This window comes from Sphaerodactylus townsendi, linkage group LG12 (assembly GCF_021028975.2).
Source record: "Sphaerodactylus townsendi isolate TG3544 linkage group LG12, MPM_Stown_v2.3, whole genome shotgun sequence".
Classification (NCBI taxonomy): domain Eukaryota; kingdom Metazoa; phylum Chordata; class Lepidosauria; order Squamata; family Sphaerodactylidae; genus Sphaerodactylus; species Sphaerodactylus townsendi.
The window spans coordinates 12893480-12965568 of record NC_059436.1 but is presented as its reverse complement, the minus strand read 5'-3'; the positions used below and the strand labels follow the sequence as shown (position 1 = coordinate 12965568).

General features: G+C 43.8%; 1 long non-coding RNA gene across 1 annotated transcript; it reads left to right on the top strand.

Annotated features, from left to right (window-relative positions):
* The first annotated feature begins 29792 nt into the window (after window positions 1-29792).
* Window positions 29793-69518, top strand: LOC125442023. The gene is made up of 3 exons (XR_007245928.1): window positions 29793-29897; window positions 43711-43774; window positions 69313-69518. It is a non-coding gene; the product is annotated as an uncharacterized LOC125442023 (long non-coding RNA).
* Window positions 69519-72089: the final 2571 nt, after the last annotated feature.

Genomic DNA, 72089 nt, shown 5'->3' with positions numbered 1-72089 from the left:
AGTTACCGCATCAGAAAAAAATGTAAACAGAGAGAGCGAAAAAGGTAAAAAAATCAAACTGTTTGCTCCATACAGCTGAGGGCTTGTTTCCAAATTAAATCTGTTCTTGTAAAGTCTACGTTTAAAAAAATGCTGACAGTTTCATGTACTAGTAAATGTCTTCCATTTCATCCTGGAAGGATGGTCTTATTGGATTTTTTTCCCCCTTTATTTCCAAAGTTTCACAAATATTTATCTAGCAACTGTGATGATGTAACCTGAGCCCTCTGGGGGAGGGCAGTTTAAAAATCGAATAAATAAATAAATAAAAATAAACCCATGGGTTACGATGACATACATGGAGAGCACCCAAAAGTCATTTGGAATGGACACAGCATAATCCAACAAGAAAAGTTCAGGTGTACTAACAATACTGTGGACTGTACTGTGAATCCTGGTGTTTTGATACCCTACTTTTTTTCTATTATGGCACCTAAATATCCTGAGATTTATCTTAACATGCCCTGACCTGGATGACCCAGGCTAGCCTGATCCTATCAGACCTCAGAAACTTAGCAGGGTCAGCCCTGGTTAGTACTTGGATGGGAGACCACCAAGGAATACCATGGTCACTATGTAGATGAAGACAATGGCAAACCATCTCTTGCCTCGAAAACCCTACTGGGTTGCCATAAGTTGGCTGCAACTTGATGGCATTTTGCACAAACACATCGTGCAACATATGTTCTATATGCATCAATAGATCATAGGCAACAGATAATACAGTTATGTCTATTTCTGGGAATCTACTTAGTGAGGTTAGCTAGGCTTCTGTCTCTACTAGTATGGTGTTTGTTTTAAATTGAGGCAAAAAGCACTCACCAGCCAAAGATCAGAGACTCAGGACAGCAAACAAGCCTGGAAGTTCAGCTACCAGCTAACTTGACCTGGCCTACTAATTCAAATGAGTTACCCATACTTGTGTCGAATGATCTCCCTGCAGTTCCCTCTTTTCACCAGAAGTGGTGCTGGTGGCATCAGTCAGCAACACTTCCCCGCCTTGTGTCTCCAGCCACTGACCCACTAGTAGACTCAAGTCCTGGCAACTTCATGCAAAATCATTACAAGGAGCAATAAGTCTGGACTGTAAAGCAATCACACTTAACCATCCAACGCTGAGCTAAGCCCCATGTCTTTTCCCTCCTGGAGGCTCTGAAAGGAAACAGATACAAATGAGGAATTTAATATCAACAATGTGATAACTTTTCCCAAAGCAATTTGCTGCCCTTCTTCCTCATTAAATCAACCTAATTATAGGCACACACATTAAATGAACATCAGCAACTTGTCAAATGCACCTGCGCTTGGACTTAAAAGGAATGTAGCAGCTTTGAAATATTGCCAGTTACATTTTCATTACTTCTGAGTTTGAAGGATCCCAAATGGCTACAGGGATCTGTGTGCATAAGAATCCCTTAGCCAGCAACCAAAACGTAGATACTTTAGAGGTGGGAAGCTTGTCTTTATGGAGGCAGATCAGCTAATGATGGCTTCGCCATATCCCTCGGTCATTAAGAAGACAGCAAGAAATCACTTGGCTTCAACCCATGCTGTACAAATAGTACCTAGTAGGTTTTTAAAGAAGTTGCTTCTTGGGTCTCAGTTGCCTGAACCCATCCCATGTGTTCATTAGCAAGATATCCAGTGGTGGGATTCAGCAGGTTAGCACCACTTCGGCAGAACCAGTTGTTAAAATGGTGCTTGTATTCAACCAGTTGTTAAATTATTTGAATCCCACCACTGAAGATACCCAATACTGCAGAATCTGGAAATCCATTGCAGATTTTTGCTTACGAATACATGGGGTGGGGCGCACCATAGCCATGATTCCACAAATCTTCTATTCTGGAATGCAGAAGTTCCATTTAGTAGGTTTGGGCCATTGATAAATCTTCTCCAGGAACTGTGGAGGTCCACAACCATGAGCCTCCAAGTTATGAGGCAAGATCGATAGCCTTCACTGCTAGACAAGTTAGATCGCACTATTATTAAAAGTGACTTGATTGCCTGCAGGGCTCCATTCTATATTCAAGTAAGATTTTTTCCTGTTTGGTTAGCTCAGAGTTTTCCCTTTTTGTACGGTGATGGATGTGGAGCAAATGCATGAGACTGGATGAGAGGAGATGGGGAAAGCAACAAGCTGCCAGCCATTGATTAATGTAATGAATTATCGCCATTCAAACACTATTTGTTTAAACCCACAGCCTTGTCTTTCTCTTGCAGAATTACCTTTGCCATTACTTCAAACGACTATGTTGCTGATTAGGTATTGAAAAATCTTGATGTGTATTATTCCGCTTTAAAATCTTATTTCCAGAATGACTTGCCTTAATATTGCAAGTTATATTGACGGGGACTTTGTGTTTCTTGGCCACACGCGCTGTCCCTATTTATCAGAGCCAAACCACCGGCTTTCAGATTTGCTCTGGCTAATGCTGCCACTTGTTTATGCCAGCAAGCCGCAAATTTTGCCTTGGGGGGGAAATCTGAATTATGTACCCAGACGCGCCTAATCCTGATTTCAAAATAATCCATGCAAACAGGGTAGAATTTTGCATATATTATGTTCCTTGAAATATTGGTTGTGTTGTGTTGTGGAACTGCTTCCACATATTTGACCAAAGAGTTCTTCTTGTTCCTTAGGTACAGATACTACCCGGGAATTATTTTAGCTACAAGGGTGTGGTAAGGTACTTGCTGTTGGTGGAGCATCAAAGATTTGCTATGCTATGGACTATTTCCTTTTTGGTGTGGAATAGTTGAACATGTTTCCAAGACACCCAGTGAAAAGCTAGGCATCAGCTAATTTAGAGACGTGTTTAGAATCAAATTGAAGGACGGGTTTAAATTCCAGGCACAGAGATTGGAGGGAGAGGCCACCTGGCTTTCTTGCCCCCTTTGGAGGTGAGGGAGTGGAGGCTGTCCAGAGGGCATTCTTTACAGTAGCCCCAACACTGTGGAATGTCCTCCCTCCAGAGGTTCACCAGGTGCCTACTCTCCTGGAGTTTTGTCACCTGGTGAAGACTGTCCTCTTTACCAGGGCATTTGGTTTACTCTTCCCACTGGGAGGGACCTCCAAGGTGTCCGTACACCCTTCAATTTTTGTGGGTGGGTGGAGTGGGTAGGTGAGATTTTAGATGGTTTTAGGATCTTTAGGATAGGGTTTAACCTTGATTTTATCATTGTTGGATGTTGTGTGGTTTTTAGTGTAACCCCACCTGAGGCCATGATAAAGGGCAGGGAATAAATGCAAATAATTCAATAAATGCTCACTCTGCTAGGTGGTCTCTCTCAGCCTAACCTACCTAACACTGGGGAGGGGAATCAAGTATGCTTCCCTAACTGCTTGAAGAAAAGGTAGCATAAATAGGAAGGTAAAGATAAATCTACCAACCCTGAACCTTGATCTACCAACCTTGAATCTCTTTCAGACTTCCAAGATTCTGCCAGACAAAATGGGGAGAAGAAAACCATGTACATCTCTCTCAGTTCTCTAGAGGAAGGAGGGGATAACAATGTGATGGACATGTAGAAACAGCTGATCATTGAGACAGTGCAGTAAAATGGATGGAGTGTCCACCTGGGAACTAGAGGTTCAAATTCTCCCTTTCCCATGAAATTGAGTGAGTAATATTAGGTCAGACACTCTTTTTTATCTTCCAGGCTACCCTATGCCACAGTGTTGTTCTGAGGATAAAGTGGGGAGAAGTACATAAGCCACCCAGACCTCTTCGGAGAAAGAGTGGGATAAAATATATAACATGGTCATCAACTCAGTGTTGGGAAACCCCTGGAGACTTAGGGATGGAGCTGCTGGCACAGTAATTAACACAGCAAAAGCACACCACTCACTTAATGTGTAGCTAAAAGTTTTTTTTTCCCAGGAACCAGCATAGTTCATAGTGAAGAGAAGAACCAGAGATAGTGTCCTAACTACACCACTGGCACTCAATCCTCAGGTGTCAACTGGGCAGCACGGTGCCAACTTGGCACCATTCTGCCCTCTCCAAAGGATTTTCCCACAGCATGAGAAGCCCAAAAAGGTTTTTTTTAAAAAATCCCTTACCTTTGAATAGTCAAGAATAGGGATATGCCACGGAATTTCTGGTGTATCTTTGCCAGGGATTCGGCCGGCACACGGGGCTGAATGGGCTCTGGAGGCCAACTCTAGTCACTCTATGGAATGCCCTCAGAATACCCCCGCCGCACTGACACAGCTGGGTGCAGAGTGGGAACGTTGGTGCAGAGCTGGGTGCTGCTGCCCGGTGTCCAAGGGTTCCGCAGCTGATAGGCTGCCAATAGATCACACACGTGTGTTCAGGAAGGCAATCATGCTAGAGCTTATTTTGCGATCCCTGTTTCTAAACCTTGCCCTTATAGTTATACCGAAGTGTAGGACCACCCACCCCTAGCTGCCGCGATAATAGATGCATCGAAAGTATCTCTGTGCAAACCCGTTCGAGATTACATTGGGAAATGGCAACAAAGCTATTCTTGCCATGATTTAATATTTTTATGATACATCCTTTATAACCAATTTGCATAAAGCAAAAAGCCTGCGATCATTTTGCTCAGCTTAAAATGGTTTCTTTCCCCCTTCAGTTTCCTAATTTCCATAGAAACTTTGCTGGAGCAAAAACACAGTCACTTCTTCAGTTGTCAAAAGGCTAAAAGCTTTCTGCTTTTGTTGCCGTTTGCTTTGCCAAACTCAACGTTGCCAGAAGAATATTTTCAGAAATATAGGTTTTGTTCCTGTATTTTTTTTAAAAAAATCAACAAACATACACTGAAAGAGCATGCTCAACATTATTAAAATATACTCATATTCCTGGAACTGCCCCAGAAATGTCATCGACTCTGCTGGATCTGCTTTGAGCACCAGATCTAATCAAAATGATCTGTTCAAAAGGCTTAATGCTCTGGTTAATTCCAATGAACCTGATTGGCAACAGCAGTGCATAAATAACTCATGACATTCATGGTCTCGCTCCTGTTTTTCTGGCCCTCTGGTTTCCATTGGGGTAGGAAATGTTGTGGTGGAGCAGCCTCTTCCTGGAGAATTTCCCAAAGAAGACAGAGTGGAAGATTTATAGAGCCATTATTTTCTGTTGATGGTGGAACGTGTCATGAAGTCGCAGCTGACTTGCAGCGACCCCATGGGGTTTTCAAGGCAAGGGACAAACAGAGGTGGTTTGCCATTGCCTGCCTCTGCAATAGCAGCCTTGGACCTCTTTGGTAGTCTCCCATCCAAATACTAACCAGGGTTACCCTTGCTTAGCTTCTGAGATCTGATGGGGTCAGGTCAGCCTGGTCCATCTAGGTCAGGACATTATGTGTTCCCCCCTGCTCCCACAACTTCAGTTAGACCCAGTAAGGGAGAGCCACATGCAGATAATCAGAGTCAATCTCCTAAATATAGAAATGCAAAATCTCTGCTCTGCAGCCAGGAAATGTTGGAATTTTGGAATCATCCCAAGGCAGGGGTCTATAACTTTGTATTTTTATTACTTAACTTATCCACAGTTACAACATGCTTTTATGATGGCTAGATGTAATGTACCTCCCACAGCTGTCCTCTCAGGAAGATTTCAGTAGGTCTCCTATCAAGAAAGACTTTGTCCTTGCAGAAACAATTGTATTGATTCTGTTTCTCATGCTTTCTTTGATTGGGTTCTCAGTGGTAATTTACGTGATCTCTTTATCAGCCCTTTACTTCATAAACTGAGGAAATTCCTTGTTGAAAAATAGGTATCTTTTTTTTAATCTGACCAGAATTTGCACGTGACCAGCTCTTTTTCACATGCTGACAGCTTGATCCTGGTATGGGAAGTACTAGACCACAGTACATAGCCCTATATCCATTTTGAGGGTTTTCAGAAGGATTTCACTCACTCACACACAATCAAAGTATAATAAGGGAGGAGGTGGCATGATATGATGCTAGCATGTGATTGTCCCACCATCTCCCTCTCCCCACTGACTCAAAGCAAACTTCTGCTGACTATGTGTGTCGCTTACTCTCAACCACCTTGCAAATGCTCAGTCAACACCTTACAGAAAGGCTGGAGCCCTATAGTGGTGGTAACCATGCCTCAGCAAAAAAATAAAATGAAAGAAAGAAAGAAAGAAAGAAAGAAAAGAAAGAAAGAAAGAAAGAAAGAAAGAAAGAAAGAAAGAAAGAAAGAAAGAAAGAAAGAAAGAAAGAAAGAAAGAAAGAAAGAAAGAAAGAACGAACGAACTGTAGTCAACCCCGCAGGGTCGTCGCTAAGGAATAGGCGAGACGCGGAGGAGGTTTCATCTGGCGGAGAGCGTCAGCAACAGGAAGCGCGGGTTTTCGTGATCCTGACAACTCTGCCCTGTGCTGGTCTCTCGCACCTTTTATTAGGGTTTCATTGTGGGCGTGTAAAGGAGGTGGGTAGGGAGATGAGCGGGAGACCGGGAGACCTGGAGATCATCATGTGATGCATGATCTCACCTGGCTAATGCGGCGGAGGAGCTGAGAAGTGCCTGAGCCTAATCCTCACCTGGGGTAAGACCATTGTCCCTGGCGCCCGGGTGACTGAGCCAGACAGTTCATGACCCGCGACTCATAGGGGATGAGGAGTGGGGCGCGGTGGCGACCAGCAAGGTCAGAGGGTCCATTGGCGCCCCAACGTTTCTACCACGGTGCTGCTGGGTCAGCAGTGCATCACTACATCTCCTCCTTTTACATTTTAGAAAAAGGGGACCAAATGCTAAGGGGCGATTTAAAGGGACGCTTTGTCTCCTCCGCCATTCTGGTCAAGCTGACCAAGCTGCTTGTGTAACATTAGAACTTGGCTGCGGGGTAAGGGAAATTCGAGGGGCTTCTTGCACACGCTACAGGCAATATTAGGACACACATTGAACGTAAACAAGATCCGGCTAACGAGGCACACAATTAAACCAATGCAGAGCTGTACTATAACACTCAACCATCCTCCCGCAGCCAGCTCCAGAGGGCTGACCACCAATGGGGCAAAACATCATACTTCAGATTAGATACAACTTCTTGCAGCTCACGTACTTTCACATGAATCAATTGGGAATTATCAGAAAGATTAAAACAACACATATTATGTACATTCTCACAACCTTGGTGATGTAATAACAATAAGTAATCAATAGCGTCACGATTGTCCACGGTCGCTTTGGACGAAGTTCCTGCTGCTCGGAGGCCAGAGCCGCCCAGAGCAATGGAGGTAGAATTGATGGGCTTCGCGAAGGGCACACAGGCCAGCCGGCCAATAGTCTTGGTGTTACAGGAAACAAGTCCGGGGCTCTACAAGGGAAGTTGCGAGGGGACAGGCTCCGCCTTTGGAGAGGGCTTTGCACCGCTTGCTTCGGCTGGTGAGGGGATCGAAGGCAGAGCTGAGCCGGGCGGCGGCGGGCGTCCGGCTCCTGGGGTGGAGCCTGGGTAGCAGAGAGTCCGCAGACAGACAGGGCGGAAATGCAGCAATAACAAATAACATAACTTCAAAAAACTAGGCATGCAATAAATTAAAACAACAAACATGGCTAAACGATACATAGGCTGGATGATGTATGCGAAGGAAGGCAACCCGTGGTTGCATAATTGTCCAATGCATGGCTCTTGCTGTTTGACTACCAAAGCTACAGAGCCGATGACGTTAGAGTCCATGGGTTTCTCTCAAGAGTTTAGGAGAGCTACTGATAGTCTTTAGCATTGCAGGTTCAGTGATTCTCACGAGCAAGGTTGTGAGAGAAGGCGCGGTTCCAACAATTATCTGCCACGGGCTGAAAACAGCGAGTTCCAAGGGTTAATCTATTAGGAATGTTCCTGGCTGTAATTCCAAGTTTCAGCCAGGGGCGGCAGAGAGGGAGAGAGAATGGCGGCTGTAGATGAGGAGCAGCTAATAATATTACGCCAACCTTGAGCCATAGCTGGTCTCAATGGCAGCCTGGGTTGCGATCTCCTGGGAAGAATGGGTGTACTGGTTCCAGAGAGTCCCTCCCATCTTGGCCCAGGCTGGAGGGGTGATCGGGCTCTCTAACAGGGCGGCGGGTCGGATCCTCCAGGGGAGGCCCCGCCCATCTCCGGATGGGGCTGGCCTGGCATGGCGAAGCTGGACTCCCTGTATAGAAGAGAAAAAACAAGTTTAATGCCCCAGGGTTTTTGGCGTGCTGGCTGAGTTAATTCGCTCTTATAGATGACAATGGAAAGCCCGGAGCCCTGAGTGGGGGCGGCACTTTGATAGAGAATAGAGAAGAGTACTTTTGGATATGGTCTGCTGGATGAGACCTTGATTGGGTCAATAGGGGGAACTACTCCCCTTTTTTCGCTTTGTTTTGGCTTTTCATTGCTAGGCTTATTGGCCCATTCCCGACAACCATCACTTGCAACATTCAAGGCTTAAGAGATACAAGGCAGGGAATTGCCCGAAGGCTTAGGAGAAGGGAGAGGTCATATCCAGGTCGGATGTTTGTTTGTAAAACAATCCCAATCACCGCCTATGTGTGGGTTTTGCAAAGCAACTTGAACAATTCACAATTATAGTCATATCGTAATATAGCCGCCTATAGGAAAGATATAGGGAAGATGCAAAGAAAACAGTTCCTGGGCTTGAGGTTTGATCACAGGAGCAAAGTGAGAGGGGTTTGCAAAACCCTTTATCAGATCCTAGATCTAGAGGTGGGGTGCGCTCAGCCCATTAGAAAGTGCAGGAGGGTGTGCAGAAAGGAAGTGGGGGAAGGGTTTGGAAGTCAGCTTCTACCTTCCCTCCGTAAGGGGACTTGGCCGGTTTGAGCTCGCTTCCTACCTTCACAGCTGAAAGCTGTGTAAGATAGGTGTGGCTGAGAGACCCTTTGGCACTGTGACTAGCCAGGGAGCCCTCAGCAGAGAATGTGGGAGCATGAAATGATTTGGCTTCATATAAACTTGCGCCACGCCAATGTGGCAGTGTAGGCTCAGATGGACGAAGGAAAAGGTTCTCAAGGAGAGGTTTGAAGAAAAGTTTTGAAGGTTTAAACTAAGATGGAGGCGGCTTGAAGCAGGTCCCATCGGGTATCCTGGGGAGCACGCAACAGCTGTGTCCCGCTGGCGGATGCTGTAATGGGCTAAGCCTTTCTCGAGGCATTGGCACACATAATCAGAAGGGAGAAAAACTTTAATTGAAGCACAAGAGCATAGCTTAGAAGCTAATGGAAAAATCCCTATGAGGGGAAAAAAACTTTAGGGGTCTCTTGAAAGGGGCAAGACATACAGAACATACATAGGCATACAGAGCACATATAAAGTAACGAGGGAGGATTGCAACTCTGATTTGAGATTTTGCTCTCTGAGGTGCGCTGGACGATTTTGTTGCCACTGGGAGCTTTGAGCTTAGGGCTTTGCACAGGCTCAGAGGCTATGAGATCTGGTTTGAACCTTACAGCTGGAGAGGGCCAAGGGGCTTCTTCTTCACGGTAAGGGGACTTTTGGCTTAAGGCCATTGTGCAGCATCTTCCCCTTCCATGCCTCATTGTCCTGTAGGATTGGCTATGGGGCATTCTGAGGAGGGCTCAAACGGCAGTCCCTTCTTCCGCCAGCATTCCTTTCTGCTGCAATTCAGTGACTGTGGACTCTGCAGAGATTTTGAAATGCGTGCCACTTGGGGCACTGGCGAGGCATGGTGACTTTGGAAGTAGAAGGGCTAGCAGAGCAGGAAGTATAGACGAGAGGTGTTTTCAGCAACCAGGATTTAGATTAGCTGAACTTTAGATTAGACTCCAAGTGAGAGCATAGAGGCAGGGTGTTCCGTGAACTTGGCAGTTTCTGCAGGATGTTTGTCCATACTACGTGGGATGGCTCCCTGGTGCATGGGGTCGATGACCCCTGGGATGATGAACAACCCCTGTTCAGCGGCGGAAGCTTTTGGCAAGACCAGCCTAATGGTCTCCGCGGGATGGGATCACTCATACTGGAGCTGGAGCATGGGCGATCTCATGGGGAGCCCGGGAAGGGTTTGAGGTGGCGGATCTTGGTCTGGCTGGGAGAGCTGCCCGGCTGGCTCCTCCCAGCGGCATTGGGAGCCTCGCCCTAGACTTTCCTGGGGTCTTCGCCTGGGAGAGACCCTCCTCCGCCAGGGTTGTAGTCTCCGCCGGTGCTACCCTCCGAAATGTCCTGGTTTGCCGAATTGGAAACACTGCCCGGGCTGCCTCATGGCAGCCGAGAGGGCGCATGCATCAGAAGGCTGGCTTGATGGGCTTAAAAGTTAACCCGGATATCCCGGCAAGCTTTGAGCATGTCGGCCAGCTTTCCGGGTTCCTCCTTCCTAGGCTCAGTGATCGCTTTGCGCACTCAGCGGAGGCGTTCTCCTTGGCAAGCAGCTTTTAAGAGTTCGGGACTCTGGGCCTCCCTCGTTGTCAACCTGCCTCTTGAGGGCCTCCCTGGAGCCCGTTCGCCAAACTCAGCATAGCTCTTTTGAGGCTTCTGCGCCGGGTGCTAGAAAATCCTGGGTTGGCATGTCCGCGCCGGGATATTCAAAACGCCTTTGTAGGCTTATTCAGAGATGGTAATCGGGCGGGTACACCGCAGTATCACCTGGATTGTTGGGGTTACTGAAGCTGCATCAAAGCCGTAGCTGGAGCCGGGCAGTGTAGGCGCCGCGTGAGGCGGCTGCCCCATGGGCATTGCCGGGCGGAACTCGCTTCTCCCAGATCACAAATTGTGCAGGGCTCAGGAGTACGCGGAAGGTGGTCTTCCAGTCGCCCGAACCATTAAGTGATTTCCTCCTCGCTGACCGCCTCTCTAGCATGCCTCTCACATAGGGGCTGGTGGACTTCCTATCAGCCCCATACCGCTTTGGCGGAGCTCAGTGGAGTGATGTTGAGAAGCTTAAAGGGCGGTACTCGACAACTCACGGGACGAATGACGCCACCCTCTCCCTCAGTATCTGGTGAAGCGGACGGGCACAATGCAAGAATCTGGCATCGCTCTTCCGCCAGGGTTTCTTTCTTCTGCAGATCGTGGCTAATACGCTCATGCAGAGTTTTGAAACCCGCCGCCATTACGCATGCTTGACGGAGGTGCAGTGGCTTCGAAAATGAAGGCGGAGCATGGGAGGGCTGCTCAGCCGCTGGAGAGTTTCTGAATTGGGTGAAGGAGCTGAGGGGCAGAAGGAGGACAGGCGCCCAATTTAGTGGATAGAGAAAAATTCCGGGTTGAAATTGAAGCAGAAAGATCGAAGCGGGAGGGCGCTCTACAGCAAGGGAGCCATGGGTCTGCAGGCTGATGGTGGACAAAACACTGGTTCCCACGCCAGGTAGTTTGGCCATCGGGCGCTGCAGGCTCTGTGCTGTAATGAGTGCTCGATGTTTTCCCCAGTCCCAAGATTCAATGTCCCCCCTCTGGGCACCATGGACACTTTGAGTCAATCTCGAACTAATTCTGCTAGCCCCTTCTTCTTAATACGGGACTCCTGCCGATTTCTCGTTAACTGCCAGCCTTGGCCAACGCATTGTCATAAGCGTTCCTGCTTTTGCAAGCCCTGCCACTCACCGGTGTTCCGCCGGACGAGAGAGTGTCCTAGGACGGCGGAAACCTTCTGGATGCTACCATCCAGAGTGACAGGCGACATAACAAACGGTGTAATCCCCGGATGCGCCGGATCCAGCCGGATCTCTCGGTATCGCTGCCCTCCCAGGTGGGCGCACGGTGAGCAGGGTGGAGGTTCTGAGGATTCCCCGGTTTCTCGCACCAGCTTGTAGTCAACCCCGCGAGGGTCGCCGCTAAGGAATAGGCGACGCCGCTGGAGGAGGTTCTTCATCTGGCGGAGAGCCGCCAGCAACAGGAAGCCGCTGGGTTTTCGTGGATCCTGACAACTCTGCTCCAGTGCTGGTCTCTCGTGACCTTTTATTAGGGTTTCCCACAGGGCGTAAAGGAGGTGGGTGGGAGATGAGCCGGGAGACCGAGACCTGAGGATCATCAAGGTGATGCATGATCTCACCCTGGCTAATGCATGAGAGGAGCTGCAATGCCTGGAGCCTAACCCTCACCTAAAGGGGTGACCATTGTCCCTGCTTCAGGTGACTGAGCTGGGGAGACAGTTCATGACCCGTGACTCATAGGGGGATGAGGAGTGGGGGTGCAACCAGCACCAGAGTCAGAGGGTCCACATGCCCCAACGTTTCTGGTACCACGGTGCTGCTGGGTCAGCAGTGCATCACTACAACGAACGAACGAACGAACGAACGAACGAACGAAAGAAAGAAAGAAAGAAAGAAAGAAAGAAAGAAAGAAAGAAAGAAAGAAAGAAAGAAAGAAAGAAAGAAAGAAAGAAAGAAAGAAAGAAAGAAAGAAAGACCCCATGTCTCTGCAGGGCCCCTAGACTTCAACCTAGTCAGGCTTATGGATAATATGACCCTGCACTGTACATCACTGAGATCTTTGTCCTCCTCAGTCACTATCCCCAAATATCCAGGAGTTTCCTAACATGGACCTGGCAGCCCTACCTCCCAGTTAATTTCCCTGCTTATGTGCCCTTGCACCAACCTTGACTTGAGCTGCATAATTGAACTATGCAATTCTTGTTCCCCTCCCGCTGCAATCCGAGGGTTTATCCAGAGCTGGAAGTGGCAGCTGAGAAAGCCAGGAGAGCCAGCGAAGACAGCCAAAGACTCAGACAACTGCTGAAAACAAACCTTGTTTCCATGGCAACCTTGACTCAGGCCTCTTTAATTGTTACATTTAATTTCTATCAAAAACTGACCTGGAAATGAAAATTTTTCTCCCTGCAATTACAGAGGCCAGGGGTGGCATAACCACAAAACCGGAATAGAAGTCTTGATTGTCCTCATATTTGAAAGTAATTTTCAACATCCTTTAAAAGAGAGCTGATTCCAGTAAAACTTTTTTTTTAAAAAAAACTTTAATAAGGAGGAATATGCATGGTTGGAAACTGTGGCTTCCAAATGAAAAATCCACATGAGAAAGACAATGGATTCCTGTCCATAAGGTTTCCCTTCCCTTTTCAATTTGCTATACGTTTTATCCTTTGCAAAGTAATGTTGTCCACACATTTTTCCATGGTAACAGGCTGAGACTTATGGATCAAGGCAAGCTGTAGCATGGTGACTTCAAGTGGAAAAAGCTGAAAACATAAAGCCCAGAGAAGTGGCAGGAGTGCCACATCCATGGTAGGTTACAATTGGATTAAAGGAATCTTCAACGGAGAGTTCCATTCTCACGGAAAGTATTTTGTTGTATATATGAGTTACCACATGTGTTTGGTGTATTAAGTTGGTATGTTGCCACCAGAGGAATCCATGTTATGTTATGAAATGTCATGATTTCATGTAACGATTTCATATACCACAAAGAACAATTCCTCATTGAACATTAAAACATAATGCTCCTTTACAATTGTGAAGATCAAAGCAACTTTAAAGCACACAAAGAGGGTCAATTCTTGTAACATGCGGACCATGTTATAAGTTGTTTAAAATGCTGTTTTCTTTCAGTCTCACAATGTGTGTCCTTATTTGGGAGCTCTCTGAAGTGGGAACCTTAGCTATCTATCATGGTTTTATCTTATCCTTTCTTCATGGACCTCAGGGCCTCTCCTCCACACTTGGTCATCCATACGTCTGTGGACTGTCAGGACTCTCACTATGGTATGAAGTTTCCTGCTGATTTCAGCTGTTGCCTGCCACCACTCGAAGCAGCATCACAATTCTTTTTAAAAGAGCACCACTGCTGGTACATCACTTCCAGGCACAATCCAAAAGTGACAATGGTAGCTCTAGGAATCACCATAAACTCTATGGTAAAACCATATAGCAATTCCTAAAGCTATCCACTGTGACATCAATGATATCAGCATCACAAATGCTTCACATTTTCCTGCCCCCTCAACCATTTCACTATTGCTAGGCTTAACAACTGTGTGAGGTAGATAAAGCTGAGAAAGAGACAGTAGAGTCTTCACACAGAGAGCTCCATTTTGGCTCATGATATTCTGAACATTAGCCTTATATGCACGTGGAGTGAGGCATTCTGGTTCTGGTTCCAAACCATGTGAAATGGAGACAGTCTGCCTGCCTCTGTACCTATGACTACCCTTCAAAATACTAATTTCTAGGACAATGGGATAACACACCTCTAGATCTCTCAGTGAGGGGGTGGGGTAATGGGATTTTTTTTAAAAAAACACCTTTTAGACAGCACAACAATGATTAGCATATACATGAACACTTGTTGCAAGAACTCAGTCCAGATATCTTGTCAGCAACTTGGAACATATTAAGCTGCAAAATAGTCCAGAGAGAGAGAGAGAGAGAGAGAGAGAGAGAGAGAGAGAGAGAGAGAGACTATGCAAATAATGCGATTCTGTGCAGTTACTTCACTCTAGGTCTGTTGGAATCAGTGAGCTTATACTGAGGTAGCTGTATATGATTGTGTTTTGAATGGCCTCAGGTCAGTCTAAAGACTCTGTGACTGAGCATCTGAACTTGGAGCTCCCAACTTTCTGATCAGTATGCATCACCAGTCTCCCTAAATTATGTGTGTCAAGTGCCATCCAGTCACAGCTGAACTATGATGACTGAAGCAAGAGGCTTTCAAGGCAAATGGGAAGCAGAGGTGGTTTGCCATTGCCTTCCTCTGCAGAGTCTTCCTTGGTCTCCCTTCCAAGTACCAGTTAGCTTCTGAGATCTGATGAGACTGAGTTCTACTATTCCAACTCCCCCCATTCCTAAATTAGCTTGTAAGAAAATTTCTATGAGGATGTTTCTGATTCCTCCCCCTCCAATGAAACAGGATAAAAAACACACCAAAATAAACAGTGGCAACTTGAAAAAGGCTGCTTGTGACATTTGCACAATAAAATCTCTCTTTCCCCTTTTCATTAATTAATCTGTTTCAAAGGCTTGTCATGGGATTTCACCCCTCTGCCAGCCTCAATGTGGTTTTGTTTACAGCATGAAAAGTCCATTGGAGGCCTTCTTGGCAGGACAACCTCAACATAATCATGGCTACGAGGAAACAGAGAGCAGGAGGGATGGCTTAATGCATGATGCAAAAGATGTAGTGTTCCTAATCCTCCCTATAAACAAAAGCTGAGTACGGTGGGAAAGGACTGGAGATATCGCCATGGAAAACAGTAGCACCTGCTCACTCGTGAGTGGCACAGGCCTTTGCCGAATACAGAATTACATAGACAATCTTTTTTTTTTTTGCAAGGGTGGGACAGCGAGAGATTAATGGCAGAGAATGGCAGAGAACATCAGGAAGACAAGAAAGATTTAGGAAAGTGGCAATATCCTCCAGGGAAAACTTACAGCAGAGAAATATCTGCTGAAACTTTCAGAAAAGATCTAGAGTTATGTCGGCCTACTCCAAATTGAAGTGATTCTTAGGGATGGTGGGATTTTGGCAAGAAGCTGAGTTGGGTATGATGCCGACCGTAGAGTCCACGCTCCAAAGCAAGGGTCTTCAAAGTGGTTGATATTGACCCATGGCGGTTAATGGGGCTATCCAATAGGTCATTCAGTGCCTAGGGACCTGGGTGGTGATGGTGATGGTGGCTGGGTGGTATACCTGGGTGGTGATGGTGATGGTGGCTAAGCTGTTGCCCCCTCACACACAATGTACCACCTGAGACCATCATGTCCCCTTGCCTCATTATAGACATGGCCCTGGTGTTATACTGCACTGCATAGGTGATACAAGCACTAGATATCCTTGCCCAGCTATCGATTCAGCAGGATCCGATCTGCTAACATTATTTCCACTTCGAAATTAAATAAGAGAACAGGAACCTTCTAGTCCTGGAATAAATTGGAGGAAAGCAGAGGAGACGAGGATTCTATCTGTACTCCCTTTTAGACTTTACTAAGCAAATGAATTGTAGAATCATATCACCGGTGAAAAGGGGGGATATGAAATTTAATTGGGTTGCACGATCCTCTGCAAGGACACAATCACTACCACTTACCTGTTCCAAGGGGGTCTTGACACTTTCGAAATGGAATGATTTATGAACTCTATGAAACTATCAATGCATGTAATAAACCTATACAACCCTGTCTCTGAGTTTATTTGGCTGTATTTTAGAACCTCTCTGATATTCGGCAGAACGCATTAAATTACTTTGCTTACAGGTAGCAGCTCTTTAAGTGTAGTCCATTTTGCTCAAGATGAAAGCACCAGTTAAAGTACCAGTCTTTGCTGTATAAAGCATGAAACTGTAGCACAGTTCTCTCTTTTCAGAGGCAGACTGTGTACTTCCTCTTTTTGTAGCTGGACCACCCAAGGAGGGATAGGAAGGCAGGATTTACTTGCCATGCTGTCTATTTATGCATTTGCTTCATTTGTACTCAGCCTTTTTTGCAGAGTCTCAAGGCTGATTACAATTTTTTTAAAGTATAGTTAGTTGAATTTAAAAGCTATAGCAAGAGGGAAGATCACATTCCAATCTCATCAGATCTTGGAAAAAAGCGGAACTGGTACTTGGATGGACACCACCAAGGAAGGCTCTGCAGAGGGAGGCACTTCGGCTTCCCACTTGCCCTGAAAGCCCCTGAAGCATTAAAACCACACACACACACACACACACACACACACACACACACACACACACACACACACACACACACACACACACACACACACACACACTGAGACTTTTCATAAAAATCTCCTCCTTAATTCTTTACACATTCTATGCAACAACAGAAGCCAGGAAACCTTCTTGACTTCATCAAGCAGGCTGTTCCACCATGTTGGCGCCACAACTCTTGGATTCAAGTCACTGTTCATCTTACCAGTCGGGCAAGTGGCTTGTTGAATAGGTCATGTCCAAATGATTCAGTGCTCCCACACATTCATCACTTTTCTATATGAGTCTTCTCATGATGTCAAGGAATGATGTCCAACATTCTGGCAAAGTGGGGCCCATTTCCTGGTTGTTGTGGGTTTTCCAGGCTGTGTGGCTGTGATCTGGTAGTTTTGACTCCTAAAATTTCACCTACATCTATGGATGGGCTCTTCAGAGGCATGTGATATGTATTTCTCTCCATGGCACAGACAACTGATCCTGACCATTAAAGCCTTTGACAATACATGCCCCATTTACTTTTTCCTGTAGTACTAATTCTTGGTGGTCATATCAGAACTCAAGTATAGCCCTTCTATAATCCGCTACAGCCTCACCCCTTGATCCATTTCTCCATCCACTCCATCCTCCAGCCTGTGACATAAAGATTCGGAATCTTTGTGCAGTCTGAGAGCATGAATCAGGATCCAGTAAGAGAATCCAGCTATGAAAGCTAACTGATACGTTTCTGTCTAGCCCTCTTGCAGATGATGTCCACACAGACACCATATCATCCAATCTTTCCCCTCATCATCAAAGTCTCCATAGCCAGTAGCTAATCTCTTACACCATCTACTCCCCTGTGGCCTGAACTATATTGAGCATAGACAAATCCACAGCTGTCCATTCAATCTTTCATTATTCTTCCATATGTTTTTTAAAAGTGTATTTTCTTTAAAAAGTAGTAATTTGCTTAGCTTTGTAATTAGAGCCAGTGATTAGTGAATCTTTTTACCCATCCACAAAGTCGTTTTCAAACGAAGGGGAAAAAAAATAAATCGAAGGAAAGAGTAAAAATGTGGGCAGTTAAATGAGCTCAAAGACTAGAATTAAACAGATTATATCTCATTACTTTCAAATGGAATAATAAAAAAAAGAAAATTGGAGCTTTATTGAAGCGGCAGCCACATCTGCAGATGAACAAGAAGAGGAGAAGGATCTTGACAACTTAATGGCTGCAGACAAACAGCTTTTTATAAAATAAATAACATCGAGCCACCAAGTTTGGGATTCTTGTTTTCCAGTAATCCTGTTTGCCACTCAGCTGATCATGTGCCTTGCTAATAGGATGCAAGTATGCCAAGTGACTGCAGAGGGGAGGATGGAGAATCCCGGAGGATACTCCCCCTAGGTAGCTTGCTAGGATAGGTCTGGCACAGACAATACTCCAGAGAGTGCGGAAACTGGATGGCACATATGTGGGCTGGCAGATTTTTTTTGTCTCTTCCTAAAATGACTATTAATTTCCTCCCTGCCTGCTGCCACTGCCAGTTGTTCAATTTTTGCACCGATCTCGGTGCCATCTGATAACACATTGGCTACAGCTGCAACTGGCGCCTCTCCTTGGCATGAGACTCTCTGGTCTTGTTTTCACTGTATGCCTCATCACGAAAGCAGGGACTCTTCCATGTGTTGACTGAACATGCAGGCAGGGAGAGCAGGCAGAAGGTCGCAGGTGCCATCCAGCCACATCTGCACAAGTTCTAGCTTGTGAGCACAGTGCCTACGAAGTATCCTTCAGTATGTTCCCTTTCTGTGACCAGCCATATTTAGAAAGCAGGGTGTCCAATAATGGGGAGGGAGCATATGGGCTGTGACTTCCTCCTCATTTAGTCACCGTGCTCATGAGCTGGCAATCATGCCGAGATAAGGGGCAGGGTGAACATGCTCATCATGACCCTTGACCCTCTCATGTGCATTCAGGCAATGCATGGAGGGATCATGAACAGATGAATCAGGAAGTCTGACTTCTGAAACACTACAAATATTAAGAGCAGAATTTAAAAGTAAATTGGCTGGATCTGCACAGTATTGGGTATTTCACAAATGGGCTGGATCCCGTGGAAGGTTTCAACGTGTGCAGCAGTGCAAGCCAAAGCATTACAATTACTCCCTGCTGTCTGCTTGCACTAAGGGAAAGTAATGATATCTCTACTATTTTTTCCCCGCATGCGCAAGACATGGCACAAGGCAATTGTTATGCTACAGTTCCTGAACCAAATAAATGAAATCAGGAGAATCATTTGTTGTACATTCCATTGTTCCATATCTACATTGTTATTTCATTACCATTATATTAAAATGCTCTGTGTTGCTGCCATCTGTTGCGCTACTGCTTGTGCGAGCGGAACAATGCTAAACAAATTTTCCTTTCTGCTTACACAGCCCACTGTAATAATTCGCCTGCTGGATTTTCTTGTTCACACTAAAAAATCCAGGAAGGTGATGGTTGTGACATGCAATTCTACCAATCTTTTATTAGAGGTGACCCCTGGCCACAGAATGACTCAGCAGTAGGCAAATTTTCATTTTATTTTACATTAAAGGAAGACAATAAGGTGGAATATCCAATAAGTGTCTTGCAAACATTTTTAAAATTTAGACTGACTACTCAGATCTACCTCCATGTGGGTTTGGCGTGTGCCCATGAACCCACAGGAATCCAGTGACCAGTTCTCACAATCATTTCCCAAACAGACTGCAAAGATACAAAAAGTGTACAATGCAAACTCTCCAATGTTGTTCTTTTAAGGGATGTCAAAGAGGGAATGAAAATCCACAGCTAAACGTACAAATGTACATGTAAACATTCTGTGAAACAATAAATGAGAAAAGAATAAAAGGGAAAGGGGAAAAATCATTATAAAAAAGTAAATCTTCGTTCAGAATATAATAAACAAATATACATAGAAACAAACCTAGATTTAAGCAGAATGGGTGGGAAAACCAAGAGTCAGTCACCAGGTTTCTGCAGGGCCTTCCCCACAAACTTTCCTTTCAGTAATTGCAGGCCTGGGTTGGCTGGCAACACAGCGAAGTGTGCATACTGCAGAACAAGCTACCTCTTGCATGCAATTGAACTCCACCCACCTCCTAGTAACATCCTAATCAGGGGAATGAGGCAGGTGTGCTGCCGAATGAAGAGAAGAAGAAGAGTTTGGATTTATACCCCCCTTTCTCTCCTATAGGAGACTCAAAAGGGCTTACAATCTCCTTGCCCTTCCCCACTCACAACAAACACCCTGTGAGGTGGGTGGGGCTGAGAGAGCTCCGAAAAGCTGTGACTAGCCCAAGGTCACCCAGCTGGCTTGAGTGGGAGTGTACAGGGTAATCTGAATTCCCCAGATAGGCCTCCACAACTCAAGTGGCAGAGCTGGGAATCAAAACCGGTTCCTCCAGATCAGAGTGCACCTGCTCTTAGCCACTACGTCACTGCTGCTCCTGAGCCATCTATGTGGAGTAATTCAACCTACTCCACCTCCAAGCAGCGGCTTAATTTGGGGAATTGATGTGCATGCTGCTAACAAGTCATATTTTGGGGGCATTGGAGCCTCCTGCCACTACCCCCTATCTGCTCCGCTTGGGGCACTTGTCCCTTCTTGCCCCGCTCCCTAGATCCAGACTCGGTGCTGATGGCCAGGATGTGAGAGTCAGTTTACAACCTGATCCTTGTTCTCCTTCCAAAACTTCTGCTACTCTCAATAGAAAATTGACTCTTTTTTAACCATCTCTGCTTTGTACCACTGCTGGGAATTTGCTGATAAATGCCACAGGCATTCCTGTCCATTGAAAAGCCATAGCTAATCTGATAATGGATCCTAGAGGCTGCACTTTTTCCTCCAGTGTCAAAGTTAGTTACTGTGTTTCTGCTGTTTATGCACTAAATAAACTCTTCCTCTCCCACACACACAGACACACAAATACATACACACAGAGGAAGAGGGAAAGAGATGCTTCATCCCCGGCTGAAAATTCAACACGGCTACCAGAATTTCATTCAGCTTAATGGAATTATTCATTTCAGACTGACATAAAATGAGAGCTCTCAGACTCAGTGCCTTGGGAGCCTGTTTGAGAACTTCTTCTCCTGGTTTATGGTCCAGAAAGATGTCAGAGTTTTTAACACTGCCTTGAAGCTTTTGTTTTAAAGACTATGGTACTGCACTGTTTTTGCTTCAATGGGTCTTGACACATACAGGAACATCAAAATTCCAGCATGGCTCCCAGGTGGAATTAAACAAGGGTTGTTGAGATCAGTCACAATTATGCCACCAGGGTATGTGTAATGTCCTCAGTGGTGTGGGAAGAGAATTTGAGGAGGGGGAGTGACTTTCATGTAAAAAGGAATCTGTTCCTGATTCCAGTTGAATAGATGATATCCAAATAACAATTTGGCATGAGAAATCTTTTAAAAAATAGTTATTGTGCAAGTGAGGGGCATACTTTGGTTTCTAATTCCCCAGTGCCTGCCATAAATAATGGGATGGGATAGTACTAGTTGTGACAGAATTTTGTTGAATACTTTATTTCTCATCATATTGCCCACCAAGACAGACCTTAACCAGCAGATACTGTGCAGGGCCAAAGAGAAGCAGGAGGACTGTCAGGTCTCCTGCTATGGTGGAGGACAAACCTCTCTTCCTGCCATCACTCAGAGAAGCTCTGGGAGAAAACAAATAAACTAGAATTTAAAAAAATACTGTCAGGCTGTTAGTGTGATGTCACTTCTGAGGAAAGTGACTCCATTTCTCTCTTAGAACCACTGGGAAATTTATGGTTTTACTATAGAGTTTGCAGCAATTCCTAGACAGGCCTCACATCACTTCTGGTCTTTCCTAGGAAGAAAGGGAGGAAAGAGAGATAAGTGGGGGATGGGGAGAGATGTATGGTTTTATTTTTTGGTTTTAACTGAAAATGTTTTTACCAATTAATGTAAGCTGCCTTGAATGGTGTGGAAATAAATGTTTTAGTAAATACTCCAAAGAACATTCCAAAGGGGTAGAAAAAAAGACTGAGCCACTGGTCCCCAACATGGGACCTTTGAGCACCATGGTTCCCAACCACTCATTCCTTCTGCCTCAAAGCATGACAAAGCAGTGGTCCATTCCTAACTGTTCTCCACTTCAGTGATGAAACAGAGGCTTCAGAACAGCTCAGGGGGCATCATTGTTGTGCAGAGAGCAGCCATTTAGAAGCATAATTTCCTCCCATAACACATCCATACACAAACACCTCAGTTCTTTGTCCTCAGTTCTTTATTTAAGATCACAGAAAAACAACCACCAACAAAATCAGCAAAGATCCAATGGCAGAGAAATTTGGATAAATGTAAACGTATCCAAGCAGTTAACTTGGATATTCATGAACTATGATTCCCATCAGCCCTCCCCAGCATGACCAATTGGCCATGCTGGCAGGGGCTAATAGGAATCATAGTCTATGAATATCTGGAGGGCCAGAGTTGGACACCCCTGTAGTAGATGGACATCATCACAACAACATTTCACCGTAAGATAAGGTGACCAGATGGTCACCTTTGTGAACCTGTCACAGGGCGGGAAACGGCAGCGCCCCAGAAGGCCGTGCACTCCTGCGGCCCCACGCGGGGGAGGCTGCCGCACTGCCTTGCGCCTCAGAAGGCAGTGCGGCAGCCTCCCAAAAATCGGGACAATGGAACTAACCCACGGGACGCGGGACATATTGTGTGAAGGCGGGACTGTCCCGCCAAAAGCGGGACTTCTGGTCAGCCTACCATAAGAGCATTACATTGAAATTTTCCCTTGTAGTCAGTTTTCCATTTTGTATTTTAGTGTCACGGCTGTATTGTGTAACGTGCTTCTTTTCTGTGAATCCCAACATGTAATTCAGTCTTGAAATTACAGGTGGATGATTGATTTAGCCTCTGAGGATTAGTTTTTGTTTTCAAGATCTTTAAAAATCAAGGTTTTGGAAGACAATTTGAATGAAGACTCATGTGCAATCAGTGGTATGACATATGGCTTTTAACTGATCCAAGTCTCCCAAGATGCTTGGCCCCTATCTTTCACCTGCACTGGCCAACTAGTGGCTTATCTCCCAACCAATTGTGTATATTGCTGTTTTTTGAGGCACAAGTAACATTGAAAAATGAGTATAGTTTACAGGGAAAATTTAGTATGGAGAAACAGAAAATGTCAAAATGATAAAAGTGTCTGGGTTCACCTGGCGCCAAGCAGAAGCAAAATCAAAACAGGGACTTTGGTATTGCAACAGCAAGCTGCAGGAATTCAAAAAAAAATCTATAAATGAGGCAAGAAAGTTCAAAAATGTTTGTCTGCTAGATTTGAGCCTACCCACCCCATCTAGGCAAGCAATAACACTCTTGTGAAGAATGGCTCTCTAGGCCTAAGCTAAATAAGTTTTCTGGGCCTGGCACTTTTGATTCTCCGCTTCCTCCTCCTTACACTCTTTAACCCTGCACTTCCTTCTTTCCTAATCAGCTGCTACAGAAGACAAATTTCAGCCAGAAGGCCGAACCAACCATCTGGAGTCTTGTCATTTCACTGAATGGCTAAGAGGAAACACTGTTTATCTGGCTTGGCTGAATCCTCCTGCCTAGAGGCTAAGTGTCAGTTCCAGACTCCTCATCCTAGGCAACCTCAGGGTCGGCAATGTTCAGGTCTTTCTTTCTTTCTTTTTTTTTTGCAGGACCACCACTGGGCAGAAGGAACTAATGCACAGCACAAGGCAATTCACACAGCCATTGATGATCGGCAAAAGTCACCTTGACCATGTTTTCTTTGTCATGGCCTTGTGTTAGAGCTTTTTCGGGGAATGTTTCCCTTCATGCTCCGATTTATATTTCAGCACATCCTGAATCCAATACAGGTTGTCAGTCCTTTCATTTAAAGCACACAGAAAGCATCCTCCTCCTGAAAAAGCAGAGATCCAATTACAATTGCACTGCAATGACATTTGAGCCTTTTTTCTTGAAGCTACTTCATGCGTTGGGTAAATGCAAATTGTCTCCAGTGATGAGCATGTTCCAAGCCAGAAAAAACCTCTGGATGCATTTGTATCACCTTCCTCCCAGTGTGATGTAGTGGTTAAGAGCAGGTGGAGTCTAATCTGGAGAACTAGATTTGATTCCCACTCCTCCACTCGAGCAGTGGACTCTAATCTGGTGAACCATGTTGTTTTCCCACTCCTACACATGAAGACTGGTAGGGGGCCTTGGGTGAGTTACAGTTCCTTCAGAACTCTCTCAGCTCCGCCTACCTCATAAGGTGTCTTCTGTGGATAGTGGAAGGGAAGGATTTTATAAGCTGCTTTGAGACTCTTTATGGTTGAGAAAAGTGGGGTATAAATCCAAACTCTTCTTCTTCTCTTCTCCGAGGAACTCAAAGCAGTGAACATGATTCTACCCTCCTCCATTTCACTCCACTTGTGAGATAGGCCAGTCTGAGAACAGACGTCTTGGCTAAGTGAAGGTTTGGCCCCAGGTATTCCTCCAACAATCTAACGACTGCACCAAACTGGCTCAAATAAAGTTCTCTTCTGAGTGAAACATTATGAACTACCAAAGTACATAAAATGAACCTGATACGAACTTCAGAGACAGGGCTAATCAATACATACCAGCACAGTCGGGCATAAATGACACACTACTGGAATAAATGTATCAGTTATCTTTCAAGGGATGCTCAAGCACCTGCCAGCTCGGCTCACGTCTTTTTTTATCGGTTGTGAGGAGGGAGCTGAATTTTTGATGACCGTTCACCCGTTCGTTGAACATTTGTGATCATTCAGCCAGTTGCTTCACTGCATTCCTTGGGCAGTGCAGCACAAATGGCTTTATGCTCACACACATTCTCATGAGGCACTAGTGAGTTCTACCACTCCCCATCGTTGCTCCATAAGTGCTTCACTTAATCAGGCTTTTGTTTATATAGACAATTAAACCAGCTGCAAATCATATACATCAGCCAAAATACTGTTCTTTTATAAAATCCTGCTCTGTGCTGTTCATCTAAGAAGCACCTAATGATGCTAATGGCTGCTGATCGGTTTAAATCAGAAGTATCTTTGCACGTGTGCAATTTTGCAAAGCAACAACAACCACCTGACACAAACCTGTTTGGCAGGTGTTCTTCGTTCGCTGGCATAGACCAATCCAGCAGGATGTTCAGCTGACATCTGATGGACATCTTCAACACAATTTGAGTCCAGGAGCACTTTATTAGCCAATAAAACTTTCCAAGATATATGCTTTTGTGAGAGCAAGCTCACTTTTCCAGATCTGATGAAGTGAGTTTTGACTCACGTTGTTAGTTTTTAAAGGGGCTTCTGGACTTGAATTGTGTTCTTTGCTACTGTAGATTAATACAGCTACACATTTGAAATTACACAATGGCAGATTACCCACTGCAAGGCTGTTCCCCACCCTCACCCCACTCTGGCATGAAAAGTCCCACCAGAAATGCTTTTGCTTTCCCTGCGGAAAGTGAGAAGCAGGAAGCAATTTTCTGCCAACCTGGATTGGTCCAGGATCCTGGAGGGTTTTCTGTCATCTTCTGGGTATGGAGCAGGAATCACTGAGGATGTAGGAAGGAGGAAGTTGTGAATTGTCTGCATTGTGCCGGGGGTGGTCTAGATGACCCTAGATGACCTTGGAGGTCCTTTCCAACTTTAAATTTCTATGATTTCTAAGCAGATATGCTCCATGCATTGTTTGCGTTCACGTGGAATCAGACGAGAAACAACTTAAACATGGATCCTGTACATTCCACTAGGATTGAAGTATTCATGTCAATTAATCAATTTAAAAAGCCCTTTTGATTAACTGAAAAGATGTCCCAATTCATGATGAGTCATATTTTATGGATGTTGATCTTAAAACAAGTTTGTGTAAAAGCTGCCAACGAGGATGACAGCATACATTTCTCAAATAAAGGGGAACTCCTCTTCCAAGATGGCTGTTCTGACACATGAACGTGATATATAAATATAGAAATTCCCCCCTTTCAAAACTGTTATTTTCTGCAACCATGTGGATTTAACCAATTAATGCCTTGACCTTGACTCCTTTGACCAATCGACCAGTTTCTTTAGTCATGTGGCTGGCAGCCCCAGAATCTGTTGGTTGAAGAGGTGGGAGTTGCATTGGCTTGACACAGTCTCTTCTATTTGCATTCAAAACTGCGTGGGAGAAAAAAGCTTTGAGTGTCACCTCTAGCCTCCCATTTCAGCTGTTGTTCTGATCTATCATGTGGGCAGGGAAAGGGGGGGAGGAGCAGCCTCAGGTGAGCCGCATGGCACATTTATTTCCCCAGTTCTCAAAAATACGAGCATAGATAGGAAAAGCCGAGCATCGTCTGGCGAAGCTAATGGCTTGTTATCTTCCCTGCCTTTAGCATCCATTAGAGGGCTCGTCCTTCCACAGGCGCTCAATGCTGACTGTGTTGGAGTGCAAAATGAAATTCACAGCACCTACCTGTGGCCACATGCTGACCTCAGTGGCGTAAGTCAAAGCCAGAGTGTGATAAAAGCAGACAGCTCCCTAAACACTTTTAATTGGAAGTCGGGTTTGTTATTGATTTTTCCCCCTCTCTCCCTCCTTTTCCCCCGTCCCTCCCCCTTCCTTCTCTCCTTCTCCAAGAAGAATGTTTTCATTAACAAATAACGAAATATTTAAGAGTCTGACATTCCCAGAGTGCTTGTGTATTTGCAATGTGCACTCGATGAAAGTTTAGCTGGCGCTTAATAGGCCTGAAGAGAAATGGATGCACTTTGGCTAAACCAGGGAAGCTGATTGCTACCTAAATAACTAATTCATCTTCATAACAGAGGGATGTCATGGATAGGGATAGGGCGAAGCAGATTCACCCAAGGTCGGACCAATTAGTGCGAAGGCTGGAGTGGGAGATTATTGAAGGGGTGAGATGTCTGGGATCCCAGCATGGGACTTGAAATGCGAGGTTTTCACTTCTCCTTCAGGCTGTTCCTCTCTCCCACTTTCTATCTAGGGATGCTTCAATAATTTGGCCCACCAGGGTCAAGCAGCCCTCAACTGGACGGTATGCTACCTGCAAAGAACCTAATCCTGTTTGTTAATGGGGTTGCCAACTCCAGGTAGGAAAATGTGGAGGGGAACTAGAGAATAGTGGAGTTTTGGGGAGGGGTGTCACTTCTGCAGGGTATATTAGATGTCCAAAGCACCTGTTTCTCCAGGGAAACTGATGTCTGTAGTCTGGAGATAGGGTTGCCAGCTCTGGATTGAGAAATACCTGGATATTGGGGGGCAGGGAAGGGGATGAAGGCTGAGGAGGGAGAGATCAGAGGAGCAAAAGTAGGGTGTAATAGCATAGAGTCCATCTTCCAAAGTGACCATTTTCTCCAAGTGAATTGATCTCTGATTTTTGGTATAGTGGTTAAGAGTGGTAGACTTTAATCTGGAGAACCGAGTTTGATTCCTCAGTTTTTCTCATGAGAGGTGAAGTCTTCTTTGGTGAACTGGGTTTGCTTCCCTATTCCTCCACATGAGGCCTGCAGGATGACCTTGGACTAGTCACAGTTCTCTCTGAACTCTTTCAGCCCCACCTACTCCCAAGGTGTCTGTTGTCCCCTCCTCTTCTTCCTTCTTTCCTCCTTTAACAACCCTGTGATGAGTATAGGCATGCCAAGGTGAACAGGACATTGCTCCCCACCCCACAGTGTAAAGGGAAAGACCCACTTTGCCGTCACATCTTTGGATCAAAACATAAAAGATTTCCTGATGGATAGGGTGAGTGATTCATCTATTCCAGGATCCTGTTTTACACAGTGTCCAACCAGCTGCCTTCCAGCATGGTGTAGTGGTTAAGAACATATGGATTCTAGTCTGGAGAACCAGGTTTGATTCCCCACTACTCCACCTGAGTGGCAGAGGCTTATCTGGTGAACCAGACGTGTTTCCACACTCCTATATTCCCACTGGGTGACTTTGGGCCAGTCACAGTTCTTCGGAAGTCTCTCAGCCCCACCTACCTCACAAGGTGTCTGCTGTGGAGAAAGGAAGGGAAAGGAGTTTGTAAGCCACCTTGAGTCTCCTTACAGGAGAGAAAGGTGGGGTATAAATCCAAACTCCTCCACCTCCTCCTCCTCCTCCTCCTCCTCCTCCTCCTCCTCCTCCTCCTCCTCCTCCTCCTCCTCCTTCTTCTTCTTCTTCTTCTTCTTCTTCTTCTTCTTCTTCTTCTTCTTCTTCTTCTTCTTCTTCTTCTTCTTCTTCTTCTTCTTCTTCCAGGGTCAACAGAGTGACCGTAAGGAAGAACCTACCTTGCATAGAACACCCGCAGAGTTCACAGAGTTACAGCTCATCTTTCTGTCCTCAGTTCCAAATACCTCCTTGCTATGTTGTGGGCATTTTGCTGATAACAGTAATGAGGAGGGTAATAAGGATAACAATAATAAATAAGAGTAATCATTCTCATCAATCCGTCAGAAATTGAAGGGGCAATCTTCGGACAGTTCTGAACGGTGTCCAGGCTTGGCCCAAAGTACAAATCGGTACAGCAGATAAATTGAATACCGACATTCCAGTAACCTCCTGTAGGTTTTTTGTCACATTATGAGTGAAGTGCACATGAATGCACATTTGTCTTTTGTGCTCTTTGTTTGCTAGAAGCTCCTCCAGTCTTAATTTGATATTTTTAAAGCTCTGTCACTGCTGTTCTTGTTTAATAAGTACTTAATCAATTCTGTGAAGCTGCCGTGACCCCATTGCTGCCGGCCACGCTAAAACAGGACGCTGTGATTAATTTGTGTGTGTGTGTGTGTGTGTGTGTGTGCTCGCTTGCCTGCAATGCATTAGGATAACTCTTAATATAGTGACTCCAGGACATCTGAATGCACATTTGTGGGGCTCTCGGTTGTTTTGCCTCCTGGCGGGTGATCAGTTCTAGAGACATGATGTTCCCAGGATGGAAATGACAACAGCAAAAGAATTTGCAGGGTGGAGAAGCCGATGCCGGAATATTCAGCCAGGCAGCGAGGATTCTAAAGATGAGTCATCTCTGCCTTCAGATCAGTGCCTTGGCTACTGGCTGAGCTGGTGGGCCTAATTCAAGGGAAATTCTCCAGGCTCTGAATTTTCTTGTCTCACACACAGCTATACTGTGAATATTCTCAATTTTCTGCTCTCAGTGGAAAATAAAAATTTGCATCCTTGCCTTTGCAGGTAAGGTTTCCAAATGGGCTGAAGGTGTGAGAGTATTATAACTGAAATCACACACACACACACACACACACACACACAGAGAGAGAGAGAGAGAGAGAGAGAGAGAGAGAGAGATTGGGCATGCCAGCAGCTTCACAGTTCAGTCAATCATATGTAAGATGCAGAACACCGATTTAGAGCAACCTTGTGTTGCTGTAGGGGCTTTTGAATGTGTACTGCTCAATACAAGATTCATTTATATATATAAAAATAAACACATCAGTGGAAAGTCTGCTTTTGAGCACCCATTCTGCTTCAGGCTTAGCAATTTGCAGCTTTCATACCTGGGGAGGCATTCAAAAGAGAATGTTGGAAGCATCCCTGAAGAGCTTGTGTATATGGTTAAGAATGTTGATCCATGGTTCTGGTAGTTAGGGCTGCCAACCTCCAGGGGGTGGCTGGAGATCATCCACCATTATGACTGATCTCCAGGCATCAGATCAGTTCCCCCTGAGAAATGGTCACTTTGGAAGTTTGGCTCTATGGCATTATACCAGGCTTAGGTCCCTCCCCTCTCCCAACCCCATCCTCCTCAGGCTCCACAGTGGGCTAGTTACAGTTCTTCAGAAATCTCCCAACCCCACCTACCTCACAAGGTGTCTGTTGTGGGAAGAGGAAGGGAAAGGAGTTTGTAAGCCAGCTTGAGTCTCCTTACTGGAGAGAAAGATGGGGTATAAATCCAAACCCTTCTTCTTCCACCCCTAACATCTCTAGCTATTTCCCAGGCTAGAGCTGGGAACCCTACTGGGAGTTCATATTGCAAGCAAGGGTCAGCCAGACCTCTGCCATAACCTCTACACATGTTAAATCTCCAATTACAAAGCGAAGGAAAAATGAGCTTTCTTCTCTGTGCAAGACTTTTTTGAAGCATGTCCCTCAGCTTCTTTTTTAGCACTGTAGAACTCAACTGAAAGTAGAAGACATCTCCGTTTCTCTCTCACGCACACCACTCAACCCATAAAAAGTCTGCACCATGGTAACCCAAAATCTACAGCAAAGAAACTTGAACGGGGGTGAGTTATGTGAATTTGGCACATTAAGGATGCATGCATACTTATTTTCTGTATAATTGATTTTGCTTTCTATAGTAACAAGAAATAGCAAAAAAAAAATCCTTTAGCAGAACTTTGAAGGAGACATAGTTTTTGACTACTGCAAAAACTACCCTTCTCCAATTTTTGCAATTTACTAGACTACAAAGTACATAATAATCTTAAAGTCTTGAAAACTGGCATTTCTTAAATGAAATCTGAGCTGCCATTTTTTTTTTTTTTTGGATACAACAATGGAATTATTGAACTCAAGTGCACCAGATAAAAATCTCTCCAGACTTCTGGTTTGCACAGTGTGGCTTATGGAAATCCAATGTTTTCTTTTAAAAAATTAGAAAAAAGTTTTTCTTCTAAAAATAATTGTCCATTTTTCCAGCAGAGACACTTTAATGTTAAGGATTTCACTATCCCAGTTTCCCTAACAAGTAGACCCAAAAGGGACATGTTAAAATACATACCAGCAAAGCATTATTCTAAGGGGGGGGGGGGGGGAAGCTTTCTGGGATGAAACTCCAGCCTGAAATGTGCCATTGATGTTTTACTTACAATGCTCATTTCACTTTTAAACAATGACCAAGAGTACAATCACTTTTAAACAGTGACCAAGAGTACAATCTGGGGAGTGAGTGGGCTGGGGTCTGTAGAGCTGGCGGTGTTATCCCGTTGCCAGCATATGTACCAATCCAGGCAGTGTAAAGGGCACTAAAACTGGGGGTATAGCCAGTGGGGGCATTCAAACATTTTAACAACAGGTTCCGATGGTGGTGGGATTCAAATAATGACTGTTAAAAAGTATTTAAAAATATTTTTAATATCACTTTTTAATTTTAAGTATTTCAAAATATTAATACTTAATAAAAATATTTTAAGTATTAAAAAGTGATATTTTAAATTTTAACAACAGGTTCTACAGAACCTTCGGAACCCCCTGAATCCGACCTCTGGGTGTGGCACCACATTGCTCCGTGGCACCCAAATGCGAAAGCTGGCAGAAAGCTAGTTGCTACAGGGATTTTCCTTGACAATCCAGCTTTCTATGTACATGGACTTTTTTTCTTGCTTTCACAGGAAAGCATTCAAACATAAGTCCCCACCACCTCCCACAGTCTAAACTGCTACACTCCAGGAGAAGTGATTAGGCATAGATCAGTTCTTATATTCACTTGGTAAATAAGTGATGAAAATGGTGTGACCGGTGTTCAGCTTGGGTTCCAAACTGAAGTGGGGAAGTAGTGAAGGTACAGCTAAGTTCAGTTTGAGAACAGATTGCAAGAAAATGCTTAGGAAGGAGATGAATAAATAGGCAGAAGATAGAAAGCCCAAATTATTTATATATATTAATCATTGTTGTTGTTGTTGTTGTTTTTAAAAAATGGCTGTATTATCCCTTTGGGTAATGGAGGAGTTGAAGGTAAGAGAAATTAATTGGCTGAAGACCAAAAGCTGGGGAGGAACCCATCCCTGAAGGCACACAGGGAAAGCAGTGATGGATAAATTGGCAGCCAGAACTAATAGTAAATTACTGGATGGGCTCAATTGCTCACAAGGGGATCCAGCACTGCTCCATTTGTTATTTATTTGAAAAGAGATGAGTTCTAATAGCACTGGCTTCACTCATCAAGGCAGCAGTCAGGGAGATTTAGAAATAAAATACCCAAACCTTCGTGGTTCATGAATGCTTATCATTTAGGCTGCACGCGTGCACGCACGCACACACACACACACACACACACACACACACACACACACACACACACACATCTTCATTCATGCATCTGGGACCACTGGAACAGACAAAAACTGGCACCATGTAGCCAAGAAGAGGCAACAATACCACAAAAGAGCCAGAATGTGTTTTTTAAAAGAAGGGGGGATCTATAGTACTATCCTAAGTGAAATTACACCCATAGACTTTAATAGATTTTGAACGGTGTAACTCTGTACAGGATGCCACTCATAATGTAAAGGATCCCCTTTGTTAGCTTGTGTGGATCCTGGGTAGTTACAATGAGCTGGACATTCACACTCGGTCTTCTGATTTCAACTCAATACCTGCTCTGGTTTCCCCAAACATCTGCTCTTGGTGTCAGGTGGTAGAAAACATCTTATCTCCAGAACCAGAGCAGGGCATTCCTGACCCCATACTGATACATTTTCTGGTGCTCACCAAGTATTTTTCAAAGTAGGTGGAGCTAGGTAGGACTTTTGCCCAGCAAAGCTTTTGATTGGCTATTAAACATCTGATTGGCAGTATTCTTTTAAATATTGTTTTGGCAACATTTGCCATCTCAGCATAAGGATTTTCATGATGTGACTGAAATTAAGCTGTAGCAGTCATTTTTTTGCTGGCTCCACCTCCTGCAGCAACTATTTTGTGATAGCCATCATGCCATGTCACAATTTCAGCGGTGCCTGCAGACTAAAAAAGCAGGAGGTCATTATATCCCCTCCCAAAATCCAACCCTTCCCAGGCCCCATTTTTAAATCTCCAGGATCCCCAATCCAAAGCTGGCAACATTGGGAAAGTGTGTAGGTCATCTGCTAGCTCATGAACCCCATTGTAACCTAAACTAGCAGTGCCCAGTCATGCGTTGCTGTGGCTTATTGTGGTGAAATGGGAAAGGAACAGTAGCAGCAAATCAACTGCAGAGGCCAGCAGTAAGTGCTCATGAAAATGTGCAGGCTGATACTGTGCGATATCATTGATGTGTGTGACCGCATCCTCCCTCACTTCTCTTCCCCTGCATGGCACCCCTCCCCCTACCTACTTCCCTTTCCCCTTTGCTAGAGTGGGTGGGTCATATCCAGATGCGGTGCCCCTTCCCTCCCCTCCCTTGCATGCCACCCCTCACTCTCTCCCCTCCCTAACTTCTCTTCCCTTGCATGCCACCCTTCCCCCTCCCTCCCTTCTGTCTTCCTCTGCTAGGGTGGGTGGATCATATCCAGATGCTGGGCCTGCTCCCTCCCCTCCCTTGCATGCCACTTCTCACTCTCTGTCCCCTCCCTCACTTCGCTTCCCTTGCATGCATGCTCCTCTGCCCCTTCCCTCTTCCTCTGCTGAATGTGTATGAGAGTAGGTGTGTTGTGTGGTAGTAGTGGGTGAGGCACAGAGAGTGAAAGGTAGTTGCGTGTGGGGGTGTGTGAACCCCACCTGACGTCTCACACGGCAACGTGTGTATGTGTTTCACTTCCACTCAAGTTATTGCCTATGTACTGTTTTCACTGCTCCTATCTGGCCATCTGAGCGAACATTCTAAGGGCATGAACATTCTAAGGGTGACAGTTACACACAGGCAGCTTCATGGCCTGGTGCGCCAGGAAAAAGATGTTTTATCTGGCTCAGGTGTGTTGTCTGACAGCGGGAGGTACATAAAAACACAGTCGGGGGAATGAGTAAGTGTCTGTGAAGTTTTCAGAGTGTTTGGGCCAGCAGGTGCGGGGTTATTCTCGAAGCAACAAACACATGGTTCCATTTTGTTATATATTTATAAGATTGTATATATAGATTGTATATATAGAATCTATATATATATAGATTGTATGTTGGGTATCTTCATTTCATGCTTTGACTTGGCTAGGCTAATCTTGTCAGATCTCAGAAGCTAAGCAGTGTTGTCCCTAGTTAGTAGTTGGATGGGAGTCCACCAGGGAAGTCCATGGATGCTATGCAGAGGCAGCGAATGACAAACCACCTCTGTTCATCTCTTGCCCTGAAAACTCTACAGGGTCGCCACAAGTCTGTTGCAACCTGACAGCTCTTTCTGCCTCCACCATCTTCATTTTGCAGGTAAGAGAGCTGAAAATCCTCATACTCCAAGAAACTGTATATAGCATACAGTCATTTACAGATTGCTCAACAAGAAGGAAAAATAAAGTTGTCTCTGCCTCAATTTATCCAACTTAATGAATTTTTAACTGAGAAAAATATGGTCATTTCCCTGGAATGTCATATTCACAAACCTCTGTTTTTACCTCAAAAATTTGGCAAGGAACTGCTATTTTTCTCATCCCTTGGCATTATCCAGGATAATATGTGATATGAAAATTATTTTTGGACCCTCAGCAGTGTGCAAGTTTGCTCCTCAGTCTTGGCAGATGTTGAAGTGAACTCTGCAAAAATCAGCAGGACTTCAAAGGCTTGGAAACAGCTTCAGAGAGCAGTGGCTCTTCATGAGACAATAAAAGTGTGCCTAATGAAGTTTTTGTTTAAAACAACTTTTAGCACAGAGCCTCCCTGATATTTCAGTCAACCATTACAGGACAGAAAGTAAAAATATTATCACCAGCTTAGTGATACAACCGTGCCATCCCTCCATAGCCTGCTGGCATTGCGAATCTTGGCCGACAAATGCTTGCTGATTGGAGCCCTGTATTCATGTACACTGTTACTATACACTAAGGGAAAGCAGGTATGAGCATGGTGACCCCATGCTATGTGATGTTGGTTTGTGACATGTCATGTATGAGTGGAAGAAGGACATCTTTGCACCCCTCTTTAAGCATTCCCAATTATGGGGAGGGAGCCAGCATGCTTACAGTTATCCATGTGTATATATATGCTGTCTCACCAGCCAGTGAGGGGGAGCTGGTGTGCCCAAACTTGCTCTCCCTTCTAGGCATATAGACTGAAAGCACAGAGAGGCCATACATACAGGGCCTGGGTTATCTTGCAGGTAGTTTCTGAATGTGCCCTGTGGAGACTCAGTCAGTCATACTTTGCTACCCTTTGCTACACAGTGGCACTTTAGAGACCAATAAGATTTCCTGAAGGGAACTTTGGCTCTTGAAAACATATACCCTAGAAACCCTGTTGGTCTTTAATATGTTGTGTGTGTATGTAAAGTGCCACCAAGTCACAGCTGAACTTATGTCAAACTAGTAGGGTTTTCAAGTCATGAGACTAAGAGGGGTGGTTGGCCACTGCCTTCCTCTGCAAAATGACTACTATTCCTTGGTGGTCTTGTTGGCCTAGTGCACAGCGGAAGGACTAGGTGCCAACTCACCCTTGCTAGAACAGGAGGTAACTGCTTGCAGTATAAGAAAAAGAAACACTCAGACAGTAGATTTAGTTCCAACAGGAATACTTTATCTTTTCTTTCTCAAAGGAACAAAATAACAATGTTTTACTCATCTAACTATCCACTCTCTACTCTAACAACAATCTGAGCCCGAACCTGAAGGTGAAGGAGAGGTACTGAATTGGGTATGCAGTCTTCTTATATAGTTTTGTCCAGCAAATCATTAGCTAGATGATCTAATCATCCTGGCCTGTGACCTTTTCACTTCTGCTGACTGTTACATGCCAATCACTGCAGACCCAGACAGAGAGGCTCCGACCTTTACAATTCTGCTGACTGTTACATGCCAATCACTGCAGACCCAGACAGAGAGAGGCTCCGACCTTTACAATTCTGCTGACTGTTACATTCCAGTCATTCTAGACCAGCATATGACCACCTTGCAATTTTCAATATCCTGACACCCCTTCTCATATCTGGTTGGAATGTTGCCTCATTACATAATATTTACAAACAAAATAATTACAAACAAACGTCATTCACATTATTTACACTCATTACATAGTTAGTACATAGTCAGTACACAGAGTTACTTTATTTCACTCACTTTGTACAGAGTCCCCTTTGCCAAATTGTGCTACATCTGCTAAACCCAAACGCAAACACCAAGTCATTATGTTCTTGTATTGGTAATGGATTTGTTAAGATAAATCGGCTATGTTTGCAGATGATTCACGAGTACTGCTAACTTAAACCTATATTTGACTGTATCAGTTGTTTTACATTTTGGAAATTTCTACAGCTACATGTTTGAGTACGACTTTTAAAGGTGTTTCGTTCTTCTGCCATGGCTATACATGTCTGTGAGTCTTCAAAACTGTTATAGGTTGTTCACATTTCTCACCCAGGATCTTTTAGCAACTGCATAACCCATTGTAGCTCATTGCATGCCTCATTAAGGAACCGTGATACTCTGCCTCAGCCTAGATTCAGAAGTGTGGCAACCGTTGTTTGTTTCCGAGATCTCCAACACCTCGGATGGCTGCCATAACCTTGCATATAATAACCACTCACTTGACTTACATCCTGAGTCCTCTGCAAATGAGCTGTCCGCGATACACCACTAAGTCCTTTTATTGTTTTGGTTAAGAAAAGTTAGTAAAACCATAGTTAGCAGTTCCCTTCAGAAGTAACGAATTACTCTTTTTAGCCCCTGCCAGTCTTTCTCAGTGGGTTTTGCAACTGTTTTACTTAATAAACCTACAGCAAAAGCTATGTCTGGTCTTGTCCAGTTAGCAATGTGCAGCAGTGGCTGCCAATTAAGGAACTTGTGATATAGGTTCTTGCCTTTCAAATGCTTTCTTTGCTGTTATCTTGCTTACAAAAATCAGCCACCATTGGGGTTTGTGCCACTTTGGCATCTTGCAGACCAGCTTTTTGTATGACACCCTCTATCTTTTGTTTTTGTGTCAGAAACACATCCCCTTCTTCAGATTTACTGACTTGAAATACCCGAGGTATTGCTTTAGATACCCCAAGTCTTTTTTCAGCTTATAAAGTGTTTACTCCAACTCAGTGTAAAGTTGTTTGATTTGGTTGTCTGTTTTGCAAACTTTCACACAGAGATCATCAACATAAAATCATCAAAATGATACATTTCATCACCAGTACCTCTGGTATATATCATACAGGCATCGGCCACACTTTGGTCAAATTTCATTTCACATAATGCTTTGTGTATGCACCTGTTCAACAACATCTGGCTGACTGTTTCAGCCTGTTACAAAGCTTTGTTGAGCTTTATAAACTTTATCTAACTTGTTCATGCTCTCATAACTCTGGTGCTTGCTTCATGTATATGGTCTCTTGCAAATCTGCATTTAAATAAGCTTTCGTTTCAAAAAATCAAAGTGCCCCTTCATTTTAAAGTCTCTTTTGCTCAGCCAGAGCAATCACTAATCTCATGGATTCTGCCTTTGCAGTGGGTGCATAAAGTCTGATCATAACTGCATCCAAACTCTTTGTTGAGAGAAGCCTTGTGCTTGACTAATCTTGCTTTATATTTGCAAGTCCCATCGGGCATAGGTTTACTGTATACCTTCCATCATCTTGCACCTATGATCGGCTATTTATCAGTAGGTTTATCAACAAATGTTAAACACTTTTAAGTTCACCAAGGATTCAAACTCATTGTCCATAAAGGCCTGATTCCATTTTTCCACTGTTCCTCAGGGTGGACATTTCAACATATCATGGAAACCTTGTGGTTTCTGTCCCTAATTGGCACACTCTCACTTCTTGTACCATAAACCTTTTTTGGTGGTATGCCTTATTTTGCCTCTTTCTGGATCTGCGTGGGTATAGCTATTTCTCCAGTTTGCTCAAGCCCCCCTCCTCTCCTGGCTTCCTTCACTGATCACCTTATCTACTGTTCTGTTGTTGCTTAAAGGCTCCGGGAGCAGATGTGTGACCTTGAACAGGGAAGTGGGGGGGTTGCTGTGGCCCCGTCACTAGGGTACTGTGTCATGGCTTACATTGGTGGTAAGAACACTTCAGAGTTTTGATGCACATGTTCCCAACCTGTATAAGCTTTTTCAAAGTTGGCAACTAAGTGCGTGAGATAGCAATTCTTCCATGACCCAATGAAAATCTATATAGCCTTTGGTATTCTGCGCATATCCTACAAAACGCAGTCTCTGCCATTTCTTTTGTCCTTTTTTCCGTTGCTGTCTGGGAATGAGGACGTTAGCCAAAACTCCCAAATATTCTAAGGTGTTTCTAGGGAAGGCCTTTTGCCAAACATTCTGAAAAAAATGGTGTTTTCATTGACTACTTGAACTCCACAACCTGTTTATTACATGTATTGTGGCAAGCTAAGACAGCCTCTCCTCAGAAATGGAATGGAACCTTGGCATCATTTATCATGCAATCCCGCATTGTTTGAAGAATGCCTAGTCTCCTCTCAGCCACGCCATTTTCAGCCGGGCTGAACGGATTTGTTCTCCTGTGGCTAATACCTTTCTGTGTCAGCCATGTTTGGAATTTGTTCCCCATGAACTCACCGCCTTCATATCAGATTGCAGGCAAGACCATTGCCTTGTGAGAGGAACCTCCGATTTCAATCATTGAAGGACCCATTCATGCGGCCTTAAACCTTGTAAAGGCTTCATCAGCCAGATTTCAACAGCGAAGCAGTAAGAATATCTGCTATAATCATCAATCAGCAGAAATATATATCGTGCACCCCTTCGCTTGATTGGAAAAGGACCAGCTAAGTCTGCATGGACTCATGTTCAAATGGTCTTTCCATTTGTCTCAGCTCTTTGCTTGGGGATTGGATAGGATTTCACCTTAACCCCACTACAGACTGAACAGTCTAGGAATGCTTTGCAAAGGCTTTACACTCAAATCACATACTTTGCCAACGCTGCTTGATGGTGGCAAAACTTGCATGTCCTAGGACTCTGTGAAGATAGTTGCACACAATCATCATGCATAGGCTTATTAGCTAGACTTGAAACATTCATTACATTTTCATTTTGCCCTTTATCAGCTCATCATAACATACATTTTGTCGCAGAGTGTACCTTTTGCACACTCCCCAGCATGTCATTCTGCCATACTGTACAACCCTGTCTATCAAATAATATAGTTTTGTACCCTTGTTCAGCTAAACTTGGGACGCTCAACAAACAAAAAAAATCCAGTCCAGGAACACACACAACTACATTTTGCAACTTTTTTACCTAGGCATTGGTATGTAATAGGCAGTTCCTTGCAAGCGTAACAGCAGCTGGTGATCCATCGTCCAAGCTGACATGCTTTTTCACGCACTTGCCTTGGACTCCCTCAGTCCAATAGGTGATGAGCATTTCACGACATGCTCTGAGCGAGCCAGAGTCCAAAGGAGCCAGATGGGTTAGGTTTTTCTCTGGACATCGGTTCTCAGCAATGCCAGTCAAGTAGTGCTCCTTCTTTCCTCTTCCTTCTCCCGTTGTCCTTTAGCTGGCCCCTTCTTTCTCCCCCCCCTTCTGTGGGCAATTCTCGGAGAAGATGTGACATTAGTAGAGCTACAACCCTGGAAACAACGCCGAACTGCATATGGACCTTGAACAGTTCAGGAAAGAGCTGGGTTTCACTTCTTTGCCTCCTGGAAACAGCAGGCTTCTCTGGCTGTGGCTTCAAGGGCAAAACTCTGCTTTTGTTTCTGGAGCTCCAGAAGCCGTGCAGTCACATAGTCTAGAGTCAAATCATCTTCCTTTATGCTCTGCATACTATAGGACAAAATTGTCCCAGCTGTCATCTAGGGAAGACCATAAGGTACAATATAGGCCCTATGCTGTTTCGAAGTGAAAGTCATGCCTCTGTCTTCCAGCTCGGCGAATAGTGTACTGCTAGCTGTTGGACATGTGGTTGGCCACATTTTACCACCTCCTTTCAGCTTCAAATTGTATAAACGTCTGGTCAAGATTACCTTTGGAACCAGCAGTCTCTGCGTCTGGTACAGAGTCCCTTCAACACCTTCCAGCAGTCAGAAGCCTTCTCAGCAGCCCGTAGATAGATGAGCTGGGAGTTTTCCACAGCCAACATTATGGACGCCTTTGGCAATGCATGGCATCTGCCCCTCTGCTCTGCTGCTGTGCCTGGGTTCGGTGGGGGTCTGGAGCTACAGCCCATAAATCTTCCGCACGCATAGAGAAAGCTCTGCATTTTCACACTCCATGCTGAGTAGTTCCCTGCAGTCCAGCCGTTCAAAAGGCAAACTGCACATGGTGGATGTCATCGTGTCACACTGGGTTCTCGACTTGCTCTCTAGCTTTACAGTGGTTAGGATACTGGGCCCATAACCCAGAATTGTTGGCCTAGTGCACAGGCGGAAGGACTAGGGTGCCAACTCACCTTTTGCCGCTGTGGAACAGGAGGTAACTGCTTGCAGTATAAGAAAAAAAGAAACACTCAGACAGTAGATTTAGTTCCAACAGGAATACTTTATCTTTTCTTTCTCAAAGGAACAAAATAACAATGTTTTACTCATCTAACTATCCACTCTCTACTCTAACAACAATCTGAGCCCGAACCTGAAGGTGAAGGAGAGGTACTGAATTGGGTATGCAGTCTTCTTATATAGTTTTGTCCAGCAAATCATTAGCTAGATGATCTAATCATCCTGGCCTGTGACCTTTTCACTTCTGCTGACTGTTACATGCCAATCACTGCAGACCCAGACAGAGAGGCTCCGACCTTTACAATTCTGCTGACTGTTACATGCCAATCACTGCAGACCCAGACAGAGAGGCTCCGACCTTTACAATTCTGCTGACTGTTACATTCCAGTCATTCTAGACCAGCATATGACCACCTTGCAATTTTCAATATCCTGACAGGTCTTCCATCCAAATACTAGCCAAGACTGACCCTGCTTTGCTTTTGAGATAGGACAAGGTCATGCTAGTTCGGGCCATCCAGGTCTAAGCGGCTACTGGACTTAAATCTTGCTCTTCTACTGCAGACCAACATAGCTACCCACCTGCAACTATCTTCCCTGTGAAGAATTCAGTATTTGCTGGAGCTCACAGATTTATGTCAATCAGTGAGCATTCCTCTCTTGACTTCTTGGCTTGTGTGTAAGCTGGAAACTTTACTGAGATCTGCAAAGCAGCTGCTGGCATATTTTTGTTGGGTTAGGTGGTAGGCATTCAAGGCTGCACAGCATTGGAAGACTTGCACATTATTCAGGAGGTCCTTGATTGGATCTCCTAGCATTTGCTTGTCAAGCATGTACAGCCACAGGCCAGCTGTGTTCTACAGACAACCTTTTCCCTCACAGCTCTCACCTGGTTTGTCTTTCTGCAATCCAGTTGTGTGTTTTTTTCCCATGGAAGGACCAGAGTGGTTGCAGAGAAGACCATCATTTCCTGGGTCCTTGAAGGGGTGCAAAATGGCATCATTTCAAAAAATATTTTGTGGAGGGCAAACTGCCTTTGAGAGATCTGTCAGTGCTATTCTTAAAGTGTGGCTTATTATCTTGCATTTTGATGTCTTGACAAGTGACTGTTGCTTTGTTGGCCACTGTGAGTCTAAGGAAAATAAACAAATAAAGACCAGCTTCATCCACAGTGATGAGTCCTACAATTTTGGGAACAGGTCACCCAGCAGGAATGTAGGAATGGGAAAACCAAGTTTTGTTCACCAGATTAGAGTCCACTGTTCAGGTGGAGGTGGAGGGGTGGGGAATCAAATCCAGTTCTCCTAGAACCCACTGCTCTTAACCACTACACCATGCTGTAATTAATGGCAGGATCCAAGCCATGGTTTAGAGTGGGATTAGGCTACCAATGTGACTGGAGCAGCATCAAGAAAGTTTGTTTTAACCCTTTCCACTGTCTTCCCCATCATTTCATACAAAGAATATTGTTTTCTTCAGGTAGGGAATATATAAGTAGCTGAACCAAGCAACATATGTGGTAGGGGAATTTTTGATGGAGAAAACAGCATAGAGAAAACATCTGCACACTCCAGTATGATTCCATCACTTATAACAGTATCCCCCTGCCCCCGGTAGTTGCATTCCATTAAAAGAACAAAACATTTGGTAATTCATTTATGTGGGAATTGGGCAATAGAGAAATGAGAAGTGTAGAGGGTCTACAATTTTGCCCTGGGAGCAATAGACTTTGCCTTGGAAGCCCTAACCTTGGCTGTTTTGGAATTGGCTATAGCTATGCAAAACTCCGGTAAAAATTGGGTTAATAGCCTCTTTCCCAGTGGACTGCAGCAGTCTGGCTCTGACTGTGTGATCAGGAGCGATGAGCATATAAAGTCATTTTTTACTGAGTTAAGCCGCTGATCAGTCACAGTCAATGTTGTCTGCTCTGACTGGCAGATGTTCTCCAGGGTCTCTAGCGAAGGTCTTTCACATCACCTCTCACTGTTCTACCACTGAGCCATGGGCCCTCCCCTTTTACAAGTTCTTTTTGACTTTTACAAGTTCTTTTTGTACCTAGTGTTTAGTAGTATGCTTTTACATTGGAATTATAACTAGCAGGTGGCTTAGCACAAGCCCTGGAAATTTGCATGTCCAGCACATGTTCCAACAGTCACATTAACACATGCCTGCATGTGTCTTTTCATAGTAGAACATGTCTATCAAATCAGGATGTGAGACCATTTGTTATGATTGTGATTTATGAAGCAGAAAAATGACAACTTTCCAATGGATGAAATAGACCATAACAAGCTCAGGGACAGCAAAAGGAAGGTCTTCATACACTGCTCAATTAACACATGCTGTTCATTGTCACAATATATATATTTATTTATTTATTTATTTCAATTTTTATACTGCCCCATCCCCGGAGGGCTCTGGGTGGTGTACAACATAATAACCATCATGTACAAGGTAAAACGGCTAAAACTATTAAAAGCAGCGATAAAATGGAAAACTAGGCATAATAACTAAAATTAGTTTGCAAAGTGGCATCCGACAATTCCATTTTCAAACCCTCTTACAGGGGGGGAAGAGCAGCAAGTCCCAAGATGACAAAAGGCACAGATGTAAAAGGCCAGGAGGGGGGCACCATCAATGGCTGGTCCCTCCAAAGGCCCGGCGGAACAACTCCGTCTTGCAGGCCCTGCAGAATTCAGTAAGATCCCGCAGGGCCCGGACAGCTGGTGGAAGAGCATTCCACCAGGCTGGGGGACCAGAGCTGTAAGGCCACAATGGCGTGGAGGCCAGCCGTATCATCGAGGGGCCAGGGACCACCAGTAAATTGGCCTCCGCTGAACGAAGAGACCGTACAGGGACATGTGGGGTGATGCGGTCTCGAAGATACGAAGGTCCCAGGTCGCGTAAGGCCTTAAAGGTCAACACCAACACCTTGAAGATGATTCGGAACTCTACTGGGAGCCAGTGATGGCTATTATGTTTATATGGTGATGGCTATTAGTTTAGCTGAGACTCTCCACCCCCACCCCCCAAGTTTATATAAATTCTGGAAGTGAGACTCATCAAGCCACAAAAACAAAGCAAACCATCCATGTTTAGAGACAGTGTTCCTCTGATGTAGGGGACATCTGAAGGGGATGTCTGCCACCACCCTGTCTTCTGTGGGAGGTTTCAAGAACCAAGTTGCTATCTACTATTGGGGGAAAATGCAAGATAAGATGGAACCTTAATTTTGTCCAGCAAGGCAGTTCTTAAATTTTGATGTCATTCTTGTGTTACCTCCATGGCTTCTGAATCATACAGTTGGAAGAGACCACAAGGGCTATCAAGTCCAAACCCCTGCCATGCAGGAACAGACAATCAAAGCACCCTGACAGATGGCCATCCACCCTCTGTTTAAAAACCTCCAAAAAAGGAGACTCCACTACACTCCAAGGAAATGTATTCCATTGTCCAACAGCCCTTGCTATCAGGAAATTCCTCCTAATGTTTTGATGGAATCTCTTTTTCTGCACCATGAACCCATTACTCCTGGTCCTCGTCTCTGGAGCAGTAAACAAGGTTGCTCCCTCTTCAACATGACATCCCTTCAAATATTTAAACATGGCTATCATGTCACCCTTTAAACTTCTCTTTGCCAACTAAACATACCCAGCTCCCCAAGTCTCTCCTCACAGGAGATGGATTTTGATGTGATAATGACATCACAAGGAGAATTTCATGCTCTGAGAATTTGCTGCAATGCACTTCTCCATAATACAGACATCAAGGATGTACAATGTTATAGCTGTCTTTTATTTTGTTCCACCAGATGTGGAGAATTTCACCTCTGTGAAAATGGAGATGTGAGAGAAATCATTCCAGTCCCGTATAAGGTACTGTGATATATATATTTCATTTCTCGTCCATCAAGGCAGATTACAGAGAAATAAAAGACAACACTTAATAAATACAACGGAGTAGAAATGGTGAAACTGAAAAACTACAACATGCCAAAGAAACTGGATTACAGAATGCTGAAATTAGAGAATGCTGAAATGCAGACAGTATAATAGATCCAGTAAATAATGCAGAATAAAAAGGAAAGGAAAGGAAAATGGTGAACGATTTCACAGGCAATTACAATTTTTTTAAAAAACCCTAAAGTCACCTTGTGGGGACTTTGTTCCTTACTGGAAATAACTGTGATGGTCCAGCTTTGCTAAACTGATGGCTAAAAGGGAATGTGGACCCTTTCCCCCAAGATCCAAGCCTGTCATTATTCCACCTCAGCATTCAAACTTCTATTGCTTCCTGTATCCATTTTTTGCTGGCAAAGAGATGCAAGCTGGGAAACTGTGTCTGCTTTGCACAAAGAAACTCAGCATCACATAGCTCATCCCTGGTAGGATCCTCAGGCCGCCTGGGGCCCCCTAACAAATCAGTGCCATGTGCCTCTCAATAGCAGGTGTTCTATATCAGCAACTCACAGAGCACATAGAAAAAGTCATCAGCAAGGAGAAGGGGAGTCATAAAGCATTCTGTCCCGCAGTAAATGAGGGACAGGGGTGTTCTAAAACTTCTCACATTGATCATTGCAAATTTGGCGCCTTGACAAATGTTTTCAGAACAATGGACAGAGGCATGAGCATGAATCCCTTTAACTGTCAATGGGGTGGCTGAGAGGTGTGTACATTTGGAAATGCTCGACTAAAAAAAAGCCAGAATAAGCCTTTACAGTTCTTTTGGGCTTTTTTCAGCTGGAAAAAACAGCCATTTAAATGGAACTGGAAAGCTGAAAAGCCGAAAGATTTTTTGCTTTCATTGTTTTTTTTGGCTTTTCCGTGGCCCATTGAAAGGCACAGTGGAAATTGAAAAAAAAATTAAAAAGCCCATTTGCAAGGCTAGCAATTGAGTCTTAAATTTTAACACACACTCCCCTCCTTTAAACTTACCTTGGCTGGTGTTCTGCTGGGCTTTCAGGTAGGTTCTGCTTGGCTGGCAAAGGTGGCTACCCATTTGATGGATTGCTCTGGAATGATCAATTCCCTGTTGCCCCTTTCTTGCCCTTTGGCTTGTTTCCAGGGCAACAGGAGGGAAGGAAGAAGCATCTTGAAGGGACAAATAAAAAAGCTTTCTGGAGCTTTCCTAGCTGGCCGATGGCTGCAATGCATTTTGCGTTGCATTTTTGCCAGGCTGCTGCAGAATCAGCATGGTGTAGTGTTTAAAAGTTATGGGCTCTAATCAGAAAAACTGGTCTTGATTTTTCACTCTTTCACATGAGTGGTGAACTCTAATCTGGAGAACTGGATTAGATTCCTCACTCCTCCACATGCGGCTTGCTGGGTGACTTGAATTAGCCACAGTTTTCTCATAACTCTCTCAGCCCCACCTATTTCACAAGGGTCCTTTCCACACAGCAAATTCTGAGCAGGCTGCAGCCAGAATAAATGAACCCAGCAGAGCCCCAGGTCATTTGCATGGCTGACTGTCCCATGGACAGCCATCGCATCAGCCAAGGTGCACACCTTTGCATTGAGGCACTTTTTTGGGGTAACTTTTGAAAAACTTACCTCCTTGATGGACAGCTACACAGGCAGGTGCACATGCTCCCCCAGAGCCTTGCTGGAGCCAACCCTGCCTGTGTGGCTCCACAGATGGGAGCTGGGAAGGACACAAAACAAAAAGCCTTGTAGTGGCCGTGGCCTCAAGGCATGTGAAAACAAAAGAATTCCAGAAATTGTGATTGTTGTAAAACCCAGGTTGGGGGGGGGGGACCTGGGGTCAACTGGTTTCAGGAGAGGGATCCATGTGAAGTTCCCCTCCAACCTGGGTTTTATCCTGCCCTTAACCTGTGTTTATTGGCCTGTGCGGAAAGAGCCAAGGTGCCAGTTGTGGGGCAGGAGTGAAAAAGAAAATGATTGTAAGCTGCTTTGAGATTCCTTTCAATAGTCAAAAGTGGTGTATAAAACCTACTCTCCTTCTAATGTGGATTGCAACAACCTGTGGAAGTGGGGTGAAACAACTGAAACAATTGGGGTGAAACAACTGAAAAGTCCATTGCATGTATGGGGCACCCCCTTTGGGGACTTATAAAAATCAACCCCCTAACTCAAACTTTACCAAACCTGCGGGTTCTTTTGAGAAGCATCATCTGCAGTTATACTGCAAATTTGGTACGTTTACCTTGAAAAACAACCCCCTCAAAGCCCCCTCCCATCTCCCCACGGACTGTAATGCAGACAAAAAATTGAGGTATCTTGAAAAAACTCATTTTGACTTTTTTTTTGGGTGTCAATCCATCCTTTTTTAAATAAGTTTTCCATGCTGTTAACATTATGAAAAAGTAACATATATTACATGACAACACCACTATGTGACATTTCTAACAAGAAAAATATCAATTAAAAATTAACATTCAAACATTACTTCCAGTTACCTTCACCAACTTTCTTCAAACTGTATGTACAATTACCTATTAATAACATGATAATACTATTTTAACTATTTATAACATAACACAACCTACTGCAATATTATCATTTTTATACCCTTGTCAAATATAATTTAACCATTCTTTCCTCTCTAATTTGAGTTCCGTATCAGACTTGCATAAAATATAAGCAGTCAGTTCAGCCATTTTTACAAATGCCATTCTTTCATTGTTGGAATCCTTGAAGTTTTTCAATTTTGGACCCAAATTATTCCTGCAGCAGTCAATAATTATCCAAACAAATCAGCATATCTCTTATTTTTCTTAACATCTAGAATTCCCAGCAAGTACATTTCAGGCTTCATTTCTATCTTATCATTTAATACCCTTGATATTTCCTTACGTTTCTGTTGCTAAAAAACTGTAGCTTTCCTGCAAGACCGCCATTGATGAAATAAAGTACCTAAGTCTTTCCCACATTTCCAACACCTTTCAGAACCTTGTTTCATCTTAGCTAGCTTATGAGGTATCAGTACCAATTTTTAAAAAGTCTTATAATAGTTCTCTTTTATATAATAACTCTTTGTGAAGTTTAAATCTTTGGTCCATAATTTTTTCCCAGGTGTCTATCATAATATTATGTCCCACATTTCTTGCCCAACAGATCATATAGTTCTTTACATTCTCTTTCTCCATGTCTAAAGCTAGACAGACTTCATAGATCTTTTTTTTATCAGATGTGAGTTCATCTCCAATAAGTAATTCTCTAATACATCTATGTCTGTTGCCATCTTTTAAAAAATCCTTATCTTTGCCAAAACAGTTCTTAAGCTGTCAGTGTAGCCACCAATCACAGTTTCTCCGTAATATGTTGAACTCCTCCTGTGATTTTAGTTTATATTCTAAAATCACATTTCTTACCTGATTTTCTACTTTATTTAAGTATCTTATCCAACTGTCATCATCTGTTTTACATCTACCAAGCAGCGGCTCGTGTGGTAAAACCCAGAGTAGCAAATGAGTGTACAGTCTCTGTATTCCAGATTCTTAACAAAGCCAACCTAATGAGTAAATGAGGAGCAGCAGTGGCGTAGGAGGTTAAGAGCTCGTGTATCTAATCTGGAGGAACCGGGTTTGATTCTCCGCTCTGTCGCCTGAGCTGTGGAGGCTTATCTGGGGAATTCAGATTAGCCTGTACACTCCCACACACACCAGCTGGGTGACCTTGGGCTAGTCACAGCTTCTCAGAGCTCTCTCAACCCCACCTACCTCACAGGGTGTTTGTTGTGAGGGGGGAAGGGCAAGGAGATTGTAAGCCCCTTTGAGTCTCCTACAGGAGAGGAAGGGGGGATATAAATCCAAAACTCTCTACTCTCTTCTCTAAACTTTTCTCACCGCTTCTTGCCTATGGTCCTCTGCAGGCCTCCTTTATGCTGGTGAGTTTTGAGTGTGGGTAAAGAGGATTTTGTACCCACAAATCTGATACAACGAGGTTCTGCTCTCAGTTGAAGCTACCAGGACTGGCAGAAGTGTCACTGGAAGTCCTCCCCATTTTGACTTTTGAATAGGGGCATTTTCTTTTCTGCTTTTTTGTTTTCCTCAAACTTTCAAGTCCAATAAAAATACCAGGAAAAAAATAGTACACACCTCTATTTGCTATGACCCCCCCCCCCCCGCTTTAAGCACCACTAGAGAAAAAGACTTCTTTTATATTTCAGCCATATACTCTTTCTCTCTCCCTCTGTTTTGCTTTTGTCTTTTTCTTCCACCTCACCTTCCTCTGCTCCTTAACAATAAGACAATACAGGGCTGACTTGCCTTGAACTGCAAAAGAAGCAGTCATGAAAGATTAATGGGTCTGTGGGCGTCTAGGCAACGTCTTTTGCACTTGTCATGAGAGAGGTATGTTAAAACGTGCAGGCATTGTGTTTCTCAAAAGTCAACAAGGAGACCTGTATCAAGGGTCAACCAACACAAAATTCCTCCCAAGGTTCATATTCAGAAACTGGGTTTATTTTCTTTTAAAGGAAGATTCTGGCACAGTGTTATTTTCTGAACCTCACTGGACAAGGACAGAATACAAGGTCATCAAGGAGGAATGGGAAAGGAAAGGATTGGAGAGGTTGAGGGGGGAGGCCAGAACTTATAATTGTTGCTGCCTCAACTATATGCCTGGAGGACAGATCTGTCTGTCTGGTTGCAGAAGTATGGAACCAACCAAGAAGAACTGAAGCATAGCATTAAGTAGTGCCATTTCAGATTAAGTGGTACAAAAATTACATAATAGGATCCTACTTACAGTAAGCTATGCACAGCCACACAGAGTACAGTCCCTATTGATTTATCCAAGTCAGATTTTGAAACATTTTGTACAGAGCAGCCCTATAACCTATGCAGAAAGTCCTTCTTGAATAGTTCAACTTTGCATCGTTTGTGGAAAGCCAGGAGAGCGGTAACCTTCTTGACCTCCTTGGGCAGGTCTTTCCATAAGATGAGAACCAAAACAGAGACAGTACATGTACGGGTAACGGTTGATTTTGCCCATTTGTAAGCTGGAACTTGCAGAAAGCCCTGCTCAGATGAAATAGTTGTGACTGAGGGTAGGGGAAGATACTGCCCAGGGATAAGAGGGACCAAAGCCATGATGGACTTTACACATGATAACCAGTACCTTAAATGGAGCCCAGAGGAAAAGTTCACAAGCATTAAACCTTAGTATTTGGAGTGCTTAATTATATATGCTATGTTGGATTTAACTGTAGAGTGTTTTATTGTTTCATTGGTTTTATATTGTACTATGCTTTGTGTGAACTTGTTGGTAGCACCTCTGAGCCTTGCTCCAGTGAGAAGAGCAGGATGTAAGTCTAAACAAACAAACAAACAAACAAACAACAAAATACTTTGCTCACATTATCTCAGTAATTCTGACAATGGTCTTTCAGTGTAGGTCCAGCATTGTTACTCTGATATCAAAGAAGGGAAGGTGAGGCTGTGAGACACTGGATTAGCTCAGTGATTTCACAACAGAGGGAAGATTTGTAACAGCAAACACCGTTGCTGTTTAGCCAAAATGCAGCATAAGTTCTCAGATTACATTAGATATACAAGACTGAGATAGAGATAAAGGTCAAGCAGAGACAGAACAGAGAAAACTCAAAGTGAAAAACCTGCTGTGATTTGGGGGGTGGGGAGGTTTGCTGAAGAGGTTTTTTTTTGTTGAGTCTAAAGGCTGAGATATACATGCACACATGTGACTCAATATGCTTTCCTTCAATTACTCACCAATAAAGTGTGAACTTCCTCCACTGACAGCTGCTATACTTGAGCAATGGGAGGTAGCAGCATGAAATTAGGCAGAGGCACGGGCAAAGTTCTGTCGTTAGGCAAAAAGAATCTAATACAGAAAAGAGGGTTGCAGTTATCATGCTTGGTAGCCTGATACTAATAAGGGGTGCTTAAATACCTTGTGTCCTGCTTTCCAGTCAAGAGCATGGAGACCCATTTTTTTTTAAATTATCAGTTCAACCTGTTCATAGCTGTTCTGCCAGTTGTTCACTGCATTCCCAACAGTCCAGTAGAATGCAATTGGCTTTTTTGGTGCATGCATGTTCTCATATAGCCCCATGCAGTTCCACTATCCCCCTTCTTTGTTGTGAGTCTGCTCCAGTCAGCAGAGAATTGTTTAAATCTCCTTCCATCAGCTCTTTGTGGCCACCATTTTCTCTGATGGACTTTCTAAAGGCCTTTTAAAAAAATCAGTAATTGCTATTGCAAATGTACTCAGAACATCATACCATACATTGCCATAATATATGTGTTCCTCTATATCCAGCTTTAAAAAACCCAAACTATAGCCCCTTTCATTTGTTTATTTATACTCCACTTTTTCCTCCAATGGAGACCCAAAATAGCTTAACGTGTTCTCTCTCCACTTTATCATCACAGCAGCTTTGCAAGGGAGGTTATGCTGTGAGAGTGATTGACTCAAGGTCACCCAGCGAACTTCCATGGCAGTGTGGAGATTCAAACCCAGATCTTCCTGCCCCCCCTCCCCCAGATCCCAGCCTGGCACTCAAACTACTACACTATGCAGGCTCTCAATTTCTACAAATAATACTGTCTTCCCTCACTTGCAGAAGGAGACAGAGTATCAGGGGAGATGGAGCGGATGAAGAAAATGCTCATCAAAAGGAGATCAATGGAAGGATTTCTGCTTTATATATAGTATTAACTGGAAACAGTGGCTTGAAGCCAGAGTGTATTGAGAATCTTACCATTCCTTCTCGATCTCCCCACAGCTATACTTCTAATGCAACAGAAGGAGTTGCAGTAGGAAATGAAATCAACAGAACTATACTGCATGCATAAAAGAGGTTTATAGTGCAATCCAAAGGAGAGTTACTCCAGTCTAAACTCATTTGTTTCAGTTGTCTTAGACTGGAGTAACTCTGCATAGGATTACATGTTAAGCATGCTTGTAGGATTCTTAGAATCCTGGACCACAGTAAAGTGTCACACATAAGCTTTGGCAATGCAGTGGTGGGATCCAAATAATTTAACAACTGGTTGTTTAGAAGTGCCATTTTAACAATCGGTTTTGCTGAAGTGGTGCAAATCTGCTGAATCCCACCACTGCTTTGGCCCCAATAAAAGTATGAACCTTTAAGGCACTATGAAGGGCTTTTTTGGTTGTTGATGCTGTTTTATGACGATATCCCTTCTTACCACTTTTGAATCATTTCTATTACTTTTGAAAAAAATGATTATTCTCTCATTAATGCATAAAGCAATAGCTTTGGGCTTAAGCTAAAGAAAGATGAATATTCCAGCATCCCAGTTTACCAATTCAAAACACTTTGCAAAACAGCCTGGCTCCAAGCCATATCAAGCTTGCAAAATAAGATTCTAGAGCAAAGCCGAGACCTTTGCAAGACCTTTTTGAGTGTACACATTAATTATCCTTTGCACAACTTGAAGACAACTGAAAGCCAAGGTCTGCCACCAGATGTGAAATTGAGGGAAAAAAATGAAGCATGCATTCATGACTAGAACCAAACAATCTGGGTTGTATCCAACTGCATGGTCGTGCAACATGCACAGATTTCACCCATGTTCCTATTTCTCCAGAAATGTTTGATACCCTAAAACGACTGGCAGTGGCTCTCCAGGATTTCAGGTTAAGGTTTCACTTCATCGTCTGTGTACTTTATAACTAGAGATGCAAGGGATTGAACCTGGGACCTACTGCATACAAAGTAGATGTTCTACCATCACACCAGTGTGATGGAGTGGATAAGAATGGTGGGCTCTAATCTGGAGAAATGGGTTTGATTTCCTTCACAGAAGCAGTGGACTCTCATCTGCAAGACAGAGTTGTTCCACCGGGCCTTTGTAGTAACCAGCCGTTGATGGTGCCCCCCCTCCCATCTTTGTTTGTTTACATCTTTTATTGATGGAGTCAGCAGTCTTCCCATTTAGGGAGGGTTTTAAAAATGGGTTTGCTGGGCGCCCGATTCGATTTTAAACTTGTATTAACCGCTGTTTTAAATGGGGAGCTAGTAATTTATTTATATTAAATCTTAATTGTTTAGTTTTGATTGTACTTAGTCGACTTGTGATTTAACTTTGTTGTACGCCGCCCAGAGCCCTTTGGGGATAGGGCGGGTTATAAAACTAAACAATCAATCAATCAATCAATCAATCTAGTGAACTGGGTTTGTTTCCTCGCTCCTCCACATGAAACCTGCTGGGTGACCTTGGGCAAGTCACAGTTCTCTCAGAAATCTCTCAACCCCACCTGCCTCCCAAGGTGTCTATTGTAAAGAGAGGAAGGGAAGGAGTTTGTAAGTCACTTTGAGACCCCTTGTGATTGAGAAAAGTGGGGTTTGAATCCAAACTCCTCTTCCTCTCCTTCTTCTCCAGCCTATTTTAAATTGCTCCCTCCTTTCTATTTTGTGTGCTTCATTGGCTGAAGAACAAAAGGGGGCAATAGTCATTTGATTCTCCTTCCTCACTGCAGTCCTCTTTTGATTTTTTTCCATATCCATCTTGGTCTTCAAGGATCATCTTTCCAGAGATCCAAAGGGGCTGTTAGAAACATGAGGACAATGCATGTCAGGCAGCATTTTCCATTGGCGACTTTTTAGATGTAGCCTGTTTTACCAGCAAGATTTCAATCCAGTAGCATCTTAGAGGCCTACAAAAGTTTTGGAGTATAAGCTTTTGAGTCAAAGCTCCCTTTGGCAGAGGATCTCCTGGTGGATTCTCCTCTGCACTCCTACATTCCTGTTGGGTGACCTTGGGCTAGTCACAATTCTTTGGAACTCTTTCAGCCCCACCTACCTCCCAAAGTGTCTATTGTGGGGAGAGGAAGGGAAAGGAGCTTGTAAGCTACCTTGAGTCTCCTTCCATCTGGTGGAACTTGTGACCAGCAGATATTAGGGCTCTCAATCAATTCTATAGAGCCTTTAAAACGGAAATGTTCCACCAGACATATGTCTGAGGTGGTCATGATACTATGGCATCGTGATGGCCCCCTGGGTCTTATACTCCCTCTTTTCCTCCACCCTTAAAATGATATTCAGCAGGGTGGGGAAAGTGTTTTTTTGCTATGGACTATTGAGAGTCCTGTGAGTTTCAATTGCCATCCGGAAAACTTGTACGTTTTCAGCATTTATGTTTTAATGTTTTAATGATTAATTATTTTTATATATTGTTAGAATTGCAATTAAATATATGTGTTCACCACCCTGATATCCAGCCTTGGCGGGATATCAAATCCAACAAAACAAATTAAATTAAATAAAAATACCTCGGAAATCTTGTTGGTCTCTAAGGTGCTACTGAATTCAAATCTAGCTGTTCTGCTGCAGAAAAATAGGCCTGCTCTCTGAAACAATGTATTTTCCCAGTATCACTGGAGCTCGAGGGTTAATTTCTTAGGCAGAACTGCCTTGCTGGAGATGATATAGGTTTATAAATTCACCTGGATTTATTTTTAATTCATTCTGGAAGCAGTTTTCAGCTTTCCCTCTCTCTCTTACTGCTTGCCAATATACCTATTATGTACACTCATAAGGGTTTTGGATAATAAAACCAAGGCTTATAAGTTGGTGATAAAAATAATGCGTAGATAATGAAATAATTATGAAGTGCCTCCTTGCTGAAGACAAAACAGCTTTTCCCCATTTGCCTTTTTTTATCTTTTACAGCATTGAACAGGCATGTGCTAAACTCTGCCAAAAAGGAAGAAGTGCTATTACTTGTTTTTTAAGGGGAAAAAAAACACTTCCATCTCCAGTAGGATGTTTATAAATAGATTCTCGAGGAAATAATAGATAGAAACCAAGCAAAATGGACTTGAATTTTTGAATGCACAAACAGTTTTTATGTCTCTTTGTCAGCTCATTAAAATTAGATTTTAAGGAGCTTGCAATTGTGCAAATATGCAGGAACACACAGATCCCATAGTTACTAATAGCACCATGGGTTGCCTGGGTTTTTATTCTTAGTAGGTTTGTAAACAGCCTTCTCTCTTTGTTGACTATGTACATCCTCCAGGTAAGGAAGATGCTGTTGCAAATTTCACACTGAATTCTCTGTTTCATTGGCATCATTGGTGGTGCAGACTTCGGACACGATCCAAAGTAAAGCATTTCAAAGTCCCATTGATTTCAGTTAACAGGTATTTAAATGTGTGCTCAACTTGCTCCCATAGATCACTGGAATTGAAAATGCTTAACATTCAAAATATAAGTCTGAGTCCAGGGGCACCTTTAATGCCAAGAATGTTTTATTCTGGGCATAAGCTTTTGTATGCACGCACACTGCTTCAGAAACCATTCAAAACCTTATACCCAGAATAAAACAAAGTTGGTTTTAAAGGCACCAGTGGACTCAAACTTCTTCCTGCTGTTTCACACCGACACGGCTACTTGCCTGAATTTGTTTTCAAAATATAACTATTCATATAGATTTGTTACATATACCAAATATGATGTCTGACAAGAAAGTAAATGAAAGAAAATAAAAGTTTAATGAAAACAGAGAAGGTGAATTGATTCAAAACAAATGCGAACAGGCTGTAAAAATTTGAAGTTGTAAAAAGTCCACCAAGTATTGTTGTTCCTGTAAGAACATAATCAATGCTGCCAACATCCTTCAGTGCTGGTATGTACACAGGACATTTCCAGGGAAAGTCTGGGAAATGGATTTGATCATCTGCAAATTACATTGAATAAAACTAAGTGGAGCAGTCAGATTTGATCTCAGTTTTTATTTTAAGAGACATGGCCATGTTGGTATAATACTGGTATTCATTAGGTCACTGATCACAGTGCCTTTTCACACTAGCCCTGCAGAATAAATGGCTTCTGAACTTGGGCAGAGTTCCTCAACACAAACATCAGCACCACCTCACATCTAACTGAGCAAATTGAGCAAGATATGTTTGCAGCCGAGAGGAGGTAAGAGCAGGAAAAAAGCAACGGGCCCCATACAAAGGCAGCCTCATAGGCCCCTGGGACACCGGGGCCATTTGCAGAGTGCCGTGCGAACGGCCCCAGGGGGTGCATCGACTGCAACTATGTCGGTGCACCCCCGCTTGCTGGCCTGTGCAGAAAGGGTCTGATGAGATCAGACTATACCATGCCACCTGCCCTCCATTTTTATAGTTAGAGCGGAATAACTGTAAAATTTATACACCTAAAATCAAGGTATAAAGGATTTGGTGATTAGATATCTGTTATGAAAAAGAATTTTACTCATTTTTCTGTTTTACAGAATTTACTACACATTCTTTGGAAATTGTGGGTGAAAAATTCCCAAGTTAGCAGAGTGGTCTTGGTCAGCGTTTCTTTGATGTACTGGTAAAAATTAGCTTTATAAAAAAAGCTTTCTTAGCAAAGTCAAGGGCTTTGTGTTTTTTCCAACTTCCAAGGTTTATCTGAAACAATGACAAACGTTCATTCCCCATCTAGTGTGTCTCGCAACTCGTGGAGAGTACTAGCTATGGACAAGTTGGGAGAGGAGGAAGATTAAGTGTGGCATTTGTTCAGGTGGTTGCAAGACTTTGTTAGGGATGTTTCAGGAAAGGAAGATTTATGGCTGCGCTTAATGAATGCTAATCATTCTTTTATCGGGCAGAAGCTGTACAAACATCCCTCTACACTGTAAGGTTAAAGTGAGTTTTAAAAGTTAAGCTCGGGGAAGTAAAATATCTCTGGTGCTTGGTTCCTGATGAGTTTCTGCTTCCCCAGGCATAATTTGGACTAGTGCTACTGAAGCATTTCGATACAAGAGGCCTGTGCAATTTTTCTTTACATCGACTATAGATTAGGATCTTCAGAGCTTTGTTGGATGATATACTCAATTAGCTCACAAGGGGAGGGGCTCACACCATCTAATGATTCCACAAGAGAGGGTCAGCCATATATCTCTTTAACATCTTCTGAGACCAGATTATAAGGTCTCCATTCCTTCAATTAAATTAGTGAGTACATTACCTAGTAATTATTAAATTTTAATTCCATCTTTCCTCATAGGAGCTCGGGTATGTGTATCATTCCTTGTTCCGTTCCGTCTTCGCAACAACCCTGTATGGTAGGTTAAGATGTGAGAAAGAGGCAGGCCCCAAATCCTCCATGTCAGAGTGGAGATTTGCACCAGAGTTGCCTAGATCCTAGTCTAACACCTCAACCACTACATCATGCACAAACCAGAATATAGACTTGTAGGATGCTAAACCAGGAACCATGTTGTAGTTGGTCAATAGTAGACATCAGAGGTCATGACTGTTGATATTCTATAGAAACAGGATCAAACTGAGAGAGCCATCATGGTGCAGTGGTTAAGGTGTTGGGCTGGGATCCAGGAAACCCAGGTTCAAATCCCCACTCCGCTATGGAAACTTGCTGGGTGACCTTGGACCAGTCACATACGCTCAGCCTTGACCCTGGCAAGCATTGAAATGAAGATCTCCAAGGATTATCAGTGTGTGACACAGAGACAGGCAATGGCAAATCATCCCTGAACGTCTCTTGCCTTGAGAACCCCATGGGGTTGCCACAAGTCAGTTGTGATTTGAAGGGAAAACACAAACACAGGATCAGACTCACATCACAGTACCACGGACAGCTCCCAGTTCACCTTTCTAAATTTTACTTACCAAGCTACTCCAGTAGATCCACAACCATCTCTTGGGTAACCAGGCATACAAAATCTTTACACTCTACAATAAGGCTGTTATAGGTTCTCTGAGCTGTGTGGTCATGGTCCTAACATTTTTTGCTCCTAACATTTCATCACCATCTATGGCTGGCATTTTCAGACGTTTGTAACAGTAAGATGTGTTGTGCTCCGTGGCACAGTGTAGAGTGATTGCATGGTGGGATATATGCTTTGCCCACTTCACGGGGTAGAGGGGGGAGGCCAATTTGCATGCATCTGGGTGAAGTTCATTTAGAGGTGTATTTTCTGTTGTATTAGCATGTGTCTGGGTGGAGTTCATTTGTATTTATCTTTGAATGTCTCTGTTTTGGGGTTGTTGTTTTTTTAGTACTGGTAGCCAGATTTTGTTGATTTTCAGACTCTCTCCATTTTCACTGAAATGATCCCAGTGTTTGTGGATTTCAGTGGCTTCCTTGTGTAGCTGTCAGAGTTTTCAGGAATGTCTGGGTCCTCAAAAAAAGATCCTGTGTCCAGTTTGGTTTAGCGTTTGTTCAGTTACTGCTGATTTCTCAGTTTGGATTAGTCAGCAGTGCCTTTCCTGTTCTTTAACTCTTGTCAGAATGCTGCATGTGGTAATCCCTTTGTATACTTTTCCACAGCTGTGTGGTAAGGGTGTCTCTCTTGTTCTTTGCTGACCACAGGATTTGCTGCATTTAACTGGTGGGACTGAAGACTGAAGGTTATGTTTTTCCATCAGTTTTCTCATTCAATCAGTGATCCCCTCTATGTATGGTAGAAATACTTTCCTGTGGGGGGCTGTTTTTCCTCAGTCCTCAGTCCTGAATTTTCCCCTCAGTTTTATAGCTCTATAGCTCTTCTGGTTTCTGTTGTGCAATAGCCAGTTGCTTGCAGAAATGTTAGGAGCAGAAACTACCAGATCATGTTCACAACATCCTTCTAATTTTAAGACCAGTCAGCCAGGAACAGATGCAGAAAGGGAAGCAGCTGCCAAGGCAGGAATGTCCCATGTGTGCAGCTTCCATAGTTAACATATTTAATGGCTCAGATGTCTAAATTTCTAAAACTTCTGCTGCTGTGAGGAAAGTGTTTTTAATTCTGAGCAAGCTGGTTTACTTTCTTGATAAATGAACAAGGTTAGTAGATTATGGAATGCTGTGTACATTGTGTACCCTGATTTTAGTAGAGTTTGGCAAAGTTTCCCCTTATGTCCTTGTAGACCAGATAGTTCAATATGAGTGAATGGATTTATAGTTGATGATTGTTAGGCCAAAAATTGAATCTGAGTCAGTGGTGTGATGTGGCAGCCAAGAAAGGCAGTGCGATTCTGGACTGGGTCAATAGGGGTATAGTGTCTAGATCAGGGGTAGGGAACCTGCGGCTCTCCAGATGTTCAGGAACTACAATTCCCATCAGCCCCTACCAGCATGGCCAATTGGCCATGCTGACAGAGGCTGATGGGAATTGTAGTTCCTGAACATCTGGAGAGCCGCAGGTTCCCTACCCCTGGTCTAGATCATGGAGTGTCATCGTACCTCTCTATTCTGCATTGGTCAGACCTCACCTGGAATACTGTGTCCAATTCTGGGCACCATAATTCAAGACAAACTGACAAACTGAAATTGACAAACTGAAATGAGTCCAGAGGAGGGCAACCAAAAGGGCGAGAGGTCTGGATTCCACGCCCTATGAGGACCTGCTTAGGGAACTGGGTAGGTTTAGTCTGGAGAAGACAAGGCTAAGGGGTGACATGATCACCATGTTTAAATATTTGAAGGGATGTCATGTTGAAGAGGGAGAAAGCTTGTTTTCTGCTGCTCCAGAGATTAGGACAAGGTGCAATGGATTCAAAGTGCAGGAAAAGAGATTCTACCTAAACTTTAGGATGAACCTCCTGATGGTAAGGGCTGTTCAATAGTGGAATACACTGCCTCAGAAGTTCTGGAGTCTCCTTCTTTGGAGGTTTTTAAACAGAGGCTGGATGGCCATCTTTCAGGAATATGTTGATTGTTCCTGCATGGCAGGGGGTTAGACTTGATGGCCCTTAGGGTCTCTTCCAACTCTATGATTCTATGAAAACCATGTCCAATGAGTGCTTATTAATACTTCCGTATCACTCTGGAGGCAAGTCTCAAGTGGAATGCTGCAGGGTTCTATGCTACACCCTGTGCTGTTCAAAATTTTATAAATGATATGGCTGAGGGCAAAGAGGGAATGCTTATCAAATTTCCAGATGACATGAAGCTGGGAGGCATAGTTAACACCAAGGAAGACACTCAGGATTCAAAATGATATTGACAAGTTGGGGCAACACTGACAAATTGTTAAGTATTACATTTAGGTATGTTCCCCCCCCCCAAAAAAAAAAAAAAAAAACAGAAGCACAAATATAGAATGGAGAAAGACCTGGCTTTGCAGCAGTACATTTGAAAATTATCTAGGTGTCTTCAATGATCAGAAAGAGAAGCCAGCAGTGTGATGTGGGAGCTAAAAATATAATGCATTTAACTGAAGCATCATGTATGGATCATGGGAAATAGCAATTCATCTGTACTCCATTTTGGTTAGCCTCATCTGGAATACCGTGTCAAGTTCTCTGTATCACACTTGAAGAAGGACATTGACAAATGTACCAAGTCCACAAGAAAGTGACCAGCATGGTGAGGAGTCTGGAAACCAAGCCCTTTGTGGAACAGTTGAAAGAGCAGGACATGTTCAGTTTGAAAAACTGAAGACTTAGGGGAAACATGATAACTGCCTTCAAATATCTGAAGGGCTGTCAGACAGAAGACAAAACAGTCATCAAAGAGTGAATCACCCCTTGCATCTCTTTAGGGTTCAGACCTTGATATTGGGTTCAGATCCGTTATATTGGAGCTATCTTTGGAAAATTCCAGTTTAATCTCTAAATCCAAAGAATTCTGGACCATAAGACCTTCTGAGTAGACAGCCCTGGCACATTGCCGAATCCTAAAGACTTCTCCTAAGATTCGGGGTACAATGGATCATCCATCATTTTTTTCCTAGCTTATTGAATAAGAGAGTGTTATGTTAGCAAGAGATACTAATAACAAACAGTCCAATGCATCCTCTTGATGTAAACTAGATATAGTATATTGAGTGTTGATTTTCTGTTGCAATGTTTTCATCACAGATGTGGAAAAGAACCTGGAATGCACAAAATACTTCAGTAGCAAAAGATGTGCAGAAGTAAAACTGGAAAATGAGAACTGAACAAAGAAAGATTTTTATCTGACTGTTAGAAGACCTACTGGAACACCTTCTACATTTTAAGGAGCATTGAATGAAAGTCCCCTGTTATCTCCTTCACTCTGTTGAGCAGTAGCTAAGAATTTGTGCTGCACAGCTGGTTCAAATTTCACTTCAGCTATAAACTCATCAACAGCCTTATCAAGCCATTTTCTTCCTCTCAGCTCCTCTTCTACAATATGGGATTGGTGAGATCCTGGCCTGTAACAGACTTCCTTCTGTGATTCCTCCCGAAGATGCCAGCCACAAATGCAGGCAAAATGTTAGGAACAAGATCTACCAGACCACACAGCCTGGAAAACCCACAACAACCAGTTGAATCCAGCCATGAAAGCCTTCGACAATACATTAAACCGCTCAGTGTTTACGGACATTCTTTAATGGCAAGATATAACTTTCCCCCTGCAGCTGCTGCATGGAGCAAAGGAGATAAGTGTTTCACACCGGGCACCTTTTTCATGCTTCAAAGACGACTCAAGGTTTTATAGCTACCCCACTGGTTTTCAGCACCAGAGAACAATGAGCAGCTAATAGAATCCCTCCATTCAGATTTCCATACGACCGGGGTCACTGTTGCTCTTTGTCTCTCAACAGGGAGGGTATTTCATTGCTATTCTCTTGGTTTCATTCAAGACAGACTGAGTAGATGTCTGCTACACCTTAATATCTACTAGCCTTGCAAATACATAGCTGTTGTTGTACCCTTTTCCACCACACTGGAAAGGAAGCTGGCTCAGAAACATTTCAGGAAAAAAGTTGTAAAAGAGAAATGGATTAAAAGAAAAATGAAATGTTTCCAGAACCAAAGGGGGGAAAAAACTGTGAGAACTCCATGGAGGAAATGTTGTAAATGGTGTGCATAGAAAAGGACAGCATTGCTCATTTAGATACGTATCAGCCTGTATAGGCACAAAGAAGGGATGCATGCAAGGGATTCTATGTTCTACAAGCTCATCACTTTAATGACCTGATTGTGATGCTTGCTACCTGATGCTTGCTTCTTCTTCACCAATCAAATTTGTAGAATTGGCAAAAGCACCTGCAAGCTACAACAATCAGGCCCTGTAGCAAATGTGTATAATGTACAGGCATAAAGCTGCTCAAGGTGAAATTTGACAACAGCTGTCAAGCTGATGTGACCAGGAGGTGGCTTCACATATATTTGGGAGAGTCCACATAAAGTAAGGTTGCCTGGGGATCACGTTCATGTTAAAGTTTTCAGCTTGTGTACTACTGAGATCTTCCTCAGGTTACATCACCTAGCAAAACAATCTCATAGCTGCATGCAGACATCACAGTCTATGTGATGGCTCATTATATGGTAATTGCAGCAGACTTCTCATGTAAGGAAGTAAATCTGTCTATGCAATCTTATTATCGATTACTCTGCTACATCGAGCATGCAAAATTGTGTCATTATAGCTTGCTGTGTAATAGATGAGCAATATCTTGTTCAGTCAGTCTTTACCATACCTTCCAGGAATGCTGAGAACCTTACATGGATCAAGCCCTTTTACCAGTTTTCCTCTCTGCTGTCTGTCTGTCGTTTGATTCCAGCACTGTGTTGAGCAGCTTTGAGGCTGTGAAATAGCTTTTTGTACTACAGCACTGAGGTCCAGTTGTGCCTTTCTAGATACATGTTCATGTGTGAACATGCCCCAATTGAGATAGTTCAACTGCCTTTTTCCTTTTTAACCGCAGGGCAGACACTGTACCATAGTAAGATCCAAGGCTTTCCCTAAAAAAGCCATGGGACTTGATGGGAAGAAGTTGTTGATGATGATGATGAAGAAGAAGAAGAGTTTAAATTGATATTCCCCCTTTCTCTTCTGTAAGGAGACTCAAAGCGGCTTACAATCTCCTTTCCCTTCTCCCAACAAACACCCTGTGGGGTAGGTGGGAATGAGAGAGCTCCCAAGAACTGTGACTAGCCCAAGGTCACCCAGATAGCATGTGTTGGAGTACACAAGCTAATCTGGTTCACCAGAAAAGCCTCCACAGCTCAAGTGGCAGAGCAGGGAATCAAACCCGGTTCTCCAGTTAAGAATGAAGAAAAAGAAGAGCAGTCTGCATATATAGTGCAGTGAGGCAGACAAGAGTCATAGGCAATGTGTAGGCTGAGATGGTGGGTGGCACAGCATTTACGGGACAATGGAAGACATCTGGACTTCTCCAACCACTTGTGACATGACAATATTTAAAAATGTACCGATCGATTGAGATCTACAGCAACAAAAAAAGCGCAAACAATGTTTGTTTCTCTGAGTTTGGACCACGACACCATTACGAAGAAAATTGTTTCACGGCCCTACAATCCAAGCCAGCCATCTCTGCCTCTCTGGCGATTACACATTCATTGTGTGACATTTATTCAACCACAGACATGAAGTCCCTTCAATCTCAAGCTAACTCAAATCAACGGCTGTCATTCCCCCCGCTACCCCCGCCAGGCTGGGCGAGCAGAAGGGTGTCAGCCCCCTGGATCCAATCTGCAAAAATGATATGATGGAAACAAATTGGCTTGTCAAAGTGAAAGTGCTGTCATAGTATTAATGGACATAATAGCAGATTACGTGGCCTCATGTCACACAATGGAATCAAAGGAAAGATCAAAGTGAGCTAATATAGCAAATGGTTAACAGGAAAGACATGCTAATGAAATAAAAACACTTTCCCTCTCCACCTCTCTGAGGCTTCCGTGGAATGATAATTGATACTAAATAATGTAATTCGAGCACTGGCAATAGTCTCTTAAATTTAGGCAATAAATGGGCCGGTGCTTTATTCTGCCTCCTTTTTGCTAAATTTTTGTCAGATTGCTGTCACTTCCAGTGTGTTTTATTCACCCAGGGCCTCTACATTATCGTTAATGCAGCAGACAAAATGCAAAGAGCATCTTCGACTGATGTCTAATTTCCACTTGACCTTGGATGTGTACACAGACTGCTGGTTGGCAACGAGTTTTGCTGGAGGGCCGTTTCAAAGGAAGAGGCCACATCTGCAACCTCATCTCTTGCCAGCCAGGTCAAGTGCTCCAGGTGCCATTTTCTCCTCACTTTTCTTGGCCTCTAGGCTGGCAAAGAAAGGGAACCAAGAAAGAACTTTCAAGGGGATGAATTGGACTGGAGGGCCTTTAGTTGCTGACCCTGCATTTGGAAATGAGGAGGGGGAGAGATAACTTTGAATGAAAACCTTTGTCCCATCTTGGTTGTGTGCTCACAGCCACAATCAAGCCCGTGCAGAAATAGGGCCCATAACAGCAGAGTCCTTCCCAGCGACAAGGGCTTCAGTCTGTTGAGTCAGGAACGGCAAGAGGCAAGCTGCACAAACCAGATACCTTTGATGCAGCTAACTGTTGGGACTTAACAATGTCATGTGTACAAGTAAGAAGATCCTGCAAGGAGCAGCTTGTTCTAGCAAGCTTCGGGGGTAGAGACATAGGCTCTCAGATGTTCAGAACTAGGGAATTCCCTATCAGCTCTTCTTCTGGATCAGCATGGCCAATTGGCCATGCTGGTAGGGGCTGATGGGAATTGTAGTTCCTGAACATCTGGAGAGCCGCAGGTTCCCTACCCCTGTTTTAGCTAGACAGGACCATATGGGGGACTATTTGCATTCTTTACAGTGCTTTTCCTTGTCTGTCTGCAAAATGCTATACTTCGCCTTTTTTCTAGAACCTGCTAGAAATCTTTGCCTACTAATAAGGCTATTTCTTTTCTCTTTCCTGTCTCCTGCTACCTTCTATATAAAGTTTTGTTATTCTTTTAATCATTGTGATGTCCTGACTCCCTGCACAGTCACTGGGCTGACCCTAAACAGACTGAGCTCATATACAGTGGAGCAGCTTCAGAAAGCTGCAGCCAGGCCACAACCTTCTTGGGCAAAGAGTGCTGCTCAAAGGCCCATATTCACTTCTGAAGTTTCATTCGTGTAGCACTCAGGAACTCTCTAGCATAGTGGTTCCCAACCTTTTCCCCCCACTCACCTGGCAACCCATTTCACTAAAATTATACCCCCACATTGGTAAACACATTATGTAATTTTTTTTGCATGCACCCAAACACTCTGGTGCGCACCCCTGGGGTAGCAGATCCTTTGAAATCTTTCAGAACTAGCAGCACATCTGATGTGTGGGTGAGCTGGATTCTGGGGGTTTATGCCTAGATGTGCTCCTTTCTCCTCCAACTTGCTATTGCTAGCTCAACCATGTTATGTGGGTCTTTCATAAAGGTGACTTACAAGCTCCTTTCCCTTCCTCTCCTCACAACAGACACCCTGTGAGGTAGGTGGGGCTGAGAGAGTTCACAGTGAAATCCAGCTGCAAAGTGCATTGAAAGTGGATTGAAACTGCATTATTTGGCATGTGTGGAAGGGGCCCTAGTCTCTCAACTCCAAACCCAATGCTTTAACTGCTACACTGCACTGGTTCTGTTTCAAAAGTATCTAGTGCCAAACTTTCCAAGAGATAAGTCAATACAGGAGAAAAAAGTCTAAAGGATAAAGCTAAATATAAATGAGATTTATCCCCACCCCTTGAGAAGTTTCTTGCAGCAAAATTAATCAAACAAGGACATTCCCTAAAACCCTTTTTTTATTTTATTTATTTCAATAAGCTCACATGAGCTACTTCCCTAGGGGAAGGAACAATTCTCTGCCACCAACAAAATTAATGCATAAAGATAAGGATTTGTTGTCTTTTGCATTTCTAAATCCTGTCGCTAACTTTGAGCTAAAGACTAATTTCAGATTAATCTGAACTGCACCGTTTCAACAGCAAGTTGCTCACTTTGGAGCCGCGGGGAGGTGCGGGGAAGAGTCCTGAAAAAATGCTCAAGGTCATCAGCAGTCAAGATGCACCAGAGTTTTCCTCCTCATTTTCATTTAAGACTGAACATATGAGAGTGGAGACCCAGAGGCTGTTCTGAATGCAAGCGCTGGAAAGTGTGAAAGAGCAAGTAAGCATGGTAATGGGGCTCAGGGCATGCCATTCCCTTGCCATGCAAAGCTACCATCAAAAATGGCAGTCATGAGTCAAGACGTCTTGTATAACTCTGCCTACTCATTTACATAAAGTACAATGCAGTTGATGTCCTAACAGAGGCATGCTGTGGTGTTGCCTCACTCTGCAGGCAGCAGTTAGGAGCATGGAGCAGAGAAGGTGAAATGCAGAGATGACAAGGTTTGGAACAATAGGAACTCTTGTCAGGGAGCAAGATGGGGAAATTTACACAAGGCTACCCTGTGTACCTCATTTTGAGGATTGGCATGATTGGGAATGTTGCATCCCCCTTCTGCTGTCTCTCTTTCTACGGGACCCTACAGCAGTGTTAAAAAGAGTTCCCACAAGGAACTGCACACCTCCAAAATGGTGACAGTGCCCATAGGGTGCTCCTAGACATGTTATTGTCTAGCTTGGCCCTCTCCTCCCACCCCCACCCCCACCCTTAGACAATGAATGCCATTCCAGTGTTAATCAAGATTCACTCTTTCCTCCTCTTCCTCAGCACTGAAAGATAACTAGTGGCCTTAATATCAACCCCCTTAGAAGTGATTCAATAACCTTTCTGAGCTGAAACGTAGTTCTTCTTCTTACAAGTTACCTCATGTACTTTTGTGGGGGGTGTGGTCTTCTGTAGTAATTTAAGGGTAAACATTCTGCTTTATCTACCAAAGTGCAAAAAAGTTGATTTTTTTTAAATGCATAAGTTTCCTTACAGGGATGGGCTGTCACTCAGCGAAAGAGCATTTACATTGCACGCAAGAGGTTCCTGGTTCAATCCCCAGCATGTCCAGTTATGAGGATCAGGTTAAAGGTGTGTGAAAAATCTTCATCTGAGACTGTGCAGAGCTGCTTTCCAGTGGCATAGCGCCAACAGGGCAGGGGAGTTGAACATAAAAAGCACCCTTGTATTGCGACCAATCATTGATCCATCTGTCTCAATATTGTCAACTCCAACTGTTTTTTTCTAGCTCAGTGCTGATTATTTTGACTGACAGTGGGCATTTGCGGCTTTGGGAGGAGAAAGGTCTTTCCTACCCTGTGAGCTCCTTTTCCTTGGGAAGGGCAAGATTTAACTGGAAAACTTTTGTATGCAAATCGTACACTGTTGCACAGACCTGTCATTTTTTCAAACTGAAACTGCAATAGCTGCCTTTAATACTCCTCTTACTTCAGTCTGTGCTCAAAGCTGATATCTGAGCAAAGGGCTTGTCAATACACAGCTCATGCTCATAATTCTGCACGACACCAGATTTGGTCATCTAGCCAGTGTTTTGCACTGAGTCAAGTGTAGGGCAAACAATATGTTTTGCTCAGCTGGGGACACTGATTTTTTTTAAAAAATCCTGTTATTTGATAGCACAAATTAAATAACCTTGGAAAGGCTATTAGCATGCTGTACGATCTGGCATGGTGCTAACATATGATTAGACAAAGTTAATTTGTTTGCATTTGATATCCATCTCCATATAATGGGTTTGTTTTGTACAGAGCAGGCCATGTGGCTTTTGGAAGAGGTTAGCCACTTGATGATAGATTGGGTCATTCCAGGCTATCATTCCAACCCAATCGTTTTCCAGGGACAGAGACTTTGAAAAGGATAAACAAGCAGGAAATATCCTATGTGTATTGAAAATGTCACAGAGAACACATTTGGCAAGTGAACATATCTATTTTGAAGAAGAGGAGGAGGAAAAAGCGGAGGAGTAGTTTGGATTTATACCCCACTTTTCTCAATGGGTAAAGAGGCTCAAAACGGCTTGCAAACTCCTTCGCTTCCTCTTCCCACAATAAACATCTTGTGAGGTAGGTGATGCTGAGAGAGTTCTGAGAGAACTGTGAATTGCCCAAGGTCACCCAGCAGGTTTCATGAGTAGGAGTGAGGAAACCAACCTGGTTCTCCACATTAGAGTCCACTGCTCTAAACCGTTATACCACTTCCTGAGGGCCAAACTTGATAAAACTGGTGAAACCAAGTTAACCCTTGAGACATACCACAATTTTAAAGAGTGAGTTCCTTAAGGACTCCTTTAAATTATGCTGCAGGGATAAATTCTGGTTGGGACTACCATGATGTAGGAAGAGTAAAGGGTCCTCCCTCCCTCTCCCCCTGTGCTATTTTTCTGGCACAAAATGGCACTGGGAGGATTATTTGCCTGTAAAAACAGTTTTTAAAAATATGAATGTTCTCCAAATTTTGCAATGTTAGCATCAACACAGCATGGATCTGTAACACATACACCAATTAACATGATCAGGTATTCCTAATCATAATCTCTAAAGTGTTGCAAGAAACTGACTACAAATAGCCTGCACAAATTGCTCACTAAGACTTTGATTCCCTCCTCTCCTTTGCATCTTTCTTACTGAACAATCTTCCCAAGACCTTACAAGTCCTCTGGAGATCATAGTGTTAGCAAGGCCTTCATCCCCTGCCTTATGAAATATTGGATTTTCATATAATTTCTTACACTGTGTGCTATAAAATGCCAATTTCCATGTTTGAATGGGTGGATAGCAAGTGTCCAAGCTGAAAGCAAGCCTAAGGCAAAAGGTTTGTTTGCAAGATTAAATCAGTGAATGAGTTACTCCAGTCAATAGAATCTGGAAGCCTCATGGACCATGGACATATCTGGATTACCACACTCTGCTAAACTGTTGTGACACAATGGACCCCAGAGAACTCCCTTATACTAGATGTTGCATTTAATCTACCTTTGAGAAACCATTTCCTCAACAATTGCTTCTTCCCTGCATTTCCTCCACCCTTCAGATACAATCACCCTAACAATTGATCCCTTCCTGATCCAATCAAAGCCTCAGCCAAATTGAATACCTGGGCAGAGTCCTTTTGAAGACTCTCTATTCAAAAGCCCATCAAGGTTTTCCTGATGTAATCAAAGGACCAATTGGCCCCATTGTCCTGGGAAGTAGAAACAATAGATAGAGCTATTAATTAGCTCAAGCCAGCAATCCCAGCATGGGAAGTCCAAACAGATACAGGAAAATGAAAATGAAACTGACTTGTTCCCGCCCTTACCTGTGCAAAAGGTATAAAAGTACTGTGTACCCCAGAGTCAGCGCTCTTTACTGGCTAAACCTCTCTTAGTCTAGTTGGTTGGAGACATGATATCATCCTTCACATTGGATCCCTATGCTGGCATAGGAATCCTTGACTTCTTCAAGATCTTCTCTGCAGAATTTAGGTAACGTAGAAGTCCCCTGCTCCCCTCTTCCAATTCTATCATCCAAACCTATTCCTCACCTCCCTTTTTATATCATTTAGGAACTGTGTGTATGCTTCTCCATATCTTACTGTGTGATTGTGTGCAACCAAAATTTATATAAAAGTATTTTAAACTACAATTTGGTCTGTTGTGTATTCTCTGTAGAACATTTCTAAGCCAATTCTGGTATAGTTGTCTATAAGATCCCACCCAGCCTGCTTCTCGCACTGCCAAGCTGAGTAATTCCCCATTGCTATTTTAAAAATAAGTTCTTATACTGTTAAGCTGGGTAACAATAGAATCATAGAGTTGGAAGAGACCATAAGGGCCATCAAGCCCAATCCCCTGCAATGGAAGAACACACAATCAACGTACTCCTCACAGTTGGCCATCCAGCCTCTCTTTAAAAACCTCCAAAGAAGGAGACTCCACCACACTCCAAGGCAGTGCATTCTACTATCAAATAGCCCTTACTGTCAGGAAGTTTTTCCTGATGTTTAGGCGGAATCTCTTTTCCTTCACCTTGAACCCATTACTCCTGGTCCTAGTCTCTGGGGCAGCAGAAAACAAGCTTGCTCCCTCACCAACATGACATCCCTTCAAATATCTAAACATGGCTATCATGTCACCTCTTAACCTTCTCTTCACCAAATCATACCCAGATATTCTGTTCCATTCTGGTGTGTAGGAAGTCTACTAGATAGATGCACCAGAAACTCACAAGTGCTGACAGCGCACTTGATCTGTGTGGTCATCATCACATGTGAATTGGTCAATGTTTTTTCAGGGGGAAATCTGCATATTTTGCATTTGGAAAAACCAGGGTTTGGGTTTGGGTGAACAGGAGCTGTACCTGCATAGAAAATCCATATTTGCCCAATACACATCAGATGGTGACCACACTGATCCCATTTCCAATATAAACAGCTTTCAGCTAGTTTCAATTAATGTAACAGAATGCAAACTCTTGTCACAAAAGCATTAATCAACACCATCCTTCTCCAATAACTTTTCTTTGCCATGCTCTCACTACCTCACATTGTTCCTGGCTGCTACTGGTGCAGCATTGAGTGGAGACATTGACTGCATCTCTGGAGAAACTGGGAGAGCCAAGAAAGGTCACTTTTAAATTGTATTTTATAGTCTTCGGCTCAGAATAACTTTTGAAACACAGTGGTCCGTCTTGGAGATAATATTGAATGTTGTGCCGCTGAGCCTGTCATAAAAGTTCAAGTGTCTTGTTTATGTATTTGTTTTCAACTTTAATATATGTTGTGCAGTCTTTATTGATCAGTCTTTTTCATAACCTTTTTCTTCCAGCCTTTCATTAAACTTTGGGATCACTCCTCAAGAAGACCTCCCACCAGGCTTATTACTGAAGAAGTCCATGTTACTGTTGCTCATGTTGCTACTTTTTGGGGAGATATTTTTTTAAAAAATTCTTCACACTCACCCATATCTAAGGTCATTTCCCCACTTACCTGCTGCTGCACGCTACTCTCCCCAAGTAGCGCAGGGTCCCCCGGCACTCCACTACAGAGAGTGACAGCGCCCAGCCGCCCGACACTGCCACTGTCGCGCCCCTTCAGCGTGCATCATTCCTGGCACTCCTCAAAACAGCGCCTTTTGATGACCCCGCAGAGCGTGGGGTCATGGGGATGCCCGAGGCCTTCCAGAAATGACACCTGCAGCTGGAGATGGCAGCATAGCAACCTTTAATTCGGTAAGTGGGGAAACGACCTAAGATGCTATGGTTACCATGGGTTTTTTTGGTCATAGTTACCTGAATTCATGGCTAGAGGAAGGTCTCTATTTTCCATACAAGATTACCCCCCCCCCCACACACACACACATTCTCCAACACCACCAGGGAAATATATGTGTTATAAAGTATGTGTTCACTTGCTTTCTAAATCTCTTCATAGTGATGATCAATTGTGGGACTCCAGCAACTGACGTTCTTCAAAACCCTGGTTACTCATTTAATGGAAAAAGCAGTTATTCTCATTCGTGTTTGGGCTAGGATCTCGTGATGTTTTATTGCATCATTTTACTGGTTTCTGGAAATGACCTGAGGCACTGTTAGAAGTGAGACGCAAAGGCTTTCAATAAATAAATAAATATAAAAAATAAATTTGCTTCCTGAGTTTTCATTTTTGAGGTCAAGGATCACTCAATCTCCCTCTCGTTTGTTTGCTTCATGATAGATATTGTCATATAAATTCAAATCAGGAGAAGAGGGAAAAGTTGATTAATTAAGCATCCTGTTATGATATCGTCTGCCAACAAGAGAGTGGAGTGTGTATATTTGATTCCAAACATTGTATGGGAGTGCTGAATAATAAAGATCTTCAGGAAGACAGTGACAGTTGTGCAGTATGAGTTCTGACTGAGCAGTTTGGATGTGACAATAATTCCCCTTTAGGCACGTTCATTATTGTCTAAATTTGTTTAGAGTTTGCTTAAGGTTTGTTCATTAAGTCTCCATTTTGAGGAAAAATTATGCTATTTTTAGGGTTGCCAATTCCAGGTTAGGATATTCCTGGAAATTTAAAGGGGAGAACTCAGGAAGAATGGGGAGGGACCTCAGTGGGGTATACTGTAATAAAGGGCCTTTCTGCACAAATCACCTAAAATTATTTTGGCCGTTTCCGCACGGCGGCGGAAACAGCTGGGTCAGCGCTTCTCGCGCCCACCCGAAGACGCTGGGACCGTCGCGCGGGCCGGTCGAGGCGAGGGCAGCGAGCGTGGTATATGGCGCCCGCTGCGTTAACTTTGTCCCTGGGCCTCCGGCGTCGCCGAGGCCTGGGGACGCCCTGAGCGCCTGCTCGAGCGGCGCAGGGCAGGGGGGCGTGTCCCCAGGCCTCAGCGACGCGCCGGAGGCCCAGGGACAAGGTGAGTGCCGGGTCGGGGAGGCGCAGTGAAGCCGCTGCCGTTCGCTCGGCAGCGGCTTCACGGCGGCGTATTCCAAAAAGAACGATTCTTAGCGTTCTCGGAATACGTCGGCTGCAGGCCAGCCGGGCGGCGCGGGGGCAGCGCGGCTGTGCTGCAGCTGCGCCGCCCGTGCGAATGGCAGCCTGGAGACGGCGTTTTTACCCTCTCCAGGCCGTCATTTTCCGCCCGTGCGGAAACGGCCTTTGAAACATTTTCAGTTCCCCTCTTTACCAGGATATTTGTTTGCACTCACCCCTCAAAATGATTCATGGCTGCCCTCAGGGTTTTCCCCTTCCCTTTTTACTTATCTGTTGAATCAGTGCTTCATTGCTTCTTGCTGCGATTCTCTACCGGCACTCATATAAGCAATGCTTTGAAGATTTAACCCCTCCAAAAATTTTTAAAACACACAGAAATGATGAAAATATACAGGCAAGGGGGAACCGAGTGAGTTCAGGGACAAGGCAAAATGACACCAAGGAGGAAGTTGAGGAACAACACAGAGGCATGGAAAACATAAATGCATCATAGAATCATTGAATAATCTTAGGCCCCTTCTGCACACGCAAAATAATGTGTTTTCAAACCACTTTCACAACTGTTTGCAAGTGGATTTTGCTATTCCACACAGTTTCAAAGAGCACTGAAAGCAGTTTGAAAGTGCATTATTCTGCATGTGCGGAATGAGCCATGGAGTCATAGAGTTGGAAGAGTCCACAAGGGCCATCAAGTCCAACCCCCTGCCATACAGGAGCACACAATCAAAGCACTCCCAACAGATGGCCATCCAGCCTCTGTTTAAAAACCACCAAAGAAGGAGACTCCTCCACCCCTCAAGGCAGTGTATTCCACTGTCGAACATTCCTTACAGTCAGAAAGGTTTTCCTAATGTTTAAATGGAATCTCTTGTCCTAAACGTTGAATCCATTACTCCCTGTCCTAGTCTCTGGAGAAGCATAGTGCAAATAACCATGGCCCACCCACCCTAGCGGAGGGAGGGGGAGGGGAGAGAGGGGAGGGTGGCATGCAAGGGAAGGGGAGGGAGTGAGGGGAAGGAGTGAGGGATGGCATGTAAGGGAGGGGAGGGAGGGGAGGGGGTGCAAATAAACACCATGGTGTTTACATGGTGCATGGTGCAAATAAACAGGCAAGGGGGAACTGAA